The 68,295-nt window shown below is 53.4% G+C and overlaps 5 protein-coding genes and 1 non-coding gene across 7 annotated transcripts; 3 read left to right on the top strand and 3 right to left on the bottom strand.

Moving 5' to 3' along the window:
* Positions 1-20,597: 20,597 nt before the first annotated feature.
* Positions 20,598-22,887, top strand: LOC117645302 (microtubule-associated proteins 1A/1B light chain 3A-like). Its single transcript, XM_034385373.1, has 3 exons — positions 20,598-20,763; positions 21,241-21,403; positions 21,486-22,887. The coding sequence occupies exons 1-3, from the start codon at positions 20,721-20,723 to the stop codon at positions 21,649-21,651; spliced, it is 372 nt and encodes a 123-aa protein (XP_034241264.1). The 5' UTR covers positions 20,598-20,720; the 3' UTR covers positions 21,652-22,887.
* Positions 22,888-22,890: 3 nt separating this feature from the next.
* Positions 22,891-42,119, bottom strand: LOC117645300 (putative oxidoreductase GLYR1 homolog). Its single transcript, XM_034385371.1, has 12 exons — positions 41,950-42,119; positions 40,978-41,014; positions 40,768-40,856; positions 40,544-40,673; positions 40,304-40,399; positions 40,003-40,221; positions 39,753-39,926; positions 25,481-25,591; positions 25,271-25,372; positions 25,018-25,180; positions 24,737-24,916; positions 22,891-24,617 (listed from the first exon to the last, which is right to left on the bottom strand). Exons 1-12 carry the CDS (start codon positions 41,982-41,984, stop codon positions 24,418-24,420), a joined length of 1,536 nt encoding a protein of 511 aa, XP_034241262.1. The 5' UTR covers positions 41,985-42,119; the 3' UTR covers positions 22,891-24,417.
* LOC117645297 (immunoglobulin domain and leucine-rich repeat-containing protein 2) lies at positions 34,010-39,491 on the top strand. Of its 2 annotated transcripts, XM_034385368.1 has the most exons (5): positions 34,010-34,462; positions 34,797-36,627; positions 36,724-36,856; positions 36,938-37,078; positions 37,174-38,145. In XM_034385368.1, exons 2-5 carry the CDS (start codon positions 34,835-34,837, stop codon positions 38,143-38,145), a joined length of 3,039 nt encoding a protein of 1,012 aa, XP_034241259.1. In that variant the 5' UTR covers positions 34,010-34,462; positions 34,797-34,834. The 2 variants fall into 2 exon arrangements, with proteins under 2 accessions (XP_034241259.1, XP_034241260.1); XM_034385369.1 differs by lacking the exon at positions 34,010-34,462 and having other exon boundaries at positions 34,835-36,627; positions 37,174-39,491.
* Positions 42,120-42,294: 175 nt separating the features above from the next.
* On the top strand, positions 42,295-46,954 carry LOC117645298 (electron transfer flavoprotein-ubiquinone oxidoreductase, mitochondrial). The gene is made up of 11 exons (XM_034385370.1): positions 42,295-42,468; positions 42,956-43,063; positions 43,143-43,295; positions 43,378-43,536; positions 43,619-43,815; positions 44,675-44,887; positions 44,982-45,157; positions 45,240-45,442; positions 45,548-45,727; positions 45,829-46,050; positions 46,134-46,954. The coding sequence occupies exons 1-11, from the start codon at positions 42,435-42,437 to the stop codon at positions 46,295-46,297; spliced, it is 1,809 nt and encodes a 602-aa protein (XP_034241261.1). The 5' UTR covers positions 42,295-42,434; the 3' UTR covers positions 46,298-46,954.
* Positions 46,459-49,770, bottom strand: LOC117645301. The gene is made up of 6 exons (XM_034385372.1): positions 49,572-49,770; positions 49,056-49,103; positions 48,220-48,365; positions 47,999-48,056; positions 47,400-47,672; positions 46,459-47,106 (listed from the first exon to the last, which is right to left on the bottom strand). The coding sequence occupies exons 1-6, from the start codon at positions 49,574-49,576 to the stop codon at positions 47,013-47,015; spliced, it is 624 nt and encodes a 207-aa protein (XP_034241263.1). The 5' UTR covers positions 49,577-49,770; the 3' UTR covers positions 46,459-47,012.
* On the bottom strand, positions 48,445-48,526 carry Trnas-aga. Its single transcript has one exon. It is a non-coding gene; the product is annotated as a tRNA-Ser (tRNA).
* Positions 49,771-68,295: the final 18,525 nt, after the last annotated feature.

Genomic DNA, 68,295 nt, shown 5'->3' with positions numbered 1-68,295 from the left:
GACGGAGAGCCGTGCAACTCGACGTGCCCGGCGCGAAGATGCGTGCTTCCTCTAAACGGGCTCATCTCGGGGCATTTGGGGCCGGCCGGGACGGCCAGCAGACTGATTCCGAGATTCGTTTTCGTCGCTCTGTCTCTCTCGCGCCTCTACGGGGCGCCCTCGAGTGCGAGGGAGACAGCGCGACGAAAAACGACTCTGAGTCCGGCCAGCGAGAAATGAGGCTTGTTCGCCCGGTGATGTATTCAGCGTGTCACTGACTTATTTGTTTTAGCGTGCGTGTTCGGGCCTTTCCCCGTGTTTCTGACTTCATTTCGTTATTACCTGGTAAATCATGAGCCAGTCTCACCAGCAGCAGCATCGACTTTACTCGGAAACGCCTTTGAGCAAGGCAACACGAAAACCGAAGCGATTGCAAAATCTACGCGTTGCGCTGCAAACTGTGAAACGGTGAAAGGCTGCACCAGCATAAAATGGTTGAGATTTTTCCCAACAGTAACTCGACAAAATACCTAAAGTCAGCCTGCTTTAATCATTCTTTAATGATATCAGTCGTCTAATCTTGAGTCCTTAAATCCTCGGAGTGCACTGGAAATCTAGCGGCCCGTTTGACAGCGTCGGGGACCTACCCGCATCCCTTTTTATTTGGGGCCGTCCGTCCGGGCAGAGTCCGGGCGACCCAGGTAAGTTATTGACAAAATTCAAAACGACACTGGCGAGACACATTAAAGCCAACCAAGCCAATAAACGCTTAAATACCCCAATAAACACATTCCGAGTCGGGGTCGGGCCCGTCGGTCCACCGCGGGAGCGACGAGGACAGACAGCTGCGTTCGAAGAGACACGAGAGAGAGGGCGCCAAAATTCGGAACGAGACACGGTAGCGCCACGGGGGGGCCAGGGGGTCAGGGAGGATCTGTGTCCACGCAAAAAAAAAGGACAACACAGAGTCGAAACCCGAGACGGGCACACTAGACGATGAAGCTGTTGCCGTCAACTGCCTTCACGAATCCAGGGGCGATTAGGGAAGGGGTGCCTGCCGACGATACGCTGACGGCGGCACTGTCAAGGAGAGGCTAAAAAAAATCATCCGGAAAAACAACGAAATTTTTAAAAAAAAAATTAAGAATTAAAAACGAAACAATTCAAAATTTAGTACAGATTTTGTTTTGTCCGAAGTCAAGCATGCAAGTAGGCTAACTATCCGGAAGGACAGCTAAATTTACAAAGGAAACTAAATTTAAACGTTTCACTGTTTAAAAAAAGTCTGAAAATTCAGACCAAATTGGTCAGAAGTTATTAACAGACTTGTCTGAAAATTCAAACCAGAAAGCCAAAAATATAAGAATTTTTTTTTTAATGAAGTAAAGCACAGAGTAAGTAGCTCAATTATTAGCAAAACAACCCCAGTCGAGTCCGCTCCGCTCACCGCTCGACCAATCACACGGTGGCTCCGCGGGGGGTGTCGAGAGGGGTGCGAGTTAGCACGTGAAGGGTGGCGAGGGAGCGCGCTGCTTCGCCGAGACGACGTTTAGCGCCACCCTTCACGGAACTGGCCACTCGTGTAACCGCGCGTGTTTCCGGAACCGCTTCATAACGTTTGAATTAATTCACCGCGAGCACGGAGGGCGTGCCGACAAGGCGTCGTAGATCCTGGATCCGTTTCGAGGTTCAGAGGGGTTAGCTCCTGGAAGTTCATCTCGGAAGATGGTTCCCAAAAAGTCTTGAACCTACACCCCCCCCCTTCCCAAAAAAAAGACTATTTGAATCGAGAAAAATTTAACTTTTCGTGGTTTTTGCCATAAAATTTTTTTAAGCCCATTTTTAGGGGTTCCGACGAAGGAGGACCCCTATTGCCCGGGACGGATAAATTTTTTTCTTCCGCCGACGCCAATCTAAAAATGGTTTCCGCCAAATTATTCCTTATCGTAAAAAAATAAAAATTCCTGAAAATTTCGAAAATTTATCGTAAGAATTTAACGTAAACGACAAAAACATAAATTTGCAACAATGAAGCACCCTTATCCCTTCACATTTTCCAGAAACGTTTCAAAAACAAAATGTGCTACTCCCCAAAACTAAGCATCCTGACTCATCAAAGTGACAAAAAATCGTCTGTGTTCTTAGAAAATGGTTAAAACATGAAAAAAAAGTCTCCATGGCAACGACACAGTGCCATCGTACCAACTGTCAAAATTTAAAGTCGCTGATAAAAAGAAATCGAAACGCCGTGAAATTCGAAAATGCCAATGCTAACGCATTGCACCATATCGCGACATTGGAACATCTTTGAAGTCTGTCAGTAAAAAGTTCGTAGCAGAAAAGACGCAATAAATTAATTTTCGGGGGTTGGCAACAATTTAATCGGCGTCTGCGCCCTTTCGAAAATCGCGGGGCTGAAAAAACGAGTAGTCGCGCATTGAAACTGCCCCTCCATTGTTGCTGAGGTTGGATTGTTTGGCTTGCTTTTAAAGGTTGCGGTTCTCTTGTGATGTTTTCCTCAATTCTGTAATCAGCACGACGGTTGGTTTGACAAACTATATAAACTCGGGAGGGGTGGTTTCGGAACGCAGATGACTTTCGTTTGGCGAACATGAGCACTGTAAGTCGCGAGATCGCGAGATGGCCTGAGATGGCCATTGTGTTAACTGAATCAGGTTTGGGATGTAAAAATACCGGTAGGATTCAAAGTTACGTAAATTACGGTAACGTTTAGACGACAGACTCCAAATTGATTTCCACAACCGGAACACCGTGCAATGCGTTAGCATTGGAATTTTTTTTCTTTCTTGAATAAATTTCTTGTGTCAAGATTTTTTTCTCACAAAAGCCAAGTATATCAAAAATTTAGAAACTGTTTTTTCTGGGTGTAGAAAATTGAAGTCGAGAAAGTTAATTTTGGCTGCAAATATCTCTCGGGCCGAAGAAGAGAGTTTAGCTAGGTCTAGGTGCGAGGGAGATGGTGTCCATACAGTCTTGAACCAGGGAAATTTGCTAAATTTACGAAATGTGTTTGGCAGGAAAATGCTCTCTCTGGCTTTCACTCACCCACCCAGCCTTTCCTGAAGTACCGCGTTGTCCAAAGTGACGTGCAAAGTAAACAGCGCGAAGACAGACAGCGCGGGTTGCAGAAATCGGTGCTGGGAGTGTACCCCTGTGGGCCCTTGTGGGCTCGGGCCGGCCCTGGCAGCCCTGGCCACAGCACAACAAAGTAAGGCTCGGTATTATGACGCAGGGCCACAAGGGCCCCAACAGGTATCCGAGTGTGTAAACATATAGGGCCCACTACTCACTGCCGGCGGGCCGGCGGGGCGCGTTCCAGAGTGCTGCCGCTCCGACCAGTTTCCGACCGGCGGTCGCTTCCAACCGACTCTTCGAACGCACCCCGCGTCAAGAGAGTGGCCGGGGCCCAGCCGGGGCCCCCAGTGGGGTGGAGGGAACATGAGGGTGGTAATAAGGTACTTACGGCGCGCATGTAAATTTCAGTGCCCGGAAAGGAGAGGAAAGCCTGGGGAAATTAATGTCTCTGCCTGCTCGGCTTGCCAGCCGCGCATTACGTCGTCGACGGAAAGGAAAATGGCGGAACGGGGATTCGAACCGCGGGTCGTAGGGAATGCCGCCTCGCAAGCCGAGACAATGGCGCGAGATGTATTTAGAGAACTAATGCTCCAAACCACAGACGTGCAGCGGGGGGTGCGGTCACGGCAACACTCAGAGAGAGAGAGAGAGAGAGAGAGAGAGAGAGAGAGAGAGAGAGAGAGAGAGAGAGAGAGAGAGAGAAAGAGAGAACAGAGAGAGAGAGAGAGAGAGACACTCAAGGACACTAAGGGCCTAATTCAAACCAAACAGCAGTGACCGCGGGGCGGCCGTGCCTTGGCCGTGCCGGCAGCCACCTCCAAAACAAGCGAGCGAGGCCATCAAAAGCACACTGATGCTGCTCGGGCGCACAGCGCGCACAGCGGGCAGGCCCCGCATCGCCCCGCATCGCCCCGCATCGCTCGGCATGCTTCCGTCACGGCGCGCCGCTCCGAAATTAAAAAGAGCTTAGCCTCAGCCCGCGTCCGAATTAGCATAATTGAGAGCCAGTTTTGCATCTCGGCCGGCCGAGGCAGGCCTTCCCTCCTGCCCACTGCAGTGTACTGCCGTGCGACTGACCATCGCTCTGGGCAAGTGGCCGACCAATCGCAGCCCGGAACGCCACCGGAAGGCGCCGGCATTTTGATTTTGGCGCCAAAACGGCGGGCGGGCAGCCTAGTGGCAACGGCAACCTAGCCGGGTGGCAACCTAGCGGCGTGTAGCCGGGTGGCCACCTCGGTAACGATGATGAATCGGCCGGCATGTAGAGCGGTGGAGCCCTGTTGCTGGACGTCGCGATGGTGATCTCGGTGGCGGGGAGATCGTCGCCGTGGTGTCGGCGGCGTCCCGGGGGTGCGGCCGCCCCGCCGCACAGTGGGTGGGGGCGGCCAAACTCCCGGACGCGTTTTGAGGTCCATAGTCGCGAAACACGACTCGAACCGAACGTATGACCCCACCAATGGATTGCTCTCCGAACGAGGAATCCATTGGTGGGGTCACACGTTCGGTTCGAGTCCTGTTCAGCGACTCTGGAGCTCAAAACGCGTCCACTGTTGCTGCCATTCCGGTCGGCTTGCCCCGCGCTCCGCTCCGCCCCGCCCCGAGCCGAAAGCCGGAAACGGGCACCGTGAAATTAGGCTGGCGTCTACACGGGCCGCGCGCGGCGACGCACGCGCCGAGGACGCCGAGGACCTCGCCGCCGCGGTGGTCCGGCTGCCTCGGCCAGGCCGCCCAAAGGCCGCCTAATTGGGCCATCAAGGTGTTTTTGGCAGCGGGGCACGGCGGGCCGAGCACCGAGCAGCGCGACCGCCTTGCCTCTCACGTCGCATCGCGGCGCGGCGCTCGGGCGTGCGAGAGGCTGCCCCCCCCCCTCCCCCTTCCAGTGTGTCACATGACGGATGGAGCCGGCGGTTGCTTATTAGTATCCTATTCGGGAGACATCTCGAACAAGACCACCCCGGGCCGCCCCGCCCCGCCCCGCCCCGCCCCGCCCCGCCTCCCCGGCCTCGACGTCTAATTGTCGATTTCGGTTGCGGTTAGCATGCAGACTGATTCCGAGAGTCGCTTTCGTCGCTCTGTCTCTCTCGCGGCTACGCGGGGCGCCCCATGGGTGCGGAAAGGTACAGAGCGACGAAAGCGACTCACTGAGAGTGCGCGGCGAGCTGCAGGGCGTGGGTGTGCGTCGGGACGGCGACACACTGGCGGGGATTTGCTCGATAAGCCTCGGCTGATACTAATGGCATCTTGCTCCGTGGTCACGACCCTGGTGATGGCTGACCCCCACACACAGTGGGCCAGAAGACCGGTGTTGGCGGCCGAAACTCTGGACACGTTTTGAGCTGTAGAGTCGCTGAACAGGGCTCGAACCGAACGTGTGACCCCACCAATAGATTCCTCATTCGGAGCAGTCCATTGATGGGGTCACACGTTCGGTTCGAGTCCCATTTAGCGACTCTGGAGCTCAAAACGCGTCCGGGGTTTGGACCGCCTCCCCGCGGCCTCGGCGTCGTGCGTGAGTCGCCCACGGCCTCGGCGCTGGACCTCGTCATCGTCTAGCTTATGGGCGCCTGGCCCCGACTGCCCCGACTGCCCTCGCGGCCCGCCCATCCGTTTGGACTGTCACGGCGCCCGGGCCGACAGCTTCATTTTGTTCCCCGCCGTTGTCTCCAGTGTCATTTGCCTCGATAGCATCTCGACCCCGTTCACGAAGCCTATTGCCCGCGTCCCAGCGGGGCCGCCCGCCCGGCCAGCCCCGCCAGACACGGGCCCGTTTCCAAAATAATGTGTCATAATGAAATTCAAATTGGATTGTCCTAATGAGCCACACTCTCGGAGAGACAGTGCAGCGAGCAATGACCATGGGGACATTCCAGCCGGCCGGCCGGGCCCTGCACAGTGGGCCAGAAGGCCGGTGGAGGCGGCCAAAACTCCAGACGCGTTTTGAGCCACAGAGTCGCTAAATGTGACTCGAACCGGACGTGTGACCCCACCAATGGATTGCTCTCCGAACGGGGAATCCATTGGTGGGGTCACACGTTCGGTTCGTGTCCAGTTTAGCCACTCTGCAGCTCGAAACGCGCCTGGAGTTTTGTCCACCTCCGCCTCCACCGGACTTCTGGCCCACTGTGAGCCGGCCAGGCACCGCCAGGCTGCCAGCAGGGTGCACACTTCTGGGTGATCCAGCTTGTCCGACCGACTATTTGTCAACGCCGTGCGTCGCTCCGGCTCGGCCGCGCGAGTCCAATCAAACTTCTCATCCGGCAACACCGGACAAAAACAATTGATCGGCATTCACACCCGGACGTTTTTCTCTCGAATCTCGCTGCCTGCGCCTCTGGCCGCCTCTGGCGCAGTCAACCAAAGCTGCAGCTGGTGCAGACAAAAAGCGATGCCAACCTGCCGGGCGAACAGGCCGCCGATCGGGTGCTGAGATGAATCTCCCGTCTAATCGCACCGACCCAACAATTATCCATCCGCACTGACTGCCCCCGCCTTTAGCGCCGCAGGGTTGGCAGTAAGGTCCGAGGGTGGACGGCTGGCCGCCCGGCTTGTCAATCGCAGGTACGCCAACCTGCCGGGACGAGGGTCCTAAACACGTGTATCTGTGGGCGGCAGGGCGGCACCGTGTCCTACGCAGTGCTGCCAACCCTCATCGGACGCGCGTCGGTCGGAAACGTGTTCCCTCGCGTTCGGTACCACCCGCCGACGCTACCCCACGCCCCAGTGACTTTTACGGCCCGGCCCGTGGACATCCCTTGCGCCCGGGGTATTGACGCTGGGCCAGCGCACAGTGGGCCAGAAGACTGGTGGAGGCGGCCGAAATTCTAGACGCTTTTTGAGCTCCAGAGTCGCTAAATGACACTCGAACCGAACGTGTGACCCCACCAATGGATTCCTCGTTCGGAGAGCAGTCCATTGGTGGGGTCACACGTTCGGTTCGAGTCCCATGTAGCGACTCTTGAGCTCGAAACGCTTCTAGAATTTCGGCCGCCTCCACCGGTCCTCCGGCCTACGGTGCAGCGGTCGCGGCAGTCGGAGAGTCACTAGCCCTCGCGCGAGGGACTCTGAACGCCCCGTGGCGTCGAGAGCCTCTCGGGCGTGGGGTAGCGACAAGCGGCGACGGCGGTTGGGGAGTTCGCAGGGAGTTCTGCGCGCCTGCGAGTGTGAGTGAGAGAGAGTGAGCGGTGTGCGAGAGAGGGGGATGCATTACGGATGGTAATGGCTGGCCGGTGCGCGCCGCACCGCGCGGCCACAGAGATTCACCCTAAACTTTGGACCGATTACGCCTCCCGACTTTAATTGTTGTTATCATGTACTACTGCTGCTTGTGGCGGTCTCCATAAAGCGGGGGTAATTACACACACACACACACACACACACGGACACAATTGGATCAAAATGATACGTCTGGAGGTACATATGGATCGCGCTTGCCCTCCGTTTGGCCGGTGGCTCGCTTGAGGTGTGTGTGATAAATGAGGCATTAATTTCTATAAGCATTTTTGTGGTGTGTGTGTGCGTGTGTGTGCGCGCATCCGTTCCGTACTTGCGCGTAACAAACGGTGTAATGATACAGGCCTCACTTCACCTGCTCGGGGGCACGCCGCTGCAAAGCTGCGTTTACTTTATCGTTATTGCCTTTTAATCCAGTGTGGGGAACGCTATGGCCAGGTGGGTGTACACTGCAGGCGCCTCCGCACAGTGGATTTGCCGGAAGACCGGTGAAGGCGGTCGAAATCCCGGACGCGTTTTGAGCTCCAGCGTCGCTAAATGGGACCCGAACCGAACGTGTGACCCCACCAATGGATTGCTCTCCGAACGAGGAATCCATTGGTGGGGTCACACGTTCAGTTCGAGGCCTGTTTAGCGACTCTGGAGCGCAAAACGCGTCGAGAGTTTTGGCCGCCTCTACCCGTCTTCTGGCCCACTGTGCCCCGGCATCTAATTCGATTAGCTCCGTCTCTCTCTATCGCTCGCTCGGCCGGGCCGCGCGGGGCGCTCACTCACTCACCGAACACAAACTGCTCAATAATTAGCCGGGAGTAAGAAGGGGGGCAACAATTATGAGAAAAGTTGCGCTAACCAGCGATTAGCTAAGTCGCCCTTAATTTATTGCAGGCCGAGCCGCTACATGTGGAGCCCCCGGCCCAGCCCCTCTAAATCCTTCTCGTGCCCCCGACGCCCCGGGCCCCGCGCCCCGCGCCCCGGGCAAGAGGCACACTCACACTCACTCACACTCACACACACACACACACACACACGCTCGGGGCAGCGCGCATCAGGATAGGCCACAAAGCTAATGCTATAATTACTATGGGAGCCACCTCCGCAGCCCGCTAGCCACCAGCCCGGCCAGGACCGATTCCGAGAGTCGTCGCTCTGTCTCTCTCGCACTCACGGGGCAGCCCGTGCAGTTGCGAGAGAGACAGAGACTCTCGGAATCAGTCCGCTGGCCGGGCTTCGATTCCCGCCGGCGCCTCCACTTTTGTTTTGCATATTGGCCGTGACAGGTGCGTGGTGGTCCTCGTCCGAGCAGAGACAAATACTCTGCCAGTGTGTGGCGGTCGCGGTGTCGGTGGGTGACCCCGGCGGCGTGCGGCCTCCATTCCCCGGGGACCCCTTGGGCAACCCTCGGACCAGCCGACCAGCCTCGGCCGGCCCGGGACTCCGGGACACGACGCGGTCCAGGATGGCCCCCCGGCCGCGCTGGCGGCGCCCCATTCGTCGCTCTGTCTCTCTCGCACCGGCACGGGACGCCCCATGAGTGCGAGAGAGACAGAGTGACGAAAGCGACTCTCGGAATGTGCCTACGGCCCAGCCAGCCCCCAGGCCCGCGCTGAGGTAGGAGCAGGGCAGCAAGAGCAAAGCTCTCCGGGGATCTATATCACATCACTCTGCGCTGTGCGGGCAGTGCGCTGTGTCCATGGCAGGCCAGGCAGGCCAACCGCAGCACAGTGGGCCAGAAGACCGGTGGAGGCGGTCTCGACGCGTTTTGAGCTCCAGCGTCGCTAAATGGGACCCGAACCGAACGTGTGACCCCACCAATGGATTGCTCTCCGAACGAGGAATCCATTGGTGGGGTCACACGTTCTGTTCGAGTCCAGTTTAGCGACTCTGCAGCTCAAAACGCGTCTAGAGTTTTGGCCGCCACCGCCGATCTTCTGGCCCACTGCATGGTGGAGGTCCCCGTCAACGTGGCGGAGGCCAATCATGGCGTCATTTAGGCGCGCGGCGCGGTGGCGGCACTCCCTCGGGACGGCCTCGGCCACCACGGCCTCCCCCAGGCCGCCGTCGACCGCCACGGCGCGGCCACCGGGAGGCGCGTCGATGGGAGGTCCCCGACGTCCGTCCCCGGCGTCCCCGACGTCGTCCCCGGCGTCGTTTGCCGCTCGTCAGCGCCACTTACCATGCAACACGCGCACGCGTAGCGCACGCGGGGCCAAATCAGGGGGGAGTTTTCGCGGCGATAATTCAAACCGCGGAGGCAGGCCGTCCCTCTCGCACTCACGGGCCGTGCCCGCCGTGCCGCGCGGGTGCGAGAGAGACAGAGTCAGCCTTTCGGCCGCGACGGAGCGGCCATTCAGCACCGGCACCGAAAACGCCGCCACTTGAAATGCTTTCCACTTCTGTGCTGGTTAAACAACTACACTATAAACATGGCATGCCCTAATCGGGTGCATTTGTAGCCGGCGCGTACTTTCAAGGTACCTTTGACGCCTACGGGACTTTGAATGAAACGACCAAACCTTTCTTGAAAGCCCCTCAATAAAAAGAAGAAACTTTTCGAAAAACTTAGCAGTTTGTCCAAATAATTCTTGTCATTTTTTTCCCCGCGAGTTCCGCGCTGCGGGGCACAAGTTCACTAAGGCCCCAATTCCTGCGCATCAGTGCCATAATTGAGCGAGAGAGGGGGGAGGGGGGGGGGGCGAAAGAGAGAGGGGATGCTCGAAAACGGCGCCGAGGCGGCCAGCCCGCGGGGGAAGGGGCAGGCAGGCACGCTGGCAGAGCAGGCGGATCGAATAGCGAGAGGGAAAATCATGGTGCCGAGAGGGCGGAACGTGGCGAGAATAAATGTCCCCCCCCCTCCCCCTCGCTCTCTCTCTCTCGCTCTCTCTCTCTCTCCCTCTCTCCCGCCCCTCGTCGCCGCGTGGTGCTGTTTCGCGCCGCTGGCTGCCGCTGGCTCCCAAGGGCCGAATAAAGCACACATTACAAGGGGGAGGCGTCGCACCGCGCCCCGCCCCGCCCCGCCCCGCCCCGCCCCGCCCCGCCCCGCCCCGCCCCGCCCCGCCCCCGCCCCGCCCCGCCCCGCCCCGCCTCCGATGCGGCTAGGATTAAGGGCTGCGGCTCCGCCACGCTCCGCCATGGCTCCACCCGCGGGAGCGTTCAGCCACTGATAACCTCCACCAGGCGAATAATCACAGCAGCAGCGCCAGCCCGGCCGGCCCGGCCAGCCCCCATTAGAAAGCATGGCGGCAAATATCAAAATCGTGTCCGTCTTGTTGTTGTTTGGGTGACCCCGTTGTTTTTGTTTTTGTTTTTGTTGTTTTTGTTGTTGTTGTTGTTGTTCACCTTTTTTTTGGCTGAGGATGAAGTGGTCATGTTTCCATTGTGTTAGGATAACAAATTAATTTATTTTTTCCTAGTTCTGGTCTTTCAGGTGGCATTTTCGCCAGTCGAGTACAGTAGTCAGCCACGGCCGAGACAAGTTAGTGTACCTGCTGGGAGACAGCCATCCCTGGATGTTGGCACGCCTGGCCCGAGGGTGCCTTGGGGGGATGCTAGGTGGGCCGCCCGGCGGGTAGGCAACCCATTCGACCTGACCCATTTGACCGGCCGCGAGCAGGGGCTGCAGCAGGCAAGCAACCCAGTGCCACCACACTGCCACGGCACGGGACAATGCGCGTGACGTCACGAGCGTGACGCAGTGTGACGCAGTGTGACGCACAGTGTGACGGGCGCCATTGGGTGGCAGTCAAGTGGCAACCGCAGGGCGACGCTGGGAGGGAATGGTGGTAACCCTGTTTCCGCACCTCACAGACACATCAACGCTTTTTGTGAAATATGACCGACGCTTTGTCCCAAAGTTTCGTCTTTGCGCACACACTCACTCTCACACACACACACACACACACACACAGATGTCCTTCCCCTCCGATAACGCAAGGCGGCGTCCGAACCAAATCCCCGGCGAGGGCGGGCCGAAAAAAGGCGGGAAAAGCAAAAGATGAGCCGAAAGCGTTCGCTCATGACACCGCGGTTCGCACGCAGACAAGGAGCGCGCCAAGAAAGGGAGGGGGTGTTTGTTTCCATACAGTGGCGCCGCGGCCCTTCAGAACGCGCCGCCCTTCAGGACGCCCTTCTGGACCATTCGTCTTGCGACCAATCTGAGAATATGCCAGCCCATTTCTCAAGTGGGTTGCGTTTTGACTTCCAGTGTGAGTACACTGCCAGAGCACAGTGGGCCAGAAGACGGGTGGAGGCGGCGGCCAAAATCCCGGACGCGTTTTGAGCCCCACGGGACCCCTCCTTTAGCATGCCACTGCGTCTGATCCGAGGCGGGCATTTTGCTCCCTCAACGGCCAATCGGTCTTCGGACCTTCCTTTAGCATGCCTTTTTTACGGAGTGTGATTATCAGTCTTAGTTTGGGAGCAGTATTGTCTCAAAGTTGGCAAAAACGCTCAGAAATGTCTTTGAAAAATCGTGTTTTGGGCCGATTTTAAGCAGCCACTGCGTCTGATCCGAGGCGGTATTTCGTCCTTCCTTAATGGGCAATTGGTCTTTGGACCTTCCTTTAGCATGCTTTTGTAACGGAGTGCGATTGTCAGTCTTAGTTTGGGAGCAGTATTGTCTCAAAGTTGGCCAAAACGGTCACAAAGATTTTTCAAAGATATTTGCGGCCGTTTTGATCGACTTTGAGACAATACTGCTCCCAAACTAAGACTGATAATCACACTCCGTAACAAAGGCATGCTAAAGAAAGGTCCAAAGACCAATTGCCCGTTGAGGAAGGACGACATACCGCCTCGGATCAGACGCAGTGGCTGCTTAAAATCGGCCCAAAACACGACCCCAGCTACCTCGCCGCGTCCCCTTAAAAAAATTTTCGCGACCCCACTTGAGGTTACGACTGCGACCCTAAGGTTGAGAACCACTGCCGTAGAGCCATTGTCTTTCGAGGGAAAAGAATCCTCTGGGCGCCTAAAGACTTGCCTCTTGCCGACTTTTACAGCGAGAAAAAGAGGGAATATTTTTGTGCCATCCCCTCTGGCGTGCCCTGGCGTGGTGGAGCGTCTCTCTTGGCGTCCTGCCCCGACACCTCCCAATCGACACGGCTAGCCGCGCTCGGAAAGGAATCCTATTAAAACTTCTAATAATCATTTTACAGTAAGCGAGGGAACAAAATCAACAACGAGAGCCGAGAGTTTGGCGCGCGTCCGAAGGAGTCCGAGGGAGTCCGAAGGGGGGCGCCACGGGGTAGCCCGCCGGCGCTCTGTCTCCCTCGCTCTCTCGCCGGCGGTCTGGCCTTCCCCGCGAGAGAGAGAGAGAGAGAGAGAGAGAGAGAGAGAGAGAGAGAGAGCGGCCATCTTTCTTTTTTATTCACGCCATAAATAATGCCCGGCCGCGTCCAGAAGTGTTCTCATTATGGGTGTGTTCACGCGAGACAGAGAGAGACGACACGAGAGCGCGAGAGCCGTCTCTCCCTCATTCCGATAGATTTATAGAGGTGTTGAATTAATGAGTTTGTATTTCTGTGGTCGCGCGCGCTCGGCGCTCAGCGTGGCACGGCGATTGCAGCTACACTGCAGACTCGCTTTCGTCGCCCTGTCTCTCTCGCACCTGCCAGGAACGCCCCGTGAGTGCGAGAGAGACAGAGCGACGACTCTCGGAATCAGTCTGCTGGCTCGTGGAGCTTGCGGGTGGAATGAATTCATTTGAGTGTGAAATGAGGAATCATAATGTTTGCCGTAACAGCGGAAACGATATCTCACTTGCATTTTTCCTGTGCATCTTATGCCTCTTTACCGCGGTTTGCTTCCCCACTGTACTGCTCCACCGTCTTCTTCACCACCTGCGTTCATTTTCACCGCCTTCTTCTTCTCCGCCTGTGTTCGTTTTCACCGCTTTCTCCTCCACCTGCGTTCGTTTTCACCCCCTTCTTCCCTGCTTCGTTTCCACCGCCTTCTTCTCGACCTGTGTTCGTTTTCACCGCCTTCTTCTCCACCTTAGTTCGTTTTCACCGCCTTCTTCTCCACCCACATCCGTTTCCACCGCCCTCTCAACCACCTGCGTTCATTTTCACCGCTTTCTTCTCCACCTACCTCCGTTTTCACCGCCTTCTTTTCCGCCTTTGTTCATTTTCACCGCCTTCTTCTCCACTGCGTTCGTTTCCACCGCCTTCTTCTCCACTGAGTTCGTTTCCACCGCCTTCTTCTCCACCTGCGTCCGTTTCCACCGCCTTCCTCTCCACCTGCGTCCCCGTCCCTCCCCACCGCCTTGCACCGGACGCGTGGCGTGTCCGCCAAATAATTAATTTACAAGCGCCTTATCGAGATGGCGGGGTGAAAGGGCCGGCCAACATTCCGCCAATTAAGGCTTTGACAAGTACCAACTGCGCCAGACCGCGTCGTACAGTGTCGGAGCGTGTCGGCCGGGGCAAATGAAAAGTCAATTTGAGCGAATTAGGTAAGGCGGCGCGGCCGAACCACTCGTCGCCGCGACGCGCCGCGATCCAGCAGGTGAGCCAACCTCTGAATAACTCTTTTGCGCGCATGACAGTCGCGCGCACACCTGTGCTGCATGTGTGTGTGCGTGTGTTGGTGTGCGTGTTTGTGTGTGTTGGTCGCCAATTGATTTACACACCGTCTGAATCCAATTAACAAATCTGTTCCATTTTCTCGCGACGTCGCCATGGCCGATTTCACCAGAGGTGGCAGCAGTGAAACAAAAGACAGTCGGTCCACAACAAACAGACGACAAACGCGCACAAATGACCGTTAAAGAGGCCATTTTGTGCGCGTTTGTCGTCTGTTTGTTGTGGACCGACTGTCTTTTGTTTCACTGCTGCCACCTCTGGTGAAATGGGCCATTACTCAAAATGTTTTGGGCGCGTCGCTCCTTTGTTCGGCGCCCTGCGTAAGCGGCGGCAGTGACACTCACCTGTCTCTGTCCCGCCCGCCATTCTCGTGACCGGAAACTATTAATTGAAAAACGGGGTCACGTCTTGCGTCCCGAGTGAGTGAGAAGGAAGTGGTTGGTATTCTCCCCACTGGTCCATTTTCCATTTGGATCTGGTGTTGCCACACAAGTAGCAGGCAAAAGTTGATACGACGAACCAGCGTCGAAGGGTTGCCAACCTCAGCCTGCCTATTGGGCAATACCTCGGAAATGCTCTCCAGTGTGCCTGGCAAGCAGTCTGATTTTGGCGCCTTTTTCGACACTGGTGCAACAGCTCATGGATGGTATCATTTCCCATCTAATTTTTCATTCCTCTCAGCGATTTTTCGCGTCGCGGAAGAGAGAGGGGAAGAGGAAACGCCAACAGCAGCCGCTGTGCCAATATACGATTGCCGTTTAATAATATCCCGGATTAATGACTCCGAAGCACAACAACGCCGTCCGGTGTCTATTTATCAATATTTATCGTACCACTTGCATTATAATTGTGTAGTGTATCGCTCCCAAACAAGCGCTCTCATGCTCGATCAATCATCGCGGCCCGCGTTCGAATACCGGCTTCCTTTTTCTTTTCTTTTTCGCCCGTCGGTGGCGTTGGCTGCCGAGCGACGGAGACACGGCGGCGCCTCTCGATCGCGAATATCGTCGTCTCTCTCGCTCGGGGTCGATTTCGGAGACCACAGGAAACGGCTTCGAGATCTCGACGAGTGTCGACTCTTTCATTCGAGCTGCTTAGGCCGGTCGTGTTACTCATAGTAATAATCGTAACGCTTCGAGATATCGTCGCGCGTTTCGAGACTCTCGAAGCGCCGAACCTCGACTCGAAGCAGCAGCTTGAGGCCGAGGCCCCCCGCCGGGCCAATCGCGTCCATAACGCGCCCTTCACAAACGCTTGGAGCTTCGTGGCGGAAAGGGGAAGGGGGAGCCAGTGCCCCTGACTCTGACGTCTCCATCGCAGCAGTTTCGTATTGCTGCTCACGCACAGTGGGCCAGAAGACTGGTGGAGACGGTCTCAGTCCCGGACGCTTTTTGAGCTCCAGAGTCGCTAAATGGGAATTGAACCGAACGTGTGACCCCACCAATGGATTACTCTCCGAACGAGGAGAACGCGTCTAGAGTTTTGTCCGCCTCCGCCGGTCTCCTGGCCCACGGTGTGCTGCGACTACATTGCACTTGCATTTTTCTTCCCCTTTCTTTTTAGAGTGTATCCCCGAAGAAAAAGCTTGCTGTCCGACAACGGGCAGCACTTCCAATTCGGCCGTATTTCACGGCCGCGTTTGGCACTCCTGATTTAGGCGATCAAATTGAAGCAGATCTCTCTGGCCACACATTTTAGTTTATGGCGTCGGGTCGGGCCGTTTTGGATCCGAAACAGGTTTTCAGGCCCCGGCCGGGCTCGCCCATCGCCGCGCATCGCGATACTAAAGCGTCAAAAAGGGCGCCTCTGCCTGCAGCAGCAGCCCGGAGAGGTGCGAGAGAGACAGAGCGAAGGGGTCCGACTTCAGCCTGCAGTGAGCCTCGCGCAGTGCAGGCGCGTAGGTTGGGTGGCCTACCCACAGAACGACAGGCGCTCAAGTCCAGTGTTGCACAGTGGGCCAGAAGACCGGTGGAGGCGGCCAAAACTCTAGACGCGTTTTGAGCTCCAGAGTCGCCAAATGGGACTCGAACCGAACGTGTGACCCCACCAATGGATTGCTCTCCGAACGACGAATCCATTGGTGGGGTCGCACGTTCGGTTCGAGTCCCATTTCGAGACTCTGCATCCTGGACTCTCCAAGAGACGTGCTTCCTCTCTGCTGCAGCCATTTGGCCATCGTGGGAAGGGCCAACCAAGAGGACCGAACCAGCATCATCCAACAGACGGACCATTCCGGTAAGGTTCTTGTGTGCAAAGTCCCTCTTCACGTGAGAAAGTAACACCTTTCAGCCGAGCGGGTTGCGAGTCGCAATTGATGGCAATGACTGCAAGTCAAACAGCACGGCGCAGCGCCGCGCAAGGCGAAGGCGCCGCCACACTGTTTACAGTTAAAGGTAATGATGATGAAGAGATGAGCGGCCGGGGAGGGGGAAGGAGGAAGCAGGACGGAGGGAGAAGTGTGGAACGAAGGATTAGAAGGAGAGGGAGGGAGAGGCGGGCGCACGATGGCGAGCGTGGGCCCACAGCCACGGCACTGCCACGGCCCAAGGTGTGGATATATCAGATGGAGGTGGGGGCACGAAGCGGCAGCGAGGAAAAAAATAACAAGAAAAGCTCTCGAGATGGCGTGTCTAAACATTTATCTTGTTATAATTCAAGTTTAATTCGAGGCTGTCTCTACACGGCATGGTTAGTTAAACGTGGCGAACAGGGCCTGTCATGTCTCCCTCTCCTTCACTCTCTCTGTCTCTCTCTCTCTCTCTCTCCCTCTCTCTCCGTCTCTCCCCACCCTTCCGGCCTTATTCACTTCTCTCCCTTCTCCTCTCTCTCCTAACTACCCAATTAAATCGAAATCACGTTGTAGCGTTTAACAGGCATCGCACACACGCGTCCTTCCGCGCACGGTGGGCGGGGGCAGGGCAGAGGTGGCGCGACCTTTCATGCCACGTCACATTCATTCATTCATTCATTCATTCATTCATTCATTCATTCATTCATTCATTCATTCATTCATTCATTCATTCATTCATTCATTCATTCATTCATTCATTCATTCATTCATTCGTTCATTCATTCATTCATTCATTCGTTCGTTCGTTCATTCATTCATTCGTTCATTCATTCATTCATTCATTCATTCATTCATTCATTCATTCATTCATTCAAAAATAGTTCTGCATATGATGACATAGACTTCAGGATTGATGCATTCATGCATTCTTGTATTCATTCATTTGCGTCTTTCTTCCTCCCCAGAGACCTCGACGCACGTGGCGTGGATCTCCGGCGGTCCTCTCCGGCCCTTTCGCAGCCGTTTTGTTCGGCCCCTCCACGACACTGGAACAACCCACTTGGTTTGCACCCCTCGTGCCTAGTCACACCGCGGTCAGTCCGTCTCTGTCGCACCGCGTTAAGAACGCGTCCGACCTGCCGCCTCTGTCTCTCTCGCACTCATGGGACGTCCCCCACAGGTGCGAGAGAGACAGAGCGACGACTCTGCATCCGCTCTAGTGCCCGGCCGCGTTGCTCGGCGGAGCGAGAGCGTTCCTCCGTCTCCCTCGCACCCTCGCGGAGAGCCCAGCGAGTGCGACAGGGACGGCGAGAATCGGCCAATTAACACGTCAGTCAGCGAGCAGGGATTTCTCGTTAGGCGAGGTCGACGCCTCGGACCCGTGGACGGTCCGGGGACGGTCCGTGGACCGCTAAACAGCCTCTCTAAATTAATAAGACGACCAATGAGGCATAAACGCCACGGGGGCGGGGGAGGACACTGTGTGTGTGTGAAGCGAAAGCATAGAAAGAGGAAGAGGGAGAAAGAGAGAGGCGTGGACCTTGTCTAATTGACGCCACTGGCAATACACCCTAAACTAATATTGGAAAATAAATCGTAATAAGTACACGGTGTTCGAGAGAGAGAGAGAGAGAGAGAGAGAGAGAGAGAGAGAGAGAGAGAGAGAGAGAGAGAGAGCGAGGGGGAGGGAGAGGGAGTGGGAGAGAGAGAAGGAGAGAGAGAGAGAGAGAGAGAGAGAGAGAGAGAGAGAGAGAGGCGAGGGCGGGTCGTTAGTCGGTATGCACGTCGATAAATAATAAAGGCATTACCTTTCGCTAAACAAAGTTGGTAGTTACGACGAGGCGAAACGAGTGAGAAAAACGAGTAGAAATCGTGCTAAATCGTTGATACAACACCACCGCCACCAGCCCGGCCGCGGCCCGGCTCGTAAAGAGGCTGCCCACTGCCAGTACTCATGCAGTGCTGCTGTTTTGTTTTTGTTTTTCTGCATGTTTTGTTTTTGTTTTTCTGCATGCTGCCCCGAGGCGGGGTTTTCGAAGCGTTCTGCGGTGCGGTTCTTTCGACCCGCACTCGCACTGTGGATGGCAAACAAAAAAAACAGCAAAAATCGAGATAAAAGTTCGGAGAAAGATCTCTTTCGAAGGCATTTTACTTCTTCACGAACGTCAAGTGTGATTGCCGTACAAAGTGCACGAGCCCCTGCAGTGTAGGCAACCCCGATGAAGTGGCGCGCCGCTGTGGACCGGGCTGCCTACCCTGCGAATGGCAGGGGCTACGGCTAGGCTAGCCAACCTCGGTGACCAAATAGAGTGCTGCGGTCAAACTGGGCGGTGAAAAAGAAACCGAATTCTGCAGCCTCCTTGTTGTTTTTTTTTGCTCCCTGGTTTCTTGCTGTTGGCAGGCGTGCCCTGAGTAGCGCCAGGCTCCGGGCCGGTTCACCACGCCACGCCACGCCCCCCTGTTCCTGACGCCCTCGCTCTTTATACTAATTAAAAGGCTAATCCAACGCCCCCATCGCTCCAAAGCGATGCGAAGCGATGACATGCCGTGATCATTATCTGTGGGTCTCGCTCCGCCCCACCGCCACGCCCCACCCCGCCTCGCCCCACCCCACCCCGCCCCGCCACGCCCCGCCACGCCCCGCCACGCCCCTTCAATCTCCAGCCAATGCCGGACTTGATCTGGCATTTGAAACCTCGGCATGATCCCCTTAAACTGGTGCTCCCGGTGTGTGCGCACGGTGCGAACGGTGCGAACCTCCCACCTGCTGGCCGTTTACACGCACGTCCCGCCACACCGTTTCCACGATTAAATTGTCCGCAGCCACAAGCACTGTTGGCACGAATACTCCAAATGTGGAAATTACAATTCAGGAGTGCTGGTACCCTAGTAGTCTTCAGATCGCTAAGATGTAAAAACAACATGCAATTTCCCCCACCCATTTTCCCGCCTACCCGACAACATTAGATTGAAAACGTGCTCGGCGACATTTCCTCTCTCTCTCTCTCTCTCTCTCTCTCTCTCTCTCTCTCTCTCTCTCTCTCTCTCTCTCTCTCTCTCTCTCGCTCTCTCTCTCTCCATCTCAGTGTCCTCGCGGTCTTCATCAGCGCGATGTTGATGACTCAATTATGAGCTCATTCGACCGTCGGGGAGAAGCACTTCCGGCCGCTCTCTCAGAAGCAAATTGGACTGGAAAATGACGAAAAGGATAAAAGCAAAACCAGAGGGCGGCCCTGACTAAACCCATTTGCAATTAAAAAAGAAACACTTGACCCCCCCCCCTTTTTATGTGGACACTTTTTCGACCCTCCATCGACATTCACCGTCCACTTTCGCCACGGGCATCGATAAAGAGAGAGAGAGAGAGAGAGAGAGAGAGAGAGAGAGAGAGAGAGAGAGAGAGAGAGAGATATGCGAGGGGAGAGACGGGGAGCGTGGCGCCAAGAGCTTGTCGGAGAGGGATTCCGCACATCCGCCATTTTTCAGTAGATTGAAGAATAACATTGACAAAGCTTTTGATGGCGGGCTTGCACAGCGATATGGCGGTATTGCGTCCCGCCTCCACCCATCAGGCTCCAGCGCCTCCAGCGCCTCCAGCCCAGCAACAACAATAACAACTCAACAAAACAACAACAGGGCGGTGGATGGTAAACGCCGGGGCGTCTCCCCGGAGCACTGCGGAGCACCCTGGAGAGGCTTGGGATATGGCCACTCCAGCCACTCCAGCGGCCGCCGCCACCCAGTGGGCCAGAGGACCGGTGGAGGCGGCCAAAACTCTAGACGCGTTTTGAGCTCCAGAGTCGCTAAATGGGACTCGAACCGAACGTGTGACCCCACCAATGGATTTCTCTCCGAACGAGGAATCCATAGGTGGGGTCACACGTCCGGTTCGACTCCCATTTAGCGACTCTGGAGCTCAAAACGCGTCTAGAATTTTGGCCGCCTGCATCGGTCTTCTGGGCCACTGTGCGCCGTGGCGCCTCCGTGGCGAGGAGGGGAGACGCCCTGGAGCGGAGAATGGATCCAAAAACCCACCTGTCAAAAGTAAAGGATTGCCCAGGGAGAAGGGAGTGACCAGTGCAGGACCTGAGGGACCTGGGAATTCCCTGGGAGCATTCCGTCTCTCTCTACGTGTCAGACTGCTGCTGTTTGAAGTTTGGTGTACGATATGACTCGAAGCAAATTTGGGCAGGTCAGGCCAGGACCAACCTCATCCTTCAACTCGTCGTCCCCTTCCCTCTGGATCTGTTTAGGCTGCCGCTCCAGGCCCTGGCGGCTACTGGCGGCGGGTTCCAGTTCCGGCTGCAGAACTTCTCATACTGAGTGCCAGTGTGCCAGAGCGGCGACGCAGTTGCGCCGTTCGCCGCGAGATGGCGATGGCGGCGCGACTGGTGCGACCTGCGCACAGTGCGCATTTCGCTATACGCAGTGGGGACAGTTGTTTTCTGCGAAGACAACAACAATCAAAATCAAACAACGAGGACGGATTGAGGAAACAAAGGTCTCGCTGATTGCGTCCGAGTTTTAAAGCTTGAGAGTGTAAAATGACGAATTCCCCCAAGTCGTACAAGGAAAAGAAAACGTTCGGTGAGTTGTTAAACTTCGATTTGGATGGGTAAATGGGTCGTCTCGAAAATGTAGCCTGGAAAAGTTGTGGTTGTTGTGCTAAGCAGATTATTTGATAATGCGTCATGGACATTTCTTATCATTGTCAGTCTCTGATTTGCGTCTGAGAAATTTTTAATTAATAGGCCAGGAAAGAAGACAGATGCCAGAACACTGAGAAATGAAAGTTTGACCTGGCATTTCACTCTGGTCCTGTCCCTTCCTGGTGTGAAATTTGGTTATGTAAACAGGTCAACAACTTTATTAGGGATTGACTTACAAGTGCATTCAGAAATTAATCAAATCCTTTGTGTCATTTGTAACTAACTGACATGAGTAACTTACTGCAGAGCAATGGATCATATAGCTTTCAGTCTTAGCCCCTGTGTGGACAAATAAATGAGTGCTTCTAGTTTGTCATTGAAACCATAGCTGTATGTTTTACTCTTCGTTTTTCAGCTCAACGTGTGAAAGATATTCAAAAGGTTCAAGCCAAATATCCGGGCAAAATACCAGTCATTGTGGAAAGATTCAAGAAAGAAAAGCAGCTACCATTACTCTCTCGAACAAAGTTTTTGATCCCGGATCATCTTACTGTTGGCTACATCATCATGCAAATCAGGTATTTGCCTTGTCAAATAGAGTCCTAAGTCTTGAATTTCTTTTTAAACCGAAGCTGATGCATAGTTTTGGCGGCCATTCAGGCGAATGTTGCAGCTGAATCCAACCCAAGCAGTCTTTCTTCTCGTCAATCAGAGGAGTATGGCAAGTCAAACAATGACCATGTCCCAGCTTTACAACCAAGAAAAGGATCCTGATGGTTTCTTGTACATTGTTTATGCTTCACAAGAAACCTTTGGCTCTAAATAAGTGATCTCCCTCAAATTTATTTTGTTTTGCTAATTTGTTTAATTTGGTTCTTTTTATTCTTTTGACATACATTTTATTTTAAGAGAAATTTGTATTTTCGTGACTTCTATCTCATAGAAGGTATTGTTATTTCCTGGTTATTTATCACTGTGTATAAAAGCATATAATATAGAAAAATTTATGTAGTTTGTATCTACCAACTAACGTAAATGGTTTCAGCATTCTTATGGTTTATGGCTTATGCATATGCCACCCAATCTTGAATAAATTCTCTCCAGCTAAGTATAGTATCTTTCCCTTTTGTACTTAGCCCTTCTTAGAGCCACTCTTCTCCCTTTTCTTGCAGAAAAGGAAGTTTCTTTTAGTGTGTGCATGTCTTTCTTTGTAAGGGTTAATGTATTCAGAATCATTTTTACTTCCTTTTATGTCGCTTCCATGTTAGCAACTTGTTGCCATCAACTTAATGTTCCATGACTGTTTTCTCTTTCATTGGTGAAGGCTAGTAAAGCTGACTGAAAAAGAAATGCTTTTCAAATTTGGTAAAATTTGTTTTTTTTATGAGTGAAGAATGTACTCTCGAAGATTGGATTGTTCTTGATACTATCAAATCATTGTTTCTTTATAATGGTGCTATGCCAAATTTATTTGTCTAGTTTTGAGGAAATGTTTTTGTTTCAACAGGTTTTAAGTGTTATGATTTGACTTGGGGAGTCTTAACTGCTTTGATTAACCAGTTCCATTTCTTCCCTCAGAATTGCTTATTGATTCGGCCAGTTAATGGCTATTTCAGTACTAACATTGAGACATTTCCTTCTGTAAGGATGGAATGAGTGTCCTGGTGTTAAGCAAGGAACTGTATGATGTATGAGTTGATTGTTACCAAATGTGCAAATGTATGTTGCTAAAATCCTGAAAGCAACTAAATTTTAAGCGTTCCTCTTGTTTTTTTGAGTCTTACATTGTCTCTCTAGTGAAAAGATTGTGAAAGTGGGAAGGCATCTTTGTACATAGGTTTGAGTTGTAGCTTGAAAATTAGTTTTTGTTTATTGTTTTATATATTTAGAGTTTTGCCCCTTAAATTTTAGGAGTAATTGTAGGAAGTAATGCGCTCTTGTGTTTGCTGCTTCCTCCTAAGATGCAAGCTAGTGCACTACTGTGTGAGTTATTGTGATGTTCTGCAAGTGATATGTACAAACTAAGTCAGTTTCATATAAAATAAAGAAATGAAAAAAAAAACCATTGTGGTTGAAAAAATCTTTAAATGAAATCATCTACCTTCAGACATGAATAATGAGACATTTTACTTCATTTCTCTTCTAAAGTACAATACTAAGTCAGTTACTGAAGAGACACAAAGTGCTTAAATTAAGATACTAGTAAAAATTTTCACATCAATTATACATACACAAAACATCAAGGTAGAATCATGAGTAGTATGCATAGTGCAGAAAACATACAAAATAACTAAGAGAATAGCATTAAGAAATTCCATGTGATGCTCAGGGATGACATGAGCAATGTCCAGAACCAACACAAATAAAAGCTGACTATAGCTTATTGTTATTATAAAGACTTGAAAATTCACACACTTAATAGTTAAAAGAGACAGTAAAATTGTCATGCTCTTTCAGACATGACAAAGTTTCAGACAATAGGTACAAAAATTCAATCATAGTTATTTTGTACATCTCCTAGAAAAACAAAATGATGCATCCAGGTAAATGCACAATTAACTAACTCTCAGATAAAGACTAACTTTAACAATTTCTATTGCACAATATTTAAGAACAGGAGACATCTCACAGAAAAAGAAAACAAAAGAGGAAAGGCTCCATGCTCACATAAATGATAAAACTTTGTAGTACAGTGGCACCCTCAATTTCAGGGTACACACCCATTAAAGTGGGGTGGATAGTGGAAAAATATGACCACCCAAAATCTGTGTACAAAAGGCGTCTTGAAATGCTGTTCAATGCATTGTCAATAAATGGATATGAAACTATACAAAAAAGTACTTCATACAATTCAGCTGCATTATAAAGAACAAAGATCTCTTAAAGGTAATTTTTTCCAAAGGTATGTACACAATCATTCACTAGTAACTCACAGTTACCCGCAAAATGGCCAAGTCATTCATTGTAGAAGAACATAATGCTCAATAAAAGAGAATCAGAAAACAACAGTTCATGTCCAGGTCAGCAACTTGCAAATCATAATCAAAGTCACAGTCCTCACAAATCAATAAATTTCACTTAAGGGCCGATACATTTTACTCTCTACTACATGAAAAAGAAAAATATATATGATAAAATCAAGTGTGTACCTTGCACATCACAAGAAATAACTTTCACATAAAAATGGCTAATTTCATTTTCAAGGGAGAAATGTGAGATAGGAAACAAAGTTAACAGCAATATTCTTTGTTCCATGTGGAAAATTCTTTCATTCTGTTCATAGTCACTTTTGTTCAGCACTGAAAGACTAACATGCACACACACACCCACACGACACACATGCACGCACACATGGACATGCGTACTTGTGTTCTAAGTTTGTTACTCTTTTATATGAGGTACGTCAAAACCTCTGACATAATATACATATAAAATCATTTGCAATTCATCTCTGACAATAATGAATCTTTGACACTAAAAGAGCAGGGAAACTCCAGTCTGCGTCACAGAAGTTCTCAGACATGAACACAATTGATACATTTTCTTTGTCTCTTACACAGGTAGAAATATACTTGTCTTTGTCTCTTTCACTCTAAAAACGTGTGCGAATATAAACAGCTGACACATCATGGTCACCATAGCCAAGTCGCTTGGCATGTTTGTACACCTCGTTGACTGACGCAGTGATTGGGAGGGGATGGTCCAGGCTGTCGCCCATGCCCAATGATAACTTGAGGTCCTTGGCCATGTGTTGTAGTGCCTGATGAGTGGGGAAACCTCCTTCGATGATGGCTAGAAAACAAAACAAGAAAAAACCTTTCAGGTGGAGGACTTACGAAACCATCAACTAACAACAAATGCCAAACTACATAGCTTCTCTTTGTCGCAACAAACGGAATATTTTCACTTACCATTTCCCTTTTCATAGATGAGTGGGCAATTGAGATTTGTGAGAGTTAGGATCTCCATCACATCCTTCTGTTGCAGCCCAGCTCTGTCAGCTAATGCCATGCCTTCTGCCAATCCAGCAAGGCACACCCCAGTCACAAGCTGCAGGACTAAATTCATCTTGGATGCATTGCCAACATCACCTAAGGGAGAAGAACAGATCAGATTCAATAAAGGAATGAAATTAACACACAGTCAAATCTTTCAGTCATCAAAGTAGGAATAAGATTAAAATGTTTATTACCAAGGAAAAATGAGTTCTTTCCCATAGCTTCAAAGCATGATTGGCAATCGTCAAACAAGGAACGGTCTCCTGCAGCCAATACAACTAGTGTACCATCCTCGGCCTGGGTTTTACTACCTTGTACCTGAGCCTCCAGGTAGCGCCCTCCTTTGGTCATAATGGCCTGAAAAACATTAGTTCATAACTTTAGTACGTGGAAAACCCCTCAATGACAGAAGAGCCACTATTTGGCAAATACAGTACGAAACCATACCTCAGAAATATCTTTTGAAGTTTCGGCATCAATGTTGGTCATTTCAACGTAGCCCTTGCTGGGTCCTATCTCACACAGCACACCACAGTTGCCAAACACCATCTGCAAAAGAGAGACCCATGAAGACAAAGGCTCAGAATTGGACTTCGGGAAAAAGCTGCGCTGTGCGACAATCCCAGCTTGGCCCTTCATAGCCAACGGTATACTTACATCTTTGGCAGCCTGAGGGTTGGCGACGCAGGCGAATGTAACGTCGGCGGCTTGAATCACGTCGGAAGGGGTGAGGCCGTGGGCAGCGCCGACTTTCACGAACTCGTCACACTGGAAAAAGCACAAAAATGCGGGCTGGATGAGTGCCGGGAAAAATCATCGGAAAACATAAACAAGCAGGCAGGTGAAGAATTGGCCCGACTAAAACGCCCGGGCAGTAGGCAGCCAGCCCGCTCGCCTGTCCGGCGGGCTGGCCTACCCGCAAGGGGCCTAGCTCCGCGCACAGTGGGCCAGAAGACCGGTGGAGGCGGACAAAACTCTAGACGCGTTTGGAGCTCCAGAGCCGATAGAAGGGACTCGAACCGAACGTGTGACCCCACCAATGGATTCCTCCTTCGGAGAGCAATCCATTAGTGGGGCCACACGCTCGGTTCGAGTCCTGGAGCTCTGAACATACGTATCCGAGTTTTGACCGCCTCCGCCGGTCTTCTGGCCCACTGAGCCGCGCCAGCCCTGCCAGCAGGCCCATCGCGGTCGCACGTATTTTTATGCGGCAGGTGCATACTTGTAATGAGTGTTGCGACACCTTGCCCCCCCCCTCCCCCAATCTTTAAATAGACTTCGCACGGCAGAGCAACAACGGGTTGGTGTTCCGGTACGACGCCACAGCAGCCGGCGGACCTAGATTGGGCCCCATGGGAGAGCAATCCATTGGTGGGGTCACACGTTCGGTTCGAGTCCCATTAAGCGACTCTGGAGCTCAAAACGTGTCTAGAGTTTTGGCCGCCTCCACCGGCCAAAGCCAGGAGCCGGAACCGGGATGTCAACGCCTTGAAACTAAAAATCCAGGAAAAACGTAAGAAACTCCTTTCAGTGAGCTAGATTGACTGAGGACGGAGTGGAGGCGCCCTCTACTCGGCGACACACGTGCTGCGTCACTTGCAAGCAGTTTACGGGCAAGCCGCTTGCGCCTCGACGCTCTGTTTGGCGAGAGAGCGCGCTCGTACAAACACAGAGCACAACGAGTGCGGCAAAGACAACAAGCGGGCGGGGGAAAACAACACGTCCTCCAAATTACAGGTACACCCTCGGGGCTGCCACGGCGCCACGGCACAGTGGGCCAGAAGACCGGCGGAGGCGGTCAAAACTCTGGACGCGTTTTGAGCTCCAGAGTCGCTAAGTGGGGCTCGAACCGAGCGTGTGACCCCACCAATGGATTCCTATCGTTCGGAGAGCAATCCATTGGTGGGGCCACACGTTCGGTTGGAGGCCCATTCAGCGACTCTGGAGCTCAAAACGCGTCTAGAGTTTTGTCCGCCTCCACCGGTCTTCTGGCCCACTGTGGGGCCTAACGTACAGAGGCGCGGACCCAGGAGGGGGGGAGGAGGGGGGAATCTGTAAGTAGGCAAAAAGCGCGCTCCGCACAAAAATCCTAGATCCTCGCCTCAACGCGCAAACCGACGCAAACCGGCGAGTCGAGGCTAATTGAGAATAATGACGCCAAAAAATAGAAAAAGTCCAAACACGGCTGGGGAACCAGCCCGACTTCCTCAGCCATGCTGCCCCTCCGTCGACCCGTCGCTCTGTCTCTCTCGCACTCGTGGGGCTCGCCGTGAGGGTGCGAGGGAGACAGCGACAGAATCACTCGGCAGCCGGAGACGCTCCCCTCCAAATATAGGGCCGGCCGTATGGGGCTGCCGCGCTGGGCGTGTCCCTATGACCTTTCGGGGTGTCGTGCAGGGCTAGGCGGAGAGCGAGAGGGAGAGAGAGAGAGCGAGAGAGCGAGAGAGAGAGAGAGAGAGAGAGAGAGAGAGCGAGAGAGAGCGAGCGAGAGAGAGAGAGCGAGAGAGAGAGCGAGAGAGAGAGAGAGCGAGAGAGAGAGAGAGCGAGAGAGAGAGCGAGAGAGAGAGAGAGAGAGCCCTGCAGGCCAGATCGAACACGACCGGGGGAGCGGGCCCGGGCGGCCCCCGCAGCCCCCAGAGTGAATGACCCACAGAGGTACCACTGCACCGGCTGGCCCCCTCGCCGGACAGCGCGCACCACGCCAGGTAGGCTCGACTCGTCTCTGTCGCGTCTAGACGCCACCCACACCCAGCCAGCCGCGCGAGCCAGCAGACTCATTCCGAGAGTCACTCTCTCACCGGTCTTCCGGCCCACTGTGCACCCCTCTGAGCCCGTCTCTGGATCCGCCCTGGCGGCGCGAGGTTGGGCTCGGGACGACGGGCACACTGGCAGATCAATGGCACAGTAGAGTAGGGCCGCGGTGGCCATCGCCGCCCGTCAATAGAACAGGCCGGGCCGAGCCGGGCAGGGCCTCTAGTCTAGGGCAGGGCCGGCAGGGCCGGCAGGGCGGCCCCGAAGGTCGTAACCTCGCCGTGACCACGGGCTGGGCGGGCCGGGCCAGCCGGGCGGGGCCGGGCCCCAGTTCGACCACTCCACTGTCATCGCCAGCGCGGCGCGCCACGCCACGCCACTGCCAAGCGGAGCGGGTCAAGCCCGAGCCGCCCCCGCCGGTGCAGCCGAACCCGACGCGTCGGCTCTGAGCGTGTCTCTCTCGCACTCACGGGGCGAGCGCGTGGGTGCGAGAGAGACAGAGCTAGGCGAGGCGTGATGTCGAGGCCGCACGCCGGGCGTGATAACGCAAGCGTCAAAACAGTGGGCCGGGCGGGCCGGGCGCGCCACCGTGACAAACGCCAAACAGCGACGCCAACGTCGGGCGGGCGGCAATTACGGCGATATCTCGAAAACGAGGCAAAACGACGCCAATCCAATTTCGAGGCCGAAAATGCATCGCGTCGCTGGCAGGGACACCGACAATCGATACACTAGCGTGGCGGCCCCTACGCGAACAGCTTCTAAGATTCATCCCGATTCCCAAGGCGGCGTGAGTGGAAGGCCCCCACGGGGAACGGTTCTCACGCAGCAACGCGACGTCACCGGCACGCCGCTGTCGGCAGGCACTCGGAAAGCAAGACCAGCAGCACGGCCAGGCGCAGTGTGCCAGAAGACCGGTGGGTGGAGGCGGGCAAAATCCTAGACACGTTTTGGGCTCTAGAGTCGCTATAAGGGCCTCGAACCGAACGTGTGACCCCACCAATGGATTCCTCGTTCGGAGAGCAATCCACTGGTGGGGTCACACGTTCGGTTCGAGTCCTCATTTAGCGACTCTGGGGCTCAAAACGCGTCTAGAATTTAAGCCGCCACCACCGGTCTTCTGGTGGCCCACTGTCCGCGGCAGAGGCAGCGCGCCGTCAGGCCGCCACCGAGGCCGGCAGGGTGCTCAGTCACCTGCCTAGACAGACGACAGAGGAAAAAGAGACAGAAGATAAAATAAAAAGAAATTAACTGTCCTAAAAAAAGGCATTTTCAAAAAGAAATTTGGGCGGCACGTGAACCCGCGCGCCGTGGGCCTTGCGCGGCCTTGCCGCCGCTTTTTAGGACCGACGCGGTAACCGCGGCCAGCACACCGGGCATTCATTGGCAAAGCGTGGGCAACCGCCACACTTTCAGTGTCACGGTCGACACCGCCGCCTCTCTCTCTCTCTCCCTTTCCGTGTCGCGCCCCGACGGGCCAACCGTGGGTGCGAAAGAAAGAGCGCCGCGCTGACCACGGCCGGCCGAAACTCCAGACGCGTTTTGAGCTCCAGAGCCGCTGAATGGGACTCGGACCGAACGTGTGACCCCACCAATGGATTGCTCTCCGAACGAGGAATCCATTGGTGGGGTCACACGTTCGGTTCGAGTCCCATTCAGCGACTCTGGAGCTCAAAACGCGTCTGGAGTTTTGTCCGCGCCCACTGTGCGGGCGTTCGGCAAACCCGGTCAAACCCGGCCTCGCAAGCCGGGAACGAGTTGCACAGTGCAGGGAGCGGATCCCGCGGGACGCCGTGGTTCCCGAGGGTTGTCGCGTGCGCAGCTGGGCGGGGAAAGGGGGGGGGGGGGACAGCCGGCGCAAACTGGTACCGCCTCTCGCGGCCCGCAGCGCACCAAGGACCGCGTCTGTCTCTCTCGCACCCCCACGCGGCGCCGCCCTGCGCCGCACGCGTGCGAGAGAGACAGCGAGTCGCGTGCTTCCCATTTCACATGTCCGAATCGCATCATCGCATCGGGGCGACGCGACGCGCCCGGCCAATCGGACGCGCGCCGCCGAGTCCTCACGGCGTCCACCTCCGACAAAACGGGCCAAGTTTGCCTTTCTTCAGGCCGCGTCCAAACCCGGTCAAACACTCGCTGTACAGGTGGCGCACAGTGGGCTAGAACACCGGCGGCGGCCAAAACTCAAGACGCGTTTTGAGTCCCAGAGTCGCTAAATGGGAGTCGAACCGAGCGTGTGACCCCACCAACGGATTCCTCGTTCGGAGAGCAATCCATTGGTGGGGTCACACGTTCGGTTCGAGTCCCATTTAGCGACTCTGGAGCTCAAAACGCGTCTTGAGTTTTGGCCGCCTCCACTGGTCTTCTGGCCCACTGTGGCGCCGCTGTCGAACGAGGGGCCGGGGGGCCGCGACGCCGCGACCGGCTGGCACAGACACAGCCCCCGGGCGGCGCCATACGCTCGTCCTTCTTTAACGAGCTGAGAATTGGACAGTAAACGCGTCACTACGAGCGACGTACGACGGCCTGCTTTTAACGCCGCCACGCGGTCAACGCCCGTTCACCAGAAACCCTTCCAAACTCGAAACGAAAATAACAAAAACACGACGCGTCGAGGGTGGCTCGCCTTCTTGGCAGTGTGGGTGGCTCGCGCGACACGCCGCGGGTGACTCAGCCAAGCCGTCGCTCTGTCTCTCTCGCACCCACACGGGGCGCCCCGCGAGCGCGAGAGAGACCCGCCTCTCTCTCAATCGGTCTGCTGCGGCGTCGCCGGCGTCGCCAGACACAAGGAAACCCCGTCCCGGCCGTCGCGGCAAGCACCAGCAGACCCATGCCGAGGAGTGCGTCCCTCATCGTACCGCGTTCGGTTCAACGAGTTCAACCAGTGGGCCAGAAGACCGGTGGAGGCGGCCAAAATTCGAGACGCGTTTTGAGCTCCAGAGTCGCTGAATGGGACTCGGACCGAACGTGTGACCCCACCAGTGGATTCCTCGTTCGGGGAGCAACTGTTGCCCGATGACGTAACAGGCACCGCAAGGGGTTTGCAAGTGCAGCAATGAGCGAATTGGCAACACTGCCCCGCTCCGCCCCAGCCAGTGTAGTAGCCACTGCAGATGACGTACGGCTGTTTTTAGGTCGAAGGCTTTTTGTCATCCGGTGCTTCCCGACCCAAGGCGGCGGCACTCGCACACAACACAGTGGGCCAGAAGACCGGCGGAGGCGGCCAAAACTCCAGACGCGTTTTCAGCTCCAGGGTCGCTAAACAGGGCTCGAACCGAACGTGGGCCCCACCAATGGATGCCTCGTTCGGAGAGCAATCCATTAGTGGGGTCACACGTTCGGTTCGAGTCCCATTTAGCGACTCCGGAGCTTACAACGCGTGCGGGATTTTGACCGCCTCCACCGGTCTTCTGGCCCACTGTGCGACAGTCCTCGGCGACGAACAGTCCCGCACTGTACAGCGTCCACGACTGTGTTCGACTGGAGTCGGCCAAGCAGCCGGGCCTTGTTTTCGGCTAGCTGTTTTGAGCGAGCCAGCCGCCACACTGCCATGGCACTGCCGCCGCGCAGCGCGACAAGCAGCCACAAAACAGGTTCCCTTCTTTTCGCCGAGTCGTTTTCGTCGCTCTCTCTCTCTCGCACTCACGGGGCGCCCCGTACGGTTGCGAGAGAGACAGAGCGACGAAAACGACTCTCGGAACCAGTCTGCTTCCCTGCGTCTCGCTTGACGCAAGAGCTGGACGCGCTGGACGGGAGGAAGTGAACCAAAAAGGAGAAGAGAGAGAGAGAGAGAGAGAGAGAGAGAGAGAGAGAGAGAGAGAGAGAGAGAGAGAGAGAGAGAGAGAGAGAGAGAGAGAGACGCAAGATCCAGCACGTGTGCGGGGCTCACGTGCAGGGTCTGCCGAGCCGCGAAACTCGACCAAACACTACAATTTATTCAATTGCCGATTCGTTCCTTTCGGGCATTTCTTTTTTTCTGGTGGCACGGCACGCCGGGCACGTAGCCCAGGCCATGACTGGCGCCGCGATTAGATAACAAGCCGAGCGCCTACCTGCCTGACCCAGCGCTAATGAGAGAGAGAGAGAGAGAGAGAGAGAGAGAGAGAGAGAGAGAGAGAGAGAGAGAGAGAGAGAGAGAGAGAGAGAGAGAGAGAGAGAGAGAGAGAGAGACAAATCGGTGCAAGTCTACGCGCGGCGGCGAGCAATGCTACCACCACGCCCGCCGAACGAGCAACACGGAATCAAAACCGAAAGTTGCGGCTCTTGAGAGCCAATCTCGATCGCCACTGTCGCGAAGCTGCAGACCCACTCAGACGACTGACAGCAAAAATTGCAACCGAAAGCAAAACGGAAAATTTCGTTTGTTGTGGTTGACAACGCTTTGCTACAACGCGTTTTGCCAGTTCCCCCACTCGGGTCCGAGAGGGCCAGAACGCCTACCGCAAGCAGTGGAAAAAGCGCGCGCCCTTTCGACGGCACCACGGCGAGGCATATCGTTTGGCTGCAGCGGCAATAACCTTGACAGCCAACGCGCCCGAGAGGCCGAGGGAGGGGGAAGGGGTGAACTTGCCCCCATTGCCTTGGCTTCCCTGGAACGACGCCCAATCCGCACTCTGGCGGATCAAAAGGGCGCCCCACAGTGGGCCAGAAGGCCGGCGCAGGCGGCCAAAACACTCGACGCGTTTCGAGCTCCAGAGTCGCTAAATGGGACTCGAACCGAACGTGTGACCCCACCAATGGATTCCTCGTTCAGAGAGCAATCCATTGGTGGGGTCACACGTTCGGTTCGAGCCCCATTTAGCGACTCTGGCGCTCAAAACGCGTCGAGTGTTTCGGCCGCCCCCGCCCACTGTGGGGGAGCGACAAAGGCGGGAAACACTCAAAACTGGGGGAGGATGGACCGCAGTGTGTCCACAGGGGAGAGGAGGGGGAGGGGGAGAGATTGAAACACTCGCCAATCAATATGTAACCAGGACTCGCGTGGCTCGCCGTGGCGTCCACCGGAAGTGCGCGTCGCTTCGCAACGTTCGCAACGCCCGCGAAAGAAAGGCGGGAGGGGGAGGGGGAAAGCGAACCGACAAAACTGACGCGCCGCGGCGGGGAGTCGAACCCGGAGCTGGCAGCGGCATCCCCGGGAGGGGCGCGCCGACACCGAGGCGGCCGTGGCAGTGCCGTGGCGTCGTGGGATGATGCGGATATCACTCGTGGCGTCTAAAAGTCTAAAAATACACGAGACGTCCGAAGTGCCACGCCGCGGCACGCCGCAGCCGGCGCGGACTAGGGAACGCGAGCACCGCGGGGCGCGGCAGCCACGTCCAAAAACGACGGGCGTCATTCAATTCGACCAGTGTAGGCAACCCGCGAGGCGAGGCGCCACCTCGTTTTCGACAGTGCCCTGGGCTGCGCTCTAGGCAGCGCGACACCGACCCGGGGTTTCCCTGGGGCTTCACAGTGGCCTCACTGTAACAGCGGCGCCTTCTTGGGCGTTCTTTTTCGCGGTGTGCCGCCGCCGCGTGCTGCTGGCTACATAACACGGGCCAGTCATTTCCCAGTGTAGTGCAGTGGCCTGGGCCGGCTGGAGCGCGGCGGCGGGGCCTCGCTCTCTCTGCTGCACCGGAGGCACGCCCTCCCGAGTCAGAGAGAGAGGGAGAAACAGGCTCACCACATATCGGTCATTACGAGGAGGCCACCGACATCGCACGGGCCGCGGGGGGCGGAGGGGCCCGTCCGGCAGCGAGCCACGGTGGGCCAGACGACCGGTGGAGGCGGACAAAACTCTTAGACGCGTTTTGAGCTCCAGGGGACTAGAACCGAACGTGTGGCCCCACCAATGGATTCCTCGTTCGGAGAGCAATCCATTGGTGGGGTCACACGTTCGGTTCGAGTCCTGTTTAGCGACTCTGGAGCTCAAAACGCGTCTAGAGTTTTGGCCGCGTCCACCGGTCTTCTGGCCCACTGTGCGGTGGGGCCCGTCCGGCAGCGCGCCCGCCCGCCCTGGGACGGCCGGCCCCCACAGGTAGCCGCCAGAGCCAAGACGGGCCAAAATGCCTGGCAGCCGTCTGGGCACCGCGCTGCCCGCCGCAGTTAGCGGAACCGAAGCGCGTCCAGATTCAAATCGAGTTGAGGGAGGGAGAGAGAAAGGGAGAGCCTTCCGCGGAACAGGCGTCGCGCTAACGTTGCGCTCGTCAGCTCGTGCAGGCCCTCGTCCTGCGCATGCGCGGCGGGCAGCGCGGCTCGGCAGGACGGACGCCGACCCTCGCCCTGCCCTTCCCTTCCCCCGTCATCCCCGTCCCGTCGCGAGGCCCAGCCCGGCGGCGCGGCGCGTCGAGCCCGCACGCGGATGCCGACGTACATCGTGGAAAGGGGTGGGGGGCACGGCCCGGCGGCCAGGCAGGCAGAGGCAGGCAGGCAGGCAGCAGGCGGCCAGGCAGGCAGGCAGGCAGCAGCAACCCAGAGCCGCAGCGGACGGAGCGGAGCAGCGAGCGGAGCCCACCAGCCAGCGGGTCGGGTCGATGGGACACACTGAACAGCCATCTTGGCCAGCCGTCGACGTTCTAGACCGCCGTCGAACCCTTTGCCGAGTAGTCCCGCGTCGCCGCCATGCCCCTTGGTGCCCCCGTGCGCCCTAGTGCCCTCCTTGAGCTCCGCCAGCGTCGCCAGCGCCCAGCGGCGTCCAGGGACCCGTGAGGACCCCGCCAGAGGACGCCGTCGAGCGCCAAAGTGCCGCCAGGCCCGCCAGCAGCGCAGGACGTGTCCACAAGCGACTGGAGCCATGAAGGGCCCCAGCTAGAATGCGATAGTGCTCCGCCAGTGCTAGCAGTGCAGTGGTTTTCGTTTCGGGGCAAACGGAGTGCGGACCGCCCACGGCAGGGCTTACAGGCAAGCAAGGTGAGGAACCAGGACTTCGGGGGGTGAGGAGTTGAACCCAGGACCCAGGTGCATTCGGCCCGGGTAACCGGGTCAGGAGTGGTTAGTGGTTATGTTTTGCCTTGGAGCATCACAAGACATTGACTGTGTCACGCCACTGCTTTTCCACTGCGGTTCAACCCTCGCCTTGAGCAATACTGAAGCAGAACAATAGAGAGGAACTTCAAACTAAACCTCCTTTAAAAAGACAAAAGAAAAAAAATATAGACAAATACATCAAATTTTAAAGAAAATTGGATTATAATTTCTTTAACTCCTAACAATTATGCCAAAAATGTTTTTGTTCTCCTTCCAGGCAACTTGCCCTATAACGATAATGCACTACTGTGAAAGATGAGACTCCTCAACAAGATCCGGATTGTCATTTGCACATTCCTGATCTTGATAGCTTGCAGTGCGGCTTCCACCTCTCCCTCACTAGAACATTCCAATCCCCAGACATACGATGGCCCCTGTCCAGCATCGTGTGTTTGCACACTGGAGGACTCTTTGCATTTGGAGTGTCACAACTCCCAGACAAAGGCTATTGGGTTGCCCCCAGAAGCCGGCTTCATATCATACAATTTCATGACACATGACGACTTCCATAGACCAGCCATAACAAGAGCTACCTCAGTACGACATCTAGCCTGGCGGCACAGTCGCATTACTACAGTAACTGAGGAACTCTTTTCTAATTTACATAATCTAACCCACCTGGATCTCAGCCATAATCAAATTGCAACGATAGATGAGGCAGCTTTGCAGCATTTGACTTCCCTCAGGTCAATAAACATTTCTAATAATGCTATAAACTTTCTACCACATGGCTTGTTTTTGAACAACCACCATTTAAATGAGGTGTACGTAGCAAACAACTATATACAATCTGTCCCTTTCCACGCCCTAGCTCCATTGAAAGAACTTCGGGTTTTAGACCTCTCTTATAATAGATTAAATGAAATTCAAGATGATATATTTGTGCTTAATCGGAAAGTGCATTCAATACTATTGCACAGTAATCTAATATCTAGGTTGTCAGAACGAACATTTCATCATCTTTATGATCTCAAGTCATTAAACCTAGTCAACAATTCTTTGACAGAGCTGCCAAAAAATCTGTTTAAAGATCTAGTAAAATTGACGTACTTAAATTTGGCAAGCAATTCTATCCATACATTGCTCCCTGATGCATACAAAGGTCTAGTGCAATTGAGATGGCTTAATATAAGTGACAATCCTCTGTCAGTTTTGCCAGCTAGAATTTTTCAATATTCACCTCAGTTGGAAACATTGTGGATTGATACAACCAACATAGAAGTTGTAGAAAAACACACTTTTAATGGGCTAAGAAATCTAAAAGAATTAAGTATGAAGGACAACATGCACTTGGAGGATCTTGAAGACAAAATGTTCGATGATATTAAAAAATTAAATTATCTTGACTTGAGCAGAAATAATCTGACAACTCTTCCCCACTCTCTAGGAACTTTAAAAAATTTAACTAATTTAAACATTAGTCAGAACCCTTGGATGTGTGACTGTCGTATGGTCTGGTTCCCTTCATGGCTGGAACCTAAGAAAAATATGACCTTTGAAAGATCAAATCTACGCTGTGCTAGTACCCTCTTCTCACTTAGAGGGCTGAGTTTAGTACCTACATTGCGGGGCTTGGATTGCAAACCACCTGAACTAATTTTCTCCACCTCATCAGAAAAATATATTTTGAAGTCAACTGCTCTCCTTCAATGTATCTATTCAGGTTACCCTCCTCCATCAATAACATGGCTTACACCAAATGGACTGACTTTTCACTGGAATCCCAATGTGGCATTGCCTGACGAATTTGCTAAACACCCAACCGCACACTACTCCGACATGTCCCCCGTCGAACTGACCCCACACAAATTTCATGTGACTGAGAATGGAAGTCTGCACATAGTCAACATCACTAGGGCAGATGCAGGGCTGTACACCTGCTTTGCTTCAAATCCAATGGCCAACGCAACAAACTACATCAGGCTGATGATTGACCCCATTACCATGCATGAGGAGAAACTCATCAGCATCGCTGTGGGCATGGTGACTGCACTATTATTCCTGGGGATCAGTCTCCTAGTCAACCTTTTCAGACGATTCATTCATATGTAAGTTATTTCAGACTGACTACTATTAACAATTCCCAAAGTGAAAAAAAAAAATAATATGAAAATTTAATGAACTTTATTTTGTTGCATTTCTAGATTTGCATGCTTTGCCTGCTGCAAGAAAGACCAAGTCTCACCAAAAGGAAGGCAGGTGTACCAGATGATGGAGAGTATAGAAACTTACAAGACCCAGCAGCTGGATAAATTGAAAGAAAACTACACCAGTCAGGTAAAACGAGAGAGGGAAAAGAATATTAATAATAAGATTTCAAATTAGAGAAATTGAGACTAATTTTGATTCAAATTACAGGTTCATAGGATAAAAGAAAACTGCGCACAACAGGTAGAATGGATCAGAGAAAGCTACCAAAGTCAAATGCAGCACCTAAAAGACTTCAGGGACTTTGGGACTAGTCATCTGACATCAATGAGGGATCAGTACTGTGATCAGGTAAGCCTAAGTTTTAAAAAAAAAGCAAAAAAATAAATTTAACATCATAAATTTATGTTACTATAGCCCTCCTCCCTCAAATTTTATTGTTCCAGATTAAGAGAGTGAGAGAGTATTCTGCCAGCCAACTGAATTGGGTGAAGGAAAATTATGTGTTCCAACGAAATCGAATAAGAAAGTTCAGTTCTCACCAAATTCTGCGGTTCCGTGAATCTTACAAATACCAACAAGCAACGCTCGGCAAACTCATGGAGACACTGCCCAGCTTGTATCTGGATAACTGTCGCAATGGATCATGTGGCAAGACAGAGTCTGGTGTCTTTGAAGTGGATATCAACCAAATAGACATGTATATGAAGGCCAATGGCATGTTCCCTGGCATGTCAACGGGAGAAGGATGTGCTGATGACAACCTCAGCCGCCTTTCAATCTACTACACCCCCTCAGAGATATCCGAGCTTCAAGATCCAAGCCTAGAGCCACTCAAGTCACCATACTTCTCACCAATGTCTCGTTCATCCAGCAAGCAGCCCAACTTCCGGTTTGGATTTCCCCCAACCACAAGTGAAAACCAGAGAGCAGTGTTCCAGAGTTTAGAAAAGACTTTAGAAAGACAATTACGTGATTACATCACTCGAGAGCATCAAGTTCAAGAGGCTGCACCATCGGCACTTGTTCCCAGTTCAAGTCTTCCTGAGATAAAGCAAGCGGTTCCAGGTAAAGGGAAGAGCAGAAGAGCCCATTACCGGAGTGCCAGTACGGGGGGTGTCAAGTCAGTGACCAGTGATACTAGCATATCAAGGCAGATACCAGGGAAACACAGTGTCAAGGGTAAGCATGTGGCGAACAATGCTGTCAACAATGCTGTCAACAGTGCTGCAGATTACTCCTGCCAAAATGGTCACGCTGTGGCCATTCAAAAGTTGACAGAGGTTGACAATGGCCATGCTGTGGCCGTACATGATAGGCCAACAGAAATCGACCAGGACACGTGTCGAATAAATATGGATCAGGAGCCAGAAATTAACTGTTCGCCATCACATGCTGCCCATGAGACTGCCCTATAGTGAGTGCCAATAACTTGATTTAAATTAAATTCAGCTGTGATATTATAAACATATGGGTTAAAATGTGTGAGAATACAAGTTTGTGATTATTAAATCAAGTTATTCCTTACAACATGTTTCCTCCAGTAAGCTCAAATATTGAGTAGAAGTCTGACATGAAAAATGATATAACTGTGTGATAGGGAATAGGATACCTTCTGTTAACTGTGTTAAGACAGAAATTCCCTACATGGAGAGATGCTTTAAAACAGAAAAGGAAAAAAATTCCATATTAGAAGATTTAACTATCCAAGGATAGTGACAGAAAGTTGTGGCATACATCAGGCAGCCTGCAGTGATGACACAAATTTAGGAGAAAGTAGGTTGAAGCTGAAACCTTGAGAGCTAAATGAGAGCTAAACAAATATGCAATAGGAGCATATAGGCCTTCAGGCTGATTTTAACCTACCAATAAAGTAGCATTAGAGTTCAATTACAATACCTTCTTGTCCTTAAGGTACTGGGTAGAATTGTGATAATTATTGTTTTGTTATTTCTATCTTTTGAACAAGCAAAAAACCAACATGGAGTTAACCAATATTAACCTCATGTTACTGAACAATATGAAACTGTTGCCCTTGCATCTGCTTCCATGTAGAAGTTTCTTAAATCAAAGACTTGTGTTGAGCAAATCTAGAAATGAGGAGTATTTGCATGTTTTTAAAGTTAAGATTTTAGTAGTAATATGAGATAAGCTATTATCAGTATAGAAATGAGTACCTGTTCCAAAGTGTCCTGCTGTAGCAGTTGAAAGGCTCTGGACATACAATTTGAAGAACATCGAGATAAAATTGTTAAGAAGAACCTTCAATAAAATTTTAAATATCAAACTTCATATTGTTATCAAAAATTGTTTACTGTTTGATGTGTTGTAAAACTGCTAGACAACTTGAGACTTGCCTTAATAGTGGGATCAGTTTATATTTTTTAAAAAAAGAGGGAAAAGACAATGGAACATACAATTGGAGCAAAAGGTGCTGAAAATTCAGTGCAAATATTAATGCTTCAATAATCACTTCCTTGGACTTGGCTTCTAGATCTACCAGTAGTTCAATATGAGATGTCTAATCCTTCACTAAATTTTACCATATTGATATTCAATTAATTGTATTTAGATTTTTTTAAATAATAACTGATCACGAGAGTCATTATTGTAAGAGGAAGTTGACTGTTTCCATAAATACTTGTTGAAGATTTAGCTTTGTGTGATAAGGATATTTGATTTGAAATGTATATGAAGGCATTTAACTTACAGCACATTGTGTGCAAGTAAATGCTTCAATAAAAGAAGTATGATGTGTTCAATAGCCTTGCCCAAACCTCTATTTGAAGAAGCCCAAAAAAAAACAAAAAAAAAAACAAAAAAAAAACACTGAACTAGAAAAATCCTCAAAATTTGTATCCTTGCACAAACATATCAGGTTGACAAACCGTGTAGCAGGAGTGTAAAAATCTTTATGCTTTCGCAATAGCAACCCTGTACAGGTATGGTCAAAAATGCCAGGCAGGAAGACAAATTCTAGTTTGGCCACAGCAACTTGTGCAAGAAGTGAGTGAAAACAGCTTACCTTATCAGGAGAGCGGTTCCAGACGACAACTGAATGACCAGAATTGATCAGGTTTTTCACCATTCCGGATCCCATGATGCCCAAACCAAGGAAACCGAACTTAAGTTGAGATGGGTTGATATTCTTCTCTTTCAGAATTTTGGACACACTTGACAGATCTAAAGTAGGTGTTACCTGCAGCAGTAACATGATGTCATTGAAACATAGATTCAATGAGCATGCAGTCTAAAATCAAAATGGGATAACTTACAGGGCGAACAGCAGTGAATGGACGATCTAAAATTGAGGCAACACCTACTCCTTTACGGGCTGGAGAGCTATGGTTACCAACACTAATTTCATCACTACGGCTAGATCGTTTACTAGCAACCTCATCCTGTTCATCCTCAGAGGATGTGGTCCTTGCCTTCTTGCGACCTGGACCAGAAATAGTAGGTGATGAGCGCTTTGGTGTTTTGTTAGTGTGGTTCTGGGAGAAAAAATCAAATATTAGGCAGAGCACGATAAACAAGAGCCAAAATAAAATTTCCTCACCAGCTCTTTAAGCTCACCTTTCTCAGAAGAGATGACTTAGGTTCCTTCTTTACAGTAACAGACTCTTTCAGACGGTCAAACTCATCTACAGTATCTGTCACATCAAAAGTGTCCTAAAAACATAAAAAGGCATTACAAATAAGAAAAATTATAACCTCCTTTACCACAGCATACAGCATCATCTCTTTAAGAAAGACCAGAATATAAATACTGTTTTGTTATTTTTGTATCCAACAGCAAAGAAAAAAGAAACTTACAGTTCCGTTTCCCTTCCTGTAGTTTTCAATTTCTTCAATAGCTTCTTTGAAAGGGACTGTTTTATTAGCTTTAATGAGCTCCTCCTTGTGTGGTAAGTAGGGCTTAATATTGTTTTCTTCAATCCAAGCACTGTAAAGTAAAGGAAAGCACCACAATATTTTTTAAGTTTCACAGTTTTAAAAAGATCAACAATATTGAGAAATTTGTAAGAGGCAGTATTTACAAGTTTTTTGTTCCAAAGAAGAAGACAAACTGACAAGCTCCCTTCTTGGATACAGGCTTTTTGTGGTCTTTGCTGGTAGGAGCAGTGATCTGAAACAGGCAAGACACAATTGACTCAAAAAAATTTAAAACTGTATGTGATCAGATAAATATGCAGATAATGCATTTGCCATTATTAAAAGATTGTACGAAATCAAGCGAATCAACTTACGCGGCCTGGCCATGGCGAGAAGCCCTTCATTTTGGCCCTAAAAAAGAAAATTATGTGCATCAGGCTCAATTAAATAAGAATAATGAAACACAACACACACATGAGACAAAATAAATTAATCTGGTGTGTGAAGAACAAAGAAGAAAAAAATACAGAATGAAAAGGCAAAATTGGATCTTTTGGCAAAAGTCATAATGAAATTGTTCAATCCCAGAGAAACCAGTGCAAACACGCACGCCTAGATTACGATTTACAACCATCGTGGGCAAATGCCAGGCACACAAAATAAGTCAACGATAAAAGGGTGAGAGGAGAGGTGTACACGAACATAATTTTAAGTGAGCATCACAACAAGTTACAAGTACAGTGAGAATTATGTACTCCATGGCCGATGCCAGTGGGCATGTTGAACTGGGTGAAAATCTGTGGCCTGTTAAACAGCCTAGTTGGCACAAAGTGTTCTGTAAGGTAGGATGGAGCACTGGGAACTGAAAGAATGACACCTCAGAGAGTCCATGCCGCTTATTTCGGCGATTAAACGCTTCTCCCGTAATAAACTGAACGAGTGCCGATTTTCTAGTGGATCAAGTGGTGCGTTGGGGGGAAATTTCATGGGGAAATGCGGTAGTTGTTGAAAACGTAAATAGAATGGTTGAGCCGGAGCAGAGCAGACGCGCAAGCGGGCCTTCAAAACGCGCCACAACTTGCATGGAATGAACCAAATGCACGTCTGAGAGCTTGAAACTGTGAATGGACGGGCTTTAATCATTTGTCACTTGAATTTTCAACCCAACAAGTTGAGTTTCACATGTAAATAAAGATATCGACAGCTTCGGCTGAAGGCGGGAAGAAGCCTGCCGATTTGTACTCGTGGTTATGTCGACGGCCATTTCCAAGCTGAGGCTCAAATCGGGCCACTGTTGCGCTCAAACGATAGAACGCCGCGTTGCATTTCCAACCAAACATACGTACCATACCAAATCACCCTGTTTATACGCCTCCGGCATTTTGAAACGGCAACTTCACTCGGCTGCGAACTGACTGGTGTTTGTTGTAGTGTCGGGTCGGAAGCGAAATGGCGTCCTCGTCCCTCGCTCGGCTCCGTCCGCTTGCGGCCGAAGAGGCGTTACTGGCTTCGCGCAAGGCAGCGCCGTCTCTGGAATTTCAAATTTCGCTCACGTCGTCGTCGACTAGAACTGTGCAAATTCGATCGAAAAGACTATTTCATGGAGGAGCGTGGGGTCCGAGTTGATTTGCGGGATGATACACACCTCCTGACGCGTTTTTAATGTTTATCCGTAGTGTGTTTTTGAACAAGGTTCACCGGTCATGACTACGTGGTTCAGGTCAGCTGTTGGATAAACTGACACAGTACTCTGCCAGAATTATTCCGGGACGGGTTTTAGCAGCATTCATTAGTTGAACCAGTTGAACTCCACCCGCACACCGAAGTAAACATGGCTTGCAACGTCAGGCTTACGTCAAAGCTCTGTAAGTCTTTCGCCGGTGAATGAGATTTCGAGTTTTCATTTCGTACTTATTCCTAACGTAACTGTACAGACTCCCTGACATAGTGTTTCTGCATTTACACATGTACACATTTTAGTCTGTGGAGACTTCGACCTTTGATCTGTTATTCAATATGTTTTAAAGCAGTTATGCATTTCTTAATCTATTTAAATTACATGGTTTTGAATCGATCATCCCTTCTATTGATTCTTTATTTCGCATTCCACGTTTCATTTTTGGTATGAATCTGGTTTGTTTGTTTCAGTAATGTTACATGATTGTTCTTCTTTTCTCTTTTCCAACTTATCTCAGAAAATCTTTTCTCAGTTGATTATGCAAGATGTACTGTAGGATTGGCAAGGGCACATCGTTGTAAATTACAGTCGAATACCAATGTCCTTTGAAATACTGTACATGTCAAACACCATTGCTGTGCACAACTTCATATTGTTTTCTTTGCTTGTTACAGTTCAGAGAGTAGTCTCTGTTTCACAAAGGCAGTACTCATCCCAAGTTTTTCCTAAAATTACTACTCATTATTCTATTCATCCTCGGGAATCTGACCCAAGATGGAAAGGTGAGTCTACCCTGCATTTTTTATCTTTGGAGCACTTAGCACAATGCGCCCGTCCAATGTACCTACTCTCCTTGTACAGATGTCGATATGGAGCGAGCTGTCGACGAAACAGATGTGGTCATTGTCGGAGGTGGCCCGGCTGGACTGTCAGCTGCGATCCGCCTTCGTCAGCTGGCTGAGAAGGAAGGCAAAGAGTTGCGAGTAGTTGTTGTTGAAAAAGCATCAGAAATTGGTTTGTTGTTTGGCTTTCTAATGTGCTATTGAAGTGGATAGCCCTCTACACTTGTGTTTGATGCTTTGTTGTTTGTTTTCAGGGGGCCACATTTTATCTGGCGCGTGCATTGACCCAAAAGCTTTGAATGAGTTGATTCCTGACTGGAAGGAAAAAGGAGCCCCTCTGAATACGCCTGTCAACAAAGACCGTTTTGTATTCCTCACTGAGAAGGGAAGCATACCTCTCCCTGTTTTCCCCGGTATGTGCGAGTGATTACAAATTTATTTGTTACTGCTTTTCTGACTCTCACTCTAATACATAATAAATGGTTAACCCACTAGGCATGCCAATGTACAACCATGGAAACTATGTTGTTCGCCTTGGTCATGTTGTTCAATGGCTGGGCGAGCAGGCTGAAGCAGCAGGCGTTGAAGTATTTTCTGGTATTTCTGCATCTGAAGTACTGTACAATGAGGACGGCAGTGTCAAGGGAATTGCAACTGGAGATGTTGGAGTTGCGAAGGATGGCTCTCCAAAGGTAAGAAAAAAGATGAAATCATGTTCACATGAATTATATTTGACATTTGCTTTAAAGACAAGAGCATGAACTGTCATTGAAGGGAGTGACGCTATCCACATCATTTGGATCAGTTGTAACATTCACATATTATTTTTGTGGAACATTTACATTTTTTGTAACTCAGTAGGTGGCACTTTGTGCAGCAAAAATCTTGTCCTATAGCCTCCAGTTTGCATGGTAGGAAGAATATGGTCATGTTTTGTTTGGTATCAACTGAAACACACAGAAAAGAAAGCTATTGATTGGAGAAAAATTTATGACAGATAAGTGTTTTATCCATTCTCTCACCATTTTTGAAAAAGTAGTCCATAAAGGCATGAGCCTGAACCATGCCACTTCCATCAAAGGTTATTGCCAAGCAAATTATTATCATCATCATTGCATTCATGACTTGCTGAGCTGAAACCAAAAATTATTTTTGGCATCAGTTTTGTTAGTTGATAGGGAAAAGTAAAGGAGAGTTACATACCTTAGATTTTTCTTGTACTGGTCTGGTGTCTGGCACTTGTCTGACTGGACTGTCTGCTCCCATGTGAACTGCCTCCTTTAAAAATGTTTCTCTCAACCTTCAACTTTTATCAGTCCTACTTTATGACTTTCCAAGTGCATTTGCTCTGTTTCTGTTCATGCTGAAAAGTGACCTCTAGTTTTCTAAAGTTAAATTATTGCTCGAGATAGTGCTTTGCAGTCAGTAAAAAGCCTTCAAGTTTTAAAACCTCTTAAGAGACTCTCCAGCACAAATTTAGAAAATGGTTTTTAAGAAATCTCCTGTAATACTTTGATGAGATGATTTTTAGTGTTTCTTTTCCTTTATCAGGATCAATTTGAAAGGGGAATGGAATTGCATGCAAAGTGCACCATCTTTGCTGAGGGGTGTCATGGTCACCTGACAAAACAATTAAGCAAGAAGTTCAATCTGCGAGCTGAAAGTGAGCCACAGACATATGGTATTGGTCTCAAAGAAGTTTGGGAAATTCCAGCAGAAAGACACCAACCTGGGCTAGTTGAGCACACAATTGGTTGGCCTTTGGTAAGTAGCTGTATTTTGATTGAGGTTTTCAATTTGAGGGAACATGACACATCTGGGAAGCTCTATCATAGGTACCGGTATTCCAAATTTTCAGGACAAATTCACTTATGGAGGTTCTTTCCTATACCACTTGAATGAACCTACCCCAACTGTGGCAATAGGATTTGTCATTGGTCTAGACTACCAGAACCCGTATTTAAGTCCGTTCCGAGAATTCCAGAGGTTCAAGCACCACCCGTCTATTGCCAAGCACCTTGAAGGTGGCAAGAGGTAAACAATTTAGCTGAACGGTTGGTGTTGGTTCTTTGGAAGAAATGAAAGACTGATCCAAAGATGCCCTTTTCTGTCCCAGAATTGCCTATGGTGCCAGAGCACTGAACGAGGGCGGATACCAGAGCATTCCAAAGCTGGCCTTCCCGGGTGGATGCTTGATTGGCTGCACAGCTGGCTTCTTGAATGTCCCCAAGATTAAAGGAGTGCACTATGCCATGAAGAGTGCCATGCTTGCCGCTGAGGGTATCTTTGCAACAATTCAATCGTCAGAGGGAGAGTCTTGTAAGTATTGCATTCATTAAAAAGATTGTTTTTAGACTGATTTTTTTTTTAAATCTGTTACAAACATTTTTTTTTTTTCCACACTAACATTGTACTCTATTTCAGGTGTCTATCCCAAGTCCTATGAGGATAAAGTGAAAAGTAGCTGGGTGTACTCAGAACTCAAAGGAGTACGGAACATCAGACCTGCATTCCATAATCCTTTGGGCTTGTATGGTGGAGTTGCTTATGGTGCATTTGCCACCCTCACTCGAGGCTTTGAGCCTTGGACTTTCAAACATGGAGGTACGTATATATTTTTCTGATTTCTGCCTGTGCCTATGTAAATTTAATGTGGAAAGAAAGTGCCGTAGCTGTTTGGTCCCAACCAACTCTGAATTTTCTAGATCCTGACTACAAACGGCTGAAGCCTGCCTCAGAGTGCAAGCCAATTGAGTACCCCAAACCTGATGGCGTTCTCAGCTTTGACTTGTTGTCATCTGTCGCTCTCACTGGCACCAATCACGAGGGCGACCAACCACCCCACCTGACTCTCAAGGATGACACTGTTCCGGTTACAAACAACCTTGGTGTGTTTGACGGCCCCGAAGGGCGCTTCTGTCCTGCAGGTACTTTCCTGTCACAATTTTTCTTTTTTTTTTTTAAATTGCATTTGCTCTTTTTTACTGGACACAACAACTCTGTTTTACAGGTGTGTACGAGTATGTTCCCCTGGAGAGTGGAGATGGCCAGAGATTACAAATTAATGCTCAAAATTGCATTCATTGCAAAACCTGTGATATTAAGGATCCGAGTCAGAACATTAATTGGGTTACTCCAGAGGGAAGTGGTGGGCCTGCTTACAATGGAATGTAAAACATTTTGACACCAAATGTCAGGTTTCATTTTTATTTTTTTAAATTTGTGAAATAAGGTTGGCTGTGCCCTTCAATGGGAACATGTGTACAGTAGACTTTTCTGTCTTCCATATCAGTGTGAGGCTTGTTCTCATTGCCTCACGTATTTTCTGTTTGGACTCAGTGAGTGAAAAAGTTTGTATGCAGTTCACTAGTTGATTCTGTTTCACCTTGTACATGTATTCTGATCAATTTGTAACTTGTATAATATTAGTTGATGCAGATTGAACCTAAAACTAATCATCACCCTGTTATTTATGTTAATTTTATTTGTTATTCTTTTTTTATGAGATTTTTTGATTAAGTTATCTGTTTGCCAAGTCATCACAAAGCTTCTTTTATAGATACATGCTGTATTTTTGGATCATTTTTCTTGTTGTTGGGAATTCTAATGAGTGTTGCTGGTGTTTTCACTCTGCAAGTTTTAAATGTTTTTGATTCTCCTTGATTACTGAATGGTGGTGATCATGAAATTTTCTTTATCTTTGCTTGTCGTCTTGTGTACAGCTTTTATCTTTGTACCTGGATTATATGAAAGCAGTAAACATTCTAGACTGATAATTTTGTGTTTGATGAAATGCCTATCACAGAAATAAATTCTATTTTTCAAAAAATATTTACTGTGTATTTATAATTTTAAAATAGTATATCTTAATCCTACTTCCAGCCCCTCTTCAGTTTTTGGCCTGCCATTGCTTGGAGTACTCTACTCCATCGTTGTTGAATAAGAATCTTGGGCCAAGTTCCTTGTAGCGAGAGAGAACCATCCTGTTGATGAAAGCGACTCGATTATAAGTTGATTTTGAGACTGGAAGGGTACCGCACAGTGGGCCAGGCGGTCAAAATCCCGGACGCGTTTTGAGCTCCAGAGTCGCTGAATGGGACTCGAACCGGACGTGTGATCCCACCAATGGATTGCTCTCCGAACGAGGAATCTATTGGTGGGGCCACACGCTCGGTTCGAGGCCTGTTTAGCGCCTCTGGAGCTCAAAACGCGTCTAGAGTTTTGTCCGCCTCCACCGGTCTTCTGGTCCACTGTGTACCGCGGCCCTCCAACTTACAAGTCGGGCACGGAGATGGCGTAGTTGGTGATGGCGTAGAGCGCGTCGTACTGCAGCACGCTGCTGCCCGCCGCGGCGGGGTGCACGTTGGCCGCGTTGTACCGCGAGATCCTGGGCGGCAGCAGGTCCTGGGCCACGGTGGCGGTGCCCGTCCAGGTCGCCTTGTCGGCGCCCACCTCGGTGCTGGCCGTGAAGGTGGCGGGGTCGTCGTCCACGGACACGGTGCGCAGCACGTTGAAGGGCGCCCAGTACAGGCGGAGGGTGCTCGACGACCTGCACGCCCAAAGCCGCGAGTCACAGTGGGCCAGAGGACCGGTGGAGGCGGACAAAACTCTAGACGCGTTATGAGCTCCAGAGTCGCTAAATGGGACTCGAACCGAACGTGTGACCCCACCAATGGATTGCTCGCTCTCCGAACGAGCAATCCATTGGTGGGGTCACACGTTCGGTTCGAGTCCCATTCAGCGATTCTGATTCTGGAGCTCAAAACACGTCTAGAGTTTTGGCCGCCTCCTTCGGTCTTCTGGCCCACTGTGCGACAGACCGGCGGAAACGACTATCGGAGTTTGCTGAAAATGCTTCACTGTCGGGGTACTCACGGAGTGAACTCCACTTCAGTGATCCTGTGGTCGGCGTTTGCGAGGAAAAGGTGCACGCCTGAAATTTTCGCAACGGAAAAAGGTGTAAATTTAAGTTACTCTCGACAGGGACTTCCCCCGTCGCCAAAGGCCGTCCTGGAGCAATAACTCACTCGCAGGACAGACCGCGCTGTGGCTAATCAGGCCACAGCGCTGTAAAATAACACTGGGAACACACGTACGGTTGTCCGCCGAGTCGCTCTGGACGTAGGGCGCGGTGAACTGGATTTTCAAGACATTGTTGTCGGTGTTGACGACCATCTGCATGGCCGGCCCCTTCAGCTTGTCGCCATTCAGATTGAGATCCGGGATTACGGTCAAAACAGCTCTGCGAAACAAAAGAGATGGCATGTAATCGGACTGGGCAAACAAACAACCCACCGCAAGCATCCGGAAAAAAAAGTTGACGCAGTCGGTAGGACTCGAACCTACGCTCCCAGAGGGAAACTGATTTCTAGTCAGTCGCCTTAACCACTCGGCCACGACTGCGGCCTGTAGGGCGGGGCACCGCCGCCCGTAGTAGCAAAGCGTCAGAGCCGCCAGCAGTGGGGGAAGTGCCTGCGCATGCGCACCAGCCGAGCGCGAAGCGAAGCGCATCCGAGGCGACTGTCGAGATCTCGAACGCAGCCGCCTCGAGTGGCGGGAAGCGCGAACGTCACCGGCAGCTTGGCATTCCAAGTGGCTCTCGGATAGCGGCATAACGCCGCACAGTGGGCCAGAAGACCGAAGGAGGCGGCCAAAACTCTAGACGCGTTTTGAGCTCCAGAGTCGCTAAATGGGACCCGAACCAAGCGTGTGACCCCACCAATGGATTGCTCTCCGAACGAGGAATCCATTGGTGGGGTCACACGTTTGGTTCGAGGCCTCTTTAGCGACTCTGGAGCTCAAAACGCGTCTAGAGTTTTGTCCGCCTCCACCGGTCTTCTGGCCCACTGTGTAACGGAGCAGCGCGACACGTGAGCCAGCGAACAATTGGAAAACCGCGGCCGGTTTAATCCGTCTCGGCAATCCAACTCACCCGAACGCCGACTGCAGGGCGCAGAGACCGACGAGAGAGAGAAGAGTCCTGCGCAAAACGAATCGAATCAGCGTCGCCGTTTCAGCGGGCGAAAAGTCCCACGATGCAGCAGTGTCGAAAGGGTTGCCTACCAGGCACGTTTTCGAGAACACAGCTCAGATATTGCCTACGCGGCAGGCTGAGGCTGGCAACCCTTTCGACACCCGGGTGGTGCGTCTTTGGAATTTTTGAGGAACACTTTGGTTATCACTTCAACTACTGTCGCACTCGTAGGGCTGACCCGTTGGGGTGCGAGAGAGCGACGCACAGTGGTGCAGAAGACCGATGGAGGCGGCCAAAACTCTAGACGCGTTTTGAGCTCAAGAGTCGCTAAACGGGACTTGAACCGAACGTGTGACCCCACCAATGGATTCCTCGTTCGGAGAGCAATCCATTGGTGGTGTCACACGTTTCGGTTCACACCCACTGTGCGACGGACGGCTGGTGACAGTAACAGTGTGACGCCCTCTTGCTTACCACATGGTGTAGCGGTGCGTCGTGGGCGTGGCTGAAGACGACCGCTGACTGCCTCGCTCCTCTCGCTGGTCGCGGGCGGACGCTGCGACGCGGTGCTGCGCTGTGCCCGTTGGGTGCCGACTGGTGGTCTGATTGTCCGATCCGATCCGTCCGATGGCGCAGGACTGCCGCCAGGCCGCCACCAGCCTTGACGGGGGCGTCGCCTGCCTACTGCCTTCGCCGCACAGTGGGCCAGAAGACCGGCGGAGCGGCCAAAATCCCGGACACGTTTTGAGCTCCAGAGTCGCTAAACAGGACTCGAACCGAACGTGTGACCCCACCAATGGATTCCTCGTCCGGAGAGCAATCCATTGGTGGGGTCACACGTTCGGTTCGAGACCCTTTTAGCGACTCTGCAGCTCAAAACGCGTCTAGAGTTTTGGCCACTCCACCGGTCTTCTGGCCCACTGTGCGCCGCCTTCGCGCGAACACGCCAATCCATCGAGTTTTGTTTACTGCCGTACGTCCCCACTCCACCATTTTTTTTGGCCGGCCCTTACGTTTGACGTACGCAAAAAGGCAGGCGCGGCCCGCCAGCCGATGAGCGGTGTCTCCGTCTCTCTCGCACCCTGGCGGTGAGCCCCGTCAGCCCCGTGAGTGCGACAGAGACAGAGCGACGAGTCGCTCGGACGCACGGAGTGGGAGGGAGAAAGACGGCGAGTTGACGTCGTCGCCGCTCCGCGTTATCTCGCTATCGGTCTTGACTTGGAAAGCAGAGAAGCAGCGAAGCGGGGCAATCGCTACGGCCACTCCATCGAGTCCGACCGACCGCCGCACAGTGGACCAGAAGACCGGTGGAGGCGCTCGAAACTCCGGACGCGTAATGAGCTCCAAAGTCGCCAAATGAGACTCGAACCGAACGTGTGACCCCACCGATGGGTTCCTCTCCGAACGAGGAATCCATTGGTGGGGTCACACGCTCAGTTCGAGTCCTTTTCAGCGACTCTAGAGCTCAAAACGCGTCCTGGCTGGCCGCCCCCACCGGTCTTCTGGTCCACTGTGCGCTGTCTTGGGCGACGGCGGCTGCGGTTTGGCCCGTCGCTCCGCCGGTTGACGAGGCACACAGTGTGCCACACACGCCCCTCCGCTCTGCCTGTGTTGATCCGAGGTGCTTAGCGAGGGCTGCGGTCACCAGCACCACGTCGACCCGCCGAGCAATCACCACCGACCGCAATGACCACGGCCACAATCACCCGGGTCCACCCAGGCTCCTGTCCACGGGTCCATGGGAGGGCCATGGGCCGGGGGCCACGGAGGACGCATGCGCGCCGGGCCTGGCTCCACCTCCGGCCGCCCCCTCCCCCGCCCCTCCGCCTCCCCTCCGCCCCCGCTGGGGCGCAAGGCGGCGCGCCCCCTCCCGGCGCCCCGCCACGGCCGCCGCACTGTCCGCCCAGACACGGTGGCGGCAAGTTGTCACGGCGGAGCCCCGTCGCGTTCCGGACAGGATTCGGCGTGCGTCGCGTGTGCCGAGTCGTCACTTGGGTGTCCGTCACCCCGCTACACTGTCAGTGACACCGTCAGTGACGCTGTCAGTGCGCGTCGACAGTGTGGGAGCACTGTTCGGGTGAGAGTGGTCAGTGACAGTGCGACTAGTGGACCCACCTCGCGACATTCGACGCGCCGGGGAGCGGCTGCCACCGCGTCGGCAGGAGGCGGCGGTTGGAGGTGAGAAGCCACGCCACTGTGAGTGTGTGTGTGTGTGTCGTGTGTAAGCGCAGCCACTGCGAGTTTAGGTTAGCCGAACCCTTCACCGCGAGTCCGTCTTAAGGCGGCTGCAGGGGTGGGTCGCGGAGTCGCGGACCGCCGTGACCAATGGGGTGCGAGCGGCCCGCGGTATCGGCCGCAAGTCTGCTCTGATTGGTGCGTCGGCTTGCGGCCTGCCTCGGCCTGCGGTCGCTCGGGGTTCACTCATTCTGGAAACGCGCTCCAAGCCGACACGATTCGACCAAACCGAGTCGTCCCCATTGCTTTCGACTGTGGAACTTAGGGAGAAAATTGCAGCCGCCCGGCGGGGATTCGAACCCGCAACCCCAGCATGCCAGCGTGTCGCGCCCCGGCTGGGCGGCTGGGCTCGGCCTTGGGAGGGCGGCTGCTACACTGGAACCGCCTCAGTCTGGCTCCTGCACTGCGAGGCGCCAGCCAGATTGCGGCGGTTCGGCTCAAATGTTGGCAACAGTGCGGAGGGCTGGAAATCGCCGGGATGTTCCGTGCGGGGAAACCTCGAGGGAAAGCGGCTCGGGAAAGCAAGCTGTGCCTTCTGTTTCTTCCTGGTCCGTGGGCGCGGTGGGGGGCGCGGCCACGGCGGCCGCGGGGGCAGAGATAGGCCGCGGGCACCGTTTCGGGGAATCGGGAATCCACTGACTGATAGCCGAGGGCGAGACGAGGGCGCGGTCGGTGGCACGGCGGCACGGCGGCACGGCGCTCCAGCCTCGTCAGCCCCACGCCGTGCTTGGGGGGGCCGGGCGCGCCGAGAGGGTCCCGAGCGCCGCCGCGCCGCTAGTTTAGCTCTCCACGGCAGTCTTGTTGCCGCCGGGGTGCTGCCACTGGGCAAGACCCGGGCTAGGCCCTCGAGAAGTTGCTTCGTACGCGCTGAGGTTGGCCACCCTCTGACGCACAGTGGGCCAAGATAGGTAGAGGCGGCCAAAACTCTAGACGCGCGTTTTGAGCTCCAGAGTCGCTAAATGGGACTAGAACCGAACGTGTGACCGCACCAATGGATTCCTCGTTCGAAGAGTAATCCATTGGTGGGGTCACACGTTCGGTTCGAGGCCTATTTTCGCCTGCTTGTGTGGCATCACTGCCGCGCTTGGCAGCTTCGCCCATAGCTTCACGTAGCCTCGCTCCGAGGTCACAGGCAAGCGAGAAAGTTGGCCAAAGTTTGTGTTTGTTGTGTTGTTTTTTTTCCTGCGCGCGGCTGAATGGCAGCCCCTTTAATTTTCCATGGTCCGCGTCGTCACCGAGCGATTCCGAAGCAGGATGTCTGTCTCTGTCGCACTCATGGGGCGTCCCGGAGGGCCGGAGGGGGTGCGAGAGAGACAGAGAGTGGCTGCCTGCTCGCCCCGCTTTTGGCTCGTGCCTTGAGCCAGACTTGGCCCGTTTTGAGCCTCTCCAGCGCTGGGGCCGCCGAGTCCGCCGGGTGCGAAAGTTGATAATTGGAGCATGATTAGTTTGCAAGCGTTACTGCACTCGGTTTTCTTGAGGCGTGCGGGCCGCGGCACCGCGGGCGGAGGCTTGTAGGCGAAATCAAAACGGGCACGAAATAAACCAGAGTATGAAATTAGTGGATGTTAATTGAATGAGTTGTCCTGATTCAAAGCGGGAATCGAGCAAAATTGGGTGAAGGGGATTTGAACGCCGGTTTCCTTAGTTAGCGAAGGGTGTCTCTACGACGGTCTGAGCCACAGCCCTTGCAGTGGCTACGACTATTGGAGTAGCCCTGGCAGAGACCCGCTGCGTCTAAGCAATCAAAGAATTTCCGTCCAAAAATAAAATTTCGGAATTTGCGAGGGGGAGTTGAACCCGCAACGAACGGCTGCAAGTTTCACCCCTTTGACCACGCGGCGGCCACGCCGCTCTGCTGACCGCTGCGGTGTTTCTGGTTCGTTTAAACTCGCGCCGCCCGCATAAATGCACTTGCCCGTCGCTGTCTCCGCCAATCAGCAGCGCGGTGAGCTGCACACTGCAAAAGCGGCGCAAGCGGCAAGCCTGTATCGCGGGTTCGATCCCGGGCAGTTGCGGCGATTTTTCCCCTCTTTTTCGCGGCGCCGAAGTGCGGGCCGGGGGTGTGGACAAAAGTCCATGATTGGCGGCCGGCTTGCGGTGTAGTGGTGGGAAGGGGAGGGGGCTGCCCCAGCTTGCAAGCGATTTGGATGTTGCAGTGTGGGCGTGCGGGTCTGATTACAGGACACACCAAATGGGGGCTTCAGAGGCCTCCGGGGCACCGCCTGGCAACGCGTGCACTGCGCCGAGTTTTGGCGGCACGGACTGGCGCCCTCTCACTGTGTGTGTGTGTGTGTGTGTGTGAGAGAGAGAGAGAGAGAGAGAGAGAGAGAGAGAGAGAGAGAGAGAGAGAGAGAGAGAGAGAGAGAGAGAGAGAGAGAAGGAGGGAGTATGCATGTGCCCCGAGGGGACACGGGGTTACACGTGTCAGAGGCAATGAGGTCGAAAATTGACCGTAATGAACCTCTCCCTGCGCTAAAATGAGTAAATGGAATGCATTCGAAAACCGCGCTGAATACACACTAAATGTGATGTACCACTTTGTACGAGACATCACAGTTTTTTTTTGTGCACACGACCTTTTGAACAATTTCAAACAACTTTTCTAAATTGCGTAGAAAGTTGTACGAAAAGTTCGTGTGCACAAAAAAGAAACTGTGATGTCTCGTACAAAATTTGTACAAAAAATTTGTACAAAAAATTTGTTATTGTGTATGGCGGATGTCTGCAGAGTGGGTCGCCCTTTTTGCAAGAGTTAAAAAAATATTTTAAAATCAGATGGTGCTGTGGGTATTGTACCCGCGTCTTCCTACGCGGAGACGCGTCACTCAATTACGGGACTAACCCAAACATTTCCAAAATCGATTCAGTTCGGTCCCATTTTTGTGAGTGTGGTGGCACTCCAGTGCCCGTGCCGGGTTGTAGCCAGGCGAGCCAGGCCCACGGCTGCACTGACGAGATCCAATCACTCATAGCGTGTGATTAATTGCAATCGTATGGAGTAGGTTCACACAGGGCGTAAAGGCTATTGTTGTATGAGGGCGCCTGACACTTGCCTCCCCGCCCCGCCCCGCCCCGCCCCCGCCAACGCGCTATGCGCCCCCGCCACCCCCACAGTACAAACACGCCTGTCTCCAGGACTCGCTTGCTGGAGGAAGAGCTATGCTGGGGCTGCCAGTGTGGTGTATGTTGTACGTGGTGCGAGCGCGCCTCCGTGTGTGTGTTGTGTGTGTGTGTGTGTGTGTGTGTGTGTGTGTATAGACTCGAACTTGTGTATGTGTGAGAGGCCGAGACAAGTAGCACACATTCATGATTTGGATCGATCAGTGCCAGCGTTGCATTTCATTAGACGGCATGCGGTTTTCATTGATTCGTTCACTCGATCATTCATTCATTTGCCAATTCGTTCATTCATCGATTCATTCATTGGTTCATTCATTCAAAACTTTATTTCATTTTGAAAAAAAAAAGAACTGTAATTTGTTTTTGCTTTCATCAGTCTTCATTTTTTTGCCACCCTGCGTTCGGGTGGTGCTGCTTTCTGCTGCGAACGAAATAAAAAAAAAAAGGCAAGGAGTCGGCTGACCCCGGGATTCGAACCCGGGTTCGCTGCGGTGCGCTGCTTTGTGTTGCGCCCAAGTGTCTGGGGCTAGCCGCTGCACAATCCATTTGGAATCTGAGCAGAACACCGGGCTAAAAGACTGGCTGCCCCCCCTCCCCCTTTCCCCAGTGTACCGCGTGCACACAACGGGCCTGCCAGGTGAGAGGGGCTACAATAGGAGTGCAGACCAACCCAACCCCCTCCCCCTCCCCCCTCCTGCCCCTGCGACTCCCGTTTGAGCTAATGCCATCATTATTGCACTGCTTGGGCCTGTTGTTTTCATCAGCATGCACACGTGTGTGTGTGTGGGGGGGGGGGCGTGTGTGTGTGTGGGCGTGTGTGTGTGGGCGTGTGTGTGTGGGCGTGTGTGTGTGGGCGTGTGTGTGTGGGCGTGTGTGTGTGGGCGTGTGTGTGTGGGCGTGTGTGTGTGGGCGTGTGTGTGTGTGTTGAAATGGCGCAACGTGGGTGTAGTGCTGGATTGATTCTTGGTTTGTTTTTGTTTCCTCTAACGCCACAAGGTAGACAGACTCGAAATTAAACATTATTCCTCTCTATCGTTTGGGTTGGTGGGCTCTAAGTTTGGGTATTGATTCGGTTGTGAGTGCGTTCGCTAATTTTTGGCAGTCGTCACAGATGGACCATTGTCTGTCGAAACATCTCCCCCCCCCCCACTCAGACCCGCATGTTGGGGAGCGAGCTGCTGACCAATTCGATAAAGAGTCAAATGCCGCGCTAAAAGTTTGGCCCGCGGCGAGTCCGGTTGCACCTGCTGGCTTCCGTTTCGTCAAATGGGGCTGACGGTTGGTGCTTTTCGGCCTTTCTTTCTCTGTCATGATTTGCCGGGAATCGAAGCATGCCTGCCCCATTTTAGAGTGGGCGGTGGTGTTGGTGGTGGTGGAGGTTGTGGTGGTGGTGAGCCTAACGGTTAGGCCCTGACCTAACCTACCCTGAGTCCGAATCCAAGACAAGTGAGTCCCTCCTTCCCCAATCAGGCTGTTTGGCAGGCAGGCGATTGGTTGTCGGTGTAGATGGCGTGGCGGGCGTTCGGAACGGCCGCTTGTCACGTGACCTCCTCCCTCCTCGCGCTTCCTTGCTTCCGAGTGCAACCCGCGGAAAAAGATTAAAGTGTCTCCCAGATCGGTGGTGGATTTCCAGATACTTGTATTTTTTTTTCGTGGCTCCCTGTGGGCCGGCCCTCATAAATCACCAGGGATATCCAGGGCCTGCACTTAAAATTCCACCTCCAGGCTGGAGGGCTGGAGGGCTGGCGGGCCGGGCGGGCCGAGCGGTCAGCAAAGGCCTCGCCAGTGTGTCCCCCCGTCATCGCGATCCTGCAAAGCCCCGCACAGTGGGCCAGAAGGCCGGTGGGGGCGGCCGAAACTCTAGACGCGTTTTGAGCTGCAGAGTCGCTAAGGGACTTGGACCGATAACGTGTAACCCCACCAATGGATTGCTCTCCGAACGAGGAATCCATTGGTGGGGTCACACATTCGGTTCGAGTCCCATTTAGCGACTCTGCAGCTCAGAACGCGTCTAGGATTTTGGCCGCCTCCACCGGTCTTCTGGCCCACTGTGGAGCACTGCGACTACCCGCGCCGAGGAGTGGTTCCGCCTCGAGGAGCTTCGAGCTAATCGATGCGCATCGACCCGCGGCCGTCTTGGGGTTCCACTTGATCGGCCTCTGCTGTCGCGCCGCCGAGCCACGCCGAGCGACGCCGGGGATGTTTTATTAAGAAAGGGGTGGGGCGTGGGTGCGGGGCAGTCTGATTGGCTGCTAGCTCTGTATTTGCAGCCCGGTGCATTTAGCCGGGACATCCCGAAGCATCCTTGACCGCCCCGCCGAGCGGAGAATTCCGCGGCGAGCCTGGAAGGCTGACAGGCAACCCTCAGTTAGAGTCCTATAGTATGGGCCAGAAGACCGGTGAGGTGGCCAAAACTCTAGACGAGTTTTGAGCTCCAGAGTCACTAAACAGGGCTCTAACCGAACGTGTGACCCCACCGATGGATTCCTCGTTCGGAGAGCAATCCATTGGTGGGGTCACACGTTCTTTTCGAGTCCCATTTAGCGACTCTGGAGCTCAAAACACGTCTAGAGTTTTGGGCGCCTCCACGGGTCTTCTGGCCCACTGTGCACTCCCCACCCCCACTCCCCACCTGTCTTCCCATTATCATCCCCGCCTCCAATTTCCCCGTCTTGCCCCGTCACTCCCCATTTTCTTACCTGGAACCTTCTCGGCGGCGACATTACAACGAGGGTGGGGCGGGGCGGGCTGATCGTGCCTGGGGGTAGCTGGCAAGGCGGGCCCCCTCGTGTGTATATTTCATGTGCATCAGGCATTCGCTTTCATTCGGGGAGGAGGCCTTCACTGCACCTTGAACTGCCTCGTCCGTCTCTGTTCCAGCGCGACACCGCAAAAAAAAAAAACTTCCCTTTTAGCCATTCATTTCGTAACGTGATAATCGTCTGAATGCTGTGTCTCTCTCGCACTGGTACTTCCTAAGGTCAGTCCATTGAAGGCGGGCTTATTGACTGCCCCTGCAAAAAGCTGTTCGTAGCCGCCCCCTTGCAGTACGCCGCCCCACCCCGCCCCGCCCCGCCCCGCCCCGCCCCACCCCGCCCCGCCCCACCCCGCACCGCCCCGGCGGCAGCAAGGATCGAGGAAGTTGTTGCCGCAGTTGTTGACAGCCGTGACGGTGGCTCAGCGCGCTGTCCGACGCAGCAGTCTGCGAAGTGAGGCAACAGTGCCAGCCGACTCCCTCGATAATCATTTAATCAGTTAATCATCCAATGATGAAATGATTCAATTTTCGTCTCTTTTCTTGTTCCCCAATTCCGGTCAGCCTCTGGTCAGCCAGAGCTGCCATTGGTTGGGTAGTCTTTGTGATGAGGTGATGAGAATTCACTGCAGGCCGCAGGTCTCTCTCTCTCTCTCTCTCTCTCTCTCTCTCTCTCTCTCTCTCTCTCTCTCTCTCTCTCTCTCTCTCTCTCTCTCTCTCTCTCTCTCTCTCTCTCTCTCTCTCTCTCTCTCTCTCTCTCTCTCCCTCTCCCTCTCCCTCTCTCTCTCCCCCTCGTTCTCCCTCTCGGAGCGCTGACTGATGAACTCCGAGATTCAACGTGCCAGCCAATCAGGGCTGCCTGGCTATGATGCACTGTAAACGGGCGGATTCGGGTTGGTTGCAAATTGTTTGGTTGAATGATAGTTGGGAGACGAAAAGAGGTGAGTAGAGTGTGGGAGATGGTTGGGGCCCCTTTCGGCGGGCCGGCCTCGGGGCGGCTTGAGGCTATGGCGGCACCGGCCGGGACTCGAACCCTGAGACAAGCACTTTTCAGAGAAGCCCCACCGGCCGCGCACGGCGCACGGCCCACGGCGCAAGGGGCGGGATTAGGCCTCGGACAAGAACAAGACCGCGGCACTCGATCAAGTGCCGTGAGCATCGCCCAGTCAGACAGTCAGAGACGGCGCGCAGTGGGCCAGAAGACCGGTGGAGGCGGCCAAAACTCTGGACGCGTTTTGAGCTCCAGAGTCGCTAAATGGGACTCGAACCGAACGTGTGACCCCACCAATGGATTCCTCGTTCGGAGAGCAATCCATCGGTGGAGTCACACGTTCAGTTCGAGTCCTGTTCAGCGACTCTGGCGCTAGAGTTTTGCCTCGCCACGCGTGGGGCCTGATTAGTAGCGGTGTAGGGCTGATCAGAGCTCGTGTGGTTCCGTCCCGTTCGGTCCGCACGCCCCTGTGGGTCTTCCCGAGGTGTCCGCTGTCCACCTCGCTTAGCGGCCCGACCCGGGACGGCCCCCGATCGCCGTGTCCAAGGCCCTCCTCTAGGCCCTCCTCTAGGCCCTCCGCTAGGCCCTCCTCTAGGCCCTCCTCTAGGCCCTCCTCTAGGCCCTCCTCTAGGCCCTCCGCTAGGCCCTCCTCTAGGCCCTCCTCTAGGCCCTCCTCTAGGCCCTCCGCTAGGCCCTCCTCTAGGCCCTCCGCTAGGCCCTCCTCTAGGCCCTCCTCTAGGCCCTCCGCTAGGCCCTCCTCTAGGCCCTCCGCTAGGCCCTCCTCTAGGCCCTCCTCTAGGCCCTCCGCTAGGCCCTCCGCTAGGCCCTCCTCTAGGCCCTCCTCTAGGCCCTCCTCTAGGCCCTCCGCTAGGCCCTCCTCTAGGCCCTCCTCTAGGCCCTCCTCTAGGCCCTCCTCTAGGCCCTCCTCTAGGCCCTCCTCTAGGCCCTCCTCTAGGCCCTCCTCTAGGCCCTCCTCTAGGACAAGCGGGCCGGAACTGAAACCGGGAGAGCCGCGGTGTGGTTCCCGGACGGTGTGCCCTCCGCGCAGTGCCACGCTTATGAATGGGCAACGTCCAAACTTTTTCAGCCTTCCTGCCGCAACGCAGTTTCGCGCCACACACGCGCACACGCGCGCACACACACACACACACACACACACACACACACACACACACACACACACACACACGCGCGCGCGCGCCAGGGCACGACGGACAGAACGGGCCTCGGTCGTGCCAATAGGCCGCAAGGGAGTTATTCGCAGGAGTGGACTTTGAGTCTAACGTGATGTGAGGGCCGCCAGGCCACGGGGCCAAAGGGGCGGTGTCGCAGCTTGGCCTCGCCCGCCTGGCCGCCGCCGTACTTGAATCGGGATGGCCAATGGGCGGCGGTGCGTTTCATTTTCCGGTGACCAGAAGTCCGGTGGAGGCGGCCGAAATCCCGCACGCGTTTTGAGCTCCAGAGTCGCTCAACGGGACTCGGACCGAACGTGTGACCCCACCAATGGATTGCTCTCCGAACGAGGAATCCGTTGGTGGGGTCACACGTTTGGTTCGAGTCCTGTTTAGCGACTCTGGAGCTCGAAACGCGTCCAGACTTTTGGCCGCCCCCGCCGGTCTTCTGGCACACTGTGCGTCACCCCCTCGTCCCCCCGTGCATGCTGCCTTGCCGCTTTTCTATTTCCTGGCTCCAGCGGCTCCAGCGGATCCACAGATTAGGCACTGACAGTGTGGTCGCTCTGTGTGCACACTGTGGCGAGGCGGCGGCAGGATTATTGTCGTCCCGACATCGTGTCCCGAATACCGAATCTTGCTCCGCTGCGGGTTCAACTCCCGCCCCTTTCTAGCGCTGCCCAGTTTTTGTTTTCCTGAGACAGAACATGATTTCGACTTAGAGCAGGGTTGCGCGTCGATTGGGGGGATCCTGTCAAGCTGCAAGCTGAGCGAGTAGGAGCTGCAGCAGACCGATTCCGAGAGTCGTCGCTCTGTCTCTCTCGCACACTAGCGGGACGCCTCCTGAGTGCGAGAGAGACAGAGCGACGACTCTCGGAATGAGTCTGCTGGCGAGGAAACGACCAAAAATGCGACTCGGAATCCGCGGACTTTGGCGTGACAACCGCAGCAAACCGCAAAGATACCCTACTCGATGGTTTGATTGCACAAGACTCTGCGCGTGGGAGAGAGAGAGAAAAAAAAAAACAATTGAGAGCGAGAGTGAGTGAGCAGTGCAGAAAATGTGAGGGGGAAAGAAAGGGGGTGGTCCATGCAGGGGACCTTGGGTGCGGCTGGGACGGAGAGAGAGGGAGAGAGAGCGACGGGGGGAGGGGGTTCTGTTCGATACGATGGCGCCAGGAAGACTAGCATTGTAAAGGGCAGTAAAGACATCATAGAAGGGGAGCGAGAGAGCGCGCTGCATGTTGTGGGGGCGCTGCGGGGCCCTGGCGGCGAGAGAGAGAGAGAGAGGGAGAGAGAGAGAGAGAGAGAGAAAGAGGGGGGGGGAGAGAGCGAGAGAAGCGCTTGCACCCAATTGCGCCATTTTTCAACTAGACCGGAATTTCAAAAAAAATAATCCATTTCGAGTACAGCAATTTTTGAAATCACCAGGGCGCCCGCCTGGCATGGCAAATTGGCCGGTCCCGTCATAGCGCCGACCAAAGTACTAAAGTGTAAGTCGAGAAGTTGTGGAAGTGCTGTCAAAATTAGTCGTCCTGACTTCCGTTCCCCCCAAGGCCGAAGAGCCGGCTAGCAGACGACGAAAGCACGGGGAAGGCCCGCGCGCACACACACACACATACACACACACACACGCACACAGCAACACACACACAGCAACACACACACACACAGACGCGAGGAACAGCAGCGTTTATGTTTACCAAGTCCCATGTCTTCCATTTGGGAGTTTTATTCGAATCGCGTGGACACCGGAATTTTGGAATCCTGGTCACAAAAATATATATTTTTAATTTTTCCCCTCGTCTTCCCCCTGCACTATTCGTTGTGTCAGTTTCTGTTCCTTTTCTGCTCCCTTTCCTTACAGAAATGAAGTGTGCATCGTGTATGTCGTCTTAGAAAAGCAAAAAAAAAAAAAAAAAAAAAAATCTGTAATCTCTGCTGCGTAGTCGCTGCGCCCGCATCCCCTCTTGTACTTGTGCGGATTTCCGCGACGAAATGTTTTGTCTCCTTCTCGTTGGCAAGCGGTCGCTCCCCTTCTGAGGCGGGCAGTAAAGAAGAGTGTCCCGGGGCGTCAAACGTGGAGAATATCTCCCTCATCTCTGCATGTCCAGCCGCCACAATTTCTCAGTCCCTCAAGGACTGAAGTTCAAATACCAACTTAAAAAAAAGTTCCGCCAAGGCAAGCTTAGCAAAGCGGTCTTGCCGTGGACCGGCCGGGGAGGCCGGGCAGAGAGGGGGCAAGGAGGGAGGGGGTGGCTGTGAGGAGTGGGGACTGGCGCGGCGAGGCGGCGTGGCGGCGCAGGGGACGACGACAGACGACAGACGACAGACGAACCACGACCATGCAGTCCCCTCCGAGCGCGCTGAATGGATGGATGGGTGGATGGATGGGATGGGATGAGTGGGATCGTATGCAGAGCTAGAAGCGGTAGCAAGACCGCTTAAAAAGGCGTGGGTTGCAGGGTGAAAGAAGCCCCACTCTTCCCCAATCGTTGTAAAATTCCTTCGGACACTGTTCCAAGCTTTGAAAAGAGAGCACCCTTGACTGACGAGGGCTGATCCGGTAATCGACGCGTTCTCGCTCCGTCTCTCTCTCTCTCTCTCTCTCTCTCTCTCTCTCTCTCTCTCTCTCTCTCTCTCTCTCTCTCTCTCTCTCTCTCTCTCTCTCTCCCCCGGGGCGCCCCCTGCAGGGGTGCGAGAGAAGCGCAGATCGGACTCGCTCTGCTAGAAGGAGACGAAGTGAGTCTGTGACGAGGCGAGGGGGATGTCTGCGCCATCCTCTTCGTAATAGAGAGAGAGAGACAGAAACAGAGAGACAGGGAGAGAGAGTGCGAGAGAAATAGAGAGAGATAGGGAGGACGGGGGACACACTGTTCTCGACGAATTTCCCAAATGCCGCCCTCGCACATAAAACAAACCTGACCTGTTTGGCGTGTGTTTTGAGCCGCGTTCCAATTTACGGACCAAAGTTTGGAGCTCTAGTGATTGGGGCCGCGATATATTTGGCCCCGGCCTCTATTTTCGGCCGCGTGTTAAAATAGCAGCAACTGTTCTTCCAGTTTAGCATCGTGTCAAGGTCCAAGTTCCTGTTTGCCGAACTTGGCCGCGTTTAAACGCGATTTGGCGCCCCAGGCCCTGACCTACAGTGGGCCCGAAGACCGGTGGGGGCGGCCAAAATTCTAGACGCATTTTGAGCACCAGGGTCGCTAAGCAGGACTCGAACTGAATGTGGGACCCCACCAATGGATTCCTCGTGCGGAGAGCAATCCATTGGTGAGGTCACACGTTCGGTTCGAGTCCCATTTAGCGACTCTGGAGCTCAAAACGCGTCTAGGAGTTTGGGCCGCCTCCACAGGTCTTCTGGCCCACTGTGCGTATCAAATTCCCCGACGCCGAATAACATCAGGACTACTGGTGATATTTCAGCTTCACACTGTATATAAATATAACGCGGCCGGCGGTGTAGGGGCGAGAGAATGGGACAGCAGAAAGAAGGGAAAAGTTGGGGGGGGGGGGGAGGTTGCCGGAGAAGAGACCCCAGGGATTGGCGGCGGATTTCGGACGCTGAGAATGATATTGGGCATGTGTGTGTGTGTGTGTGTGTGAGAGAGAGAGAGAGAGTGAGCGAGTGTGAGGAGAAGGGGGTGGGGGAGGGATGCAGGACGCAGCCGCACATACGGCAGGACCACCTGCTTTCACCGGACACACACACACACACACACACACACACACACACACACTCACACACCTCAGAAGCAGTGCCAACTTTTTCATAGTGGCGTGCACACACGGCCGAAAGGCGCCAAGGAGCACGGCAATGCGTTCCTGTTCCAGCGCCGCTGCATTGCACCGGTAAAGAAGAAGCGGGTTTCTAATTCGACACTCACACACACACACACACCTCCCAGCGCTGATTAAAGTCTCTCTCCAGGTGAGCAGACTGTCTCTCTCGCACTCGTGGGGGTGCGAGGGAGACAGAGCGACGGAGGCGACTCTCTCCTTGGGGGGTGGCGGCGGGTGAACCGAAAATTAATTCCCGGGAGAGATTAGCTCGACCGAAATCGCTGCCGGAAAAAAAGGGCGGAGCTGCTGACTGGTCTAACATATGCAAATTAGCGCGGCATTTTTCATAAGGGTCGGTCTGCTGGCCACCAAAGCACAGTGGGCCAGAAGACCGGTGGAGGCGGCCGAAACTCTCGACGCGTTTTGAGCTCCAGAGTCGCTAGATAGGACTTGAACTGAACGTGTGACCCCACCAATGGATTCCTCGTTCGGAGCGAGCAATCCATTGGTGGGGTCACACGTTCGGTTCGCGACTCCGGAGCTCAAAGCGCGTCTAGAGTTTTGGCCGCCTCCACCGGTCTTCTGGCCCACTGTGCACGCGCGCGCTGGGACGGGTGCGAGAGAGACGGAGTGGCTGACGCGTCGGACCGCGTCTCACCGGGCGGCACACTGTGTGTTTTCGCGTTAACTGTGTTCATTGGTGGAGGGGGCAAAGGCAGCCACTGTTCATTACACTGGCAGATGTTGGCGACGTGCACCCCCCCCCTTTTCCACTGCTCCGACTACTTTATGCCCTGTTTTTCCCGGACGCGGGAAAGTCGGTGGAAATGCGCGGTGTGTTTTCGTCGAATGTGTAGCCGGCCCGGTGGCCTGGTGGCGTAAATGAAGGGGGAGGGGGAAGGGGTTGATGAGGGTGGGGCCGTGGTGGGGCCGTGGTGGCCCGCGGTGGGGCCTCGCCGAGGGCCTCGCACAGGTTGGCCCCGGATATGCGTTCGACTCAATTAAGATAGCGATCGGGTCCCCGACGCCTTCCCCGAGGTGCTGGCGTGCGGGCGGCGCACCGATTCCGAGAGTCGCTCTGTCTCTCTCGCACCTGCACGCGCCGCCCCACGAGTGCGAGAGAGACGGAGCGACGACTCTCGGAGTCAGTCTGCTGGGGCGGCAGGGCTGCGGGGGCACCTCGGCGATTGAAAGACTTGCCATCAGCATCAGGAGGCCGCGGGGCGGGAAGGGGAGACGGCCGTCGTCGAGGCGGTGGCGGCACTCTGCGCGGTGGCTCAGTTGGTAGCGACGCCGACCTGTCAATTCTAGACTACGGGTTCGACTCCCATTTAGCGACTCTGGAGCTCAAAGCGCGTCTGGAGTTTCGGCCGCCTCCATCGGTCGTCTGGCCCACTGTGGCGCGGTGCCGGTGCCCCGCGCGCGGCCCTCTGGGGAGCTCCGCCGGGGCGGCTAGGTTCGCCTGGATTTATCGAAGATGCTGCTCAATTATGCCACGCGGGTCCCACACCAAGGGGAGCAGGGAAAGCGGGAAATTTAATTTTTCGCTCGCTTTGCAGTCTGCACAGTCAAGAAAGTGGAGAAGCCGAACCAGTAGAAGTTGCCGAGGCTTGGCAACCCTTTCGACACTGGTGCACTGTGAGAATGTTGGCCTGCCTGCGTGGCAGTGCACGGAAAGCGGTGTGTCTGCAGAGGAAGGCGTTTTCGGGGGCATTGCCGTAGACGCACCGCTTCAGATGTTATCTAGCAGGTTCCCTTTTTGAAGTCAAACGGTGGCGGAGAGAGAGAGAGAGAGAGAGAGAGAGAGAGAGAGAGAGAGAGAGAGAGAGAGAGAGAGAGAGAGAGAGAGAGAGAGAGAGAGAGAGAGAGAGAGAGAGAGAGAGAGAGAGACAGGGGCCACTGCAGCGGTTGATCGATTGATTCTGGATTGATTGCCCGTGCCTGAGGTGGTTGATAATGTCAGCCTGGGGTCGCTGCTCCTGCTGCGTGTCCTGGAGGACTCAAGGACTGAAGGACCCTCCCCGTGTCTGCCGGCGCGTGCCGCCAGGCCGCCAGGACCCTTACCCTGTACACTCGAAAGTTTTTTTTTTTTTTTTTTGTGAGCTGAAGATCAGTTGAGGAAAGCGTCTGGAGTTTTGTCCGCCTCCACCGGTATTCTGTCTGTGGTACGCCTACAGGGCTGCAGTGTCGCAAAACAAACGGAATTTTTTTAAAAATGTGATTCAGAAACTAGTCGATGGCAGACCTAAGTGATTCACGCTGGCGTCCACGGCCTGGCCATCGCCCCCTAGCGGGCTTCCAGCACGGCCTAGCCGGGCTAGCCGGGCAAGCAAACCTCGTTATCTCTTGTTGACTTCTTTTGTCGAGTCTTGCCGGACGTGTGTACCTAGCCTCGTGTTGTCGGCCTTTTTATTTTGAAATATCTTTTCGGCGGGGGGAGCCGAGTTGTGATACCCATCTCCCCGATGGTCGGATGCGGCGCGCAGTAATTCATATCGGAGTGTCGATAGTCGATAGGGTGGCTTATCAGTGGTCTGCGTTTTAAACCCGGCCAGTCACGGAAATACTTTCGGAAATTCGAGAAAAAAGTTGGATTGGATTAAAACAGCCAGCGGCGTGCTAGGTTAGGTTTTGTTTGGTTAGGCTGAGCGTGCGAAGCCACCTGGGAAAAGCAGGAAGCTTTTCGAAATCGCATTGAACAGTAGTCACGCTCGGTCCGTTTTCCGAGTGGGCTCTCCGGGGCTTTCGTTTCTTAACCGAGTTCAAAGAAGGCCGGGAAATGAACGTTGGTATTGGGTCCGCCGGCCTTGGGCGCCTTGAGCCGGTCGGAAGCCCCAAGTGGCGTGGCGTGAGAAGGGGGATCGGGGCGAAATGTGTGATTTTTATCTCGGGTCCCTCCCCTCTGTCAGGATAAACTAGCACCACCTTGCGGTGTTCTCCCCGCTACGCCGTTCGAAAAAGAATAAAAACCAAGACCACGTTATTTTAGATTCTGCCATCGTTTGAAAAAAAAGGTGTTATGCTAAATTTAAAAAAAAAAATAGTGTTAAAAAAAAGAGTAAGTTGATTTTTTTTTCGGAAGTAAATATACATATTATCCTGACAGCATTTTTGCTTTTTTTTAGTGAGAGTTGAGGTAAGGGTGCTCTGTATGTGTATGTATGTGTGTGTGTGTGTGTCTGCGTGTGCGTGCGCGCGCGTGTGTGTGTGTGTGAGTGTGTGTGCACTGCCACTACGACAAGGGTGGCCAGTGGCCGCGTGTTTGAGTTGGGCTCGCGTCCCTCACACACACACACACATACACACCTGGGATGCCACACGGACGCGCACGCGGGCTCATTAAAACTTGATGTCCACACTGGCTCGTTTATCTACAATGCCGCTTATGTCGCCGGGTGGCTGGAGCGGCTGGCTGCTGGAGCGAGAAGGCACACTGGAGAAGGACGGAATGACAGACCGATCGAGGGGGTCTTGAGCGGCAGCCCCGTCAGGCCGGCCCGGCACAGTGGGCCAGAAGACCGGCGGAGGCGGCCGAAACTCTAGACGCGTTTTGAGCTCCAGAGTCGCTAAATGGGACTCGAACCGAACGTGTGACCCCACCAATGGAGTGCTCTCCGGACGAGGAATCCACTGGTGGGGTCACACGGTCGGTTCGAGTCCCATTTAACGACTCTGGAGCTCAAAACGCGTCTAGAGTTTTGGCCGCCTCCGCCGGTCGTCTGGCCCACTGTGCCGGGCCAGCTAGGCCAGCCGTCAAGGCAGGGGCACAGATCACACCCACGCTGGGTAATGGACCTAGTTAACGCCCCAGCAGCCCCGCCAGCCCCGCCACGGCCCGGCCCGCCTGTTGCTGACGTGTTTGGTTGCACTGCGAGCAGTTTCCATTCAAACGGATTTCCAATCAACTTCCGTCCTAACGCCCTCTAGAGGGACGCCGCTGGAATGACGAAAAAAAAATTTAAAATAAAAGCGTTTGGAAGTAAATGTTCGTGTGACCCCACCAATGGATTGCTCTCCGAACGGGGAATCCTTTGGTGGGGTCACAAGCTCGGTTCGAGGCCTAGTGACCCTGCAGCTGAAAACGCGTCCAGAGTTTCGGCCGCCTCCACCGGTCTTCTGGCCCACTGTGCGCCCGGAGTCTCTCCTCGGGGACCGACGTGGGCTGGGAATGGAAATCACATCATTTCCATTAAAGTGCCGCCGAGAAAGGCGCGATTGCCTACACCGTTTCGGAAAGCGCGGCGAGCCCTCCGATTTCGACTCGAGTTGTCTTTTCTGTGGTAGCCCTTAATCTTGAACTCCACCTCGCCCTCACTTTTGTTGTGACAAGGTACTTTTCTTTGTAAGTCCCGACATAGTTTGTGAGGTTTTGAGAGTGCGTAACACAGCGTTGCCGCGCTAGATCTCTCTATCCGTGTCTGCCGGCACCTCACCGTGCCAGAGGGACGCCGCAGATGCCTTTGATACCGTCAGCGGGAGGAGCTACCTCGGCGGCTGCCAGAGTCATGAAGACCGCCCCGCCCGCCCCGCCCCGCCCCGCCCCGCCGCGCCCCGCCGCGCCCCGCCGCGCCCCGCCGCGCCCCGCCCCGCCCAGGGCACTCTGGGATTTAGTAGCGCCCGATTCGTTGCACCGGCTTGATCACCGTCCCGCGGGAAATGCCAGATTTCCCAGTGAAAACGGGAAAGCTGTGGAGGCACGTCCGGTGCTACCGTCTTAACGAACGACGCCCGTCTCTCTCTCTCTCTCTCTCTCTCTCTCTCTCTCTCTCTCTCTCTCTCTCTCTCTCTCTCTCTCTCTCTCTCTCTCTCTCTCTCTCTCTCTCTCTCTCTCTCTCTCTCCTAATTACTGCCGCGCTGCTCATGTCCCTCTCCAGGACGGCGTCGTCCTCCTCGGAAGCGATTCAACCTCCTTGATCTGAGCGCCAGCCCCGCCCTGCTCGTCCAATCACTGGCCAGGTCGCCTTTCAAATGATTTGGGATTCAAAGTCCCCTTCATTCCGTGTCGCCCTGATGGCGGTGGTCACTGTGTAGGGGCGGGGCTCGACTTGAGCTAGCGCGGACGATTTGAATGCGGACCGCCTTTTCACTTTCCCTTTTCCTCCCCATTGCGGTTCGCATTGCGGTTCGAATCGGCGCGCC

Source organism: Thrips palmi, unplaced genomic scaffold (assembly GCF_012932325.1).
Source record: "Thrips palmi isolate BJ-2018 unplaced genomic scaffold, TpBJ-2018v1 HiC_scaffold_18, whole genome shotgun sequence".
Lineage (NCBI taxonomy): Eukaryota > Metazoa > Arthropoda > Insecta > Thysanoptera > Thripidae > Thrips > Thrips palmi.
This window is presented reverse-complemented; position numbering and strand designations above follow the sequence as displayed.

Coding starts and splice junctions, on each gene's coding strand:
- LOC117645297 (XM_034385369.1), top strand. CDS start 34,835: ATGAGACTCCTCAACAAGATCCGGATTGTCATTTGCACATTCCTGATC. Junction 36,628..36,723: donor TTCAGACGATTCATTCATAT/GTAAGTTATTTC, acceptor TTGCATTTCTAG/ATTTGCATGCTTTGCCTGCT. Junction 36,857..36,937: donor AAGAAAACTACACCAGTCAG/GTAAAACGAGAG, acceptor TTCAAATTACAG/GTTCATAGGATAAAAGAAAA.
- LOC117645298 (XM_034385370.1), top strand. CDS start 42,435: ATGGCTTGCAACGTCAGGCTTACGTCAAAGCTCT. Junction 45,728..45,828: donor TTGGACTTTCAAACATGGAG/GTACGTATATAT, acceptor TGAATTTTCTAG/ATCCTGACTACAAACGGCTG. Junction 46,051..46,133: donor AGGGCGCTTCTGTCCTGCAG/GTACTTTCCTGT, acceptor TCTGTTTTACAG/GTGTGTACGAGTATGTTCCC.
- LOC117645300 (XM_034385371.1), bottom strand. CDS start 41,984: ATGCCGGAGGCGTATAAACAGGGTGATTTGGTATG. Junction 40,400..40,543: donor ACAGGAAGGGAAACGGAACT/GTAAGTTTCTTT, acceptor TTATGTTTTTAG/GACACTTTTGATGTGACAGA. Junction 24,618..24,736: donor CATCTATGAAAAGGGAAATG/GTAAGTGAAAAT, acceptor TTTGTTTTCTAG/CCATCATCGAAGGAGGTTTC.
- LOC117645302 (XM_034385373.1), top strand. CDS start 20,721: ATGACGAATTCCCCCAAGTCGTACAAGGAAAAGAAAACGTTCG. Junction 20,764..21,240: donor CAAGGAAAAGAAAACGTTCG/GTGAGTTGTTAA, acceptor TTCGTTTTTCAG/CTCAACGTGTGAAAGATATT. Junction 21,404..21,485: donor TACATCATCATGCAAATCAG/GTATTTGCCTTG, acceptor GCGGCCATTCAG/GCGAATGTTGCAGCTGAATC.
- LOC117645301 (XM_034385372.1), bottom strand. Junction 48,366..49,055: donor GCCCTGCAGTCGGCGTTCGG/GTGAGTTGGATT, acceptor TTTGTTTCGCAG/AGCTGTTTTGACCGTAATCC. Junction 47,107..47,399: donor GCCATCTCCGTGCCCGACTT/GTAAGTTGGAGG, acceptor TTTCATCAACAG/GATGGTTCTCTCTCGCTACA.